Source organism: Triturus cristatus, chromosome 3_1 (genome assembly GCF_964204655.1).
Source record: "Triturus cristatus chromosome 3_1, aTriCri1.1, whole genome shotgun sequence".
Classification (NCBI taxonomy): domain Eukaryota; kingdom Metazoa; phylum Chordata; class Amphibia; order Caudata; family Salamandridae; genus Triturus; species Triturus cristatus.
The window spans coordinates 141,703,183-141,775,271 of NC_140583.1; the positions used below are offsets into that span (position 1 = coordinate 141,703,183).

Consider the following 72,089-nt stretch of genomic DNA (forward strand, 5'->3'; position numbering starts at 1 on the left):
TTTCTTGGCGCCCGCGTAGCCCACAAAGAGCTTGTCATCCACCCGGAACTGTTGTGTGCGGTTGAGATAGAACGAAAGCGCCCGTTTTGGGTCCAGACGGTGGAGCCTCTCCTCTTCTCTTCTCTTGAAGGGTGCGGAGGCGGAAAGAAAGTGGGCAGAGTGGCAGTTTGCCCGAGATGAAAGGCAGAGACTAGTTTTGGTTGAAAGGAGGGACACGGTCGAAGCACAACCTTGTCCGGATGAATCGCCAGGAAAGGAGGTTTGCAGGAAAGAGCCTGGAGCTCACTCACCCGCCGAGCGGAGGTGATGGCCACCAGAAAGACAGTTTTCAAAGTTAACAACCGCAAAGGACAGTTATGAAGAGGCTCAAAGGGAGCGCACATCAAGTATGTGAGAACCAGGTTCAAGTCCCATTGAGGCATCACAAAAGGAATAGGAGGGAAAAGGTGAGTAATGCCTTTGAGAAATCTATTAACAACCGGGGACTTGAAAAGAGAGGTCTGATCAGGCAACCTAAGAAAGGCTGACAGAGCAGAGAGGTAGCCCTTGATAGTGCCCAAAGCAGAGCCCTGCTGGGCCAAAGAAAGGAGGGGCAGCAAAAGGATCAACCGATTTTGCTGTGAACCATTCCACAAATTGTCTTCCACCGACAGGAGTACACCCTTTTAGTGGAGGGACGCCTGGCAGCCAGAATCACATTACAGACTTTCGGAGGCAAGTCAAATGGAATCAGCTGTCGCCGCTCAATCTCCACACAAGGAGGTGGAGGCTGGACAGGTTCGGGTGGAGGACCGTCCCCTGTTGCTGCAACAGGAGATCCTCCCGAAGAGGCTGTCGGATCGGGGGATCCAAGCTCATACTGAGTAGCTCGGGATACCAAACTTTTCTAGCACAGTCCGATGCCACAAGAATGACTTGGGCCCATCGCGCCTGATCTTCTTCCGCACTCTGGGCAGAAGTGGTATAGGCAGAAAGGCGTACAACAGACCACAACTCCACTCGCGACGAAAAGCGTCGCCAAGCGAGTGCCGCCTTGGAAACTCCAACGCGCAGAACTGCTGACATTGCGCGTTCTCTAGGCGGCGAATAGATCTAACCAAGGTTCTCCCCACTTCTGAAAGAGACCTTGCACCACCTCAGAGTGAAGACGCCATTCGTGATCCAACATGCACCTTTGGCTAAGTTCGTCCGCCCTGGCGTTCAGGGTACCTGCCAGGTGTTGAACCACCAAGGCAATGCATTGACGTTCCAGCCACGTCCAGAGACATAGAGCCTCCTGACATAGGGTCCACGACCCCACCCCCGCCCTGCTTGTTGCAGTACCACATGGCGTTGGTGTTGTCTGTGAACACCTGCACTACTCTCCCCTTGACAGAGGGAAGGAATGCTTTGAGTGCAAGTAGGATGGCCCTGAGCTCCAAAAGGTTGATATGGAGCTTGGACTCCGCCGGAGACCAGAGGCCTCTGATCTCCGCCTCTCCCATGTGGCCTCTCCATCCCAGTAGGGACGCGTCCGTCACCACTGTGTGCTCCGGTTGGGGATGGGAGAGGGATCTGCCGCTGACCCAACGCTGGTTCGTGAGCTACCACTGCAAGTCCTGTGCTTCTGGACGTAGTCTGACAGGTTCCCCCGATGCTGCGTCCACTGGAACGTCAGGTCCCACTGCAGAGCCCGCATATGCCATCTGGCATGATCGATCAGCAGGAGGCCATGAGGCCCAGCAGCCTCAGTGTCTTCCTGACCGAAACCCAGGACCAGGGCCGTAAGATCGGAATCATAGCCCGAATGTCCCGGACTCGCTGTTCGGGAGGATAAACCCAAAACTGCGCCGTATCCAGAACTGCTCCGATGAAGAGGAGCTTCTGAGAGGGAATCAGGTGCGACTTCGGCACATTGATGGAAAACCCCAGCAAGTGCAGGAGGTCGGCTGTAATCTGGAGGTGGGAAACGACTGTCTGGGACGAGCCCACCTTCAACAGCCAGTCGTCGAGATAGGGGAAGACTGAAACCCCTGATCTGCGCAGATGAGCTGCGACCACCGCCGTCACTTTCGTGAACACCCGAGGGACGCTGGTAAGGCCGAAAGGGAGCATGGTGAACTGAAAGTGCTCATGGCCCACCGTGAACCGTAGGTAATGCCGGTGGGCTGACAGGATGGGGATATGAAAATAAACATCCTGCAAGTCCAATGCTACCAGCCAGTCTTGCGGGTCTAGAGCAGACAAGACCTGTGCAAGCGTGAGCATCATGAACTTCTCCTTCCGGAGGAAGCGATTGGCGTTCCGGAGGTCCAAGATAGGGCGCAGACATTTGTCCTTCTTCAGAACCAAGAAGTAGTGGGAATAACAACCACGACCTACTTCTGGCGTCGGAACGCGCTCGATGGTCCCCTTGGCCAAGAGGGCTATAACGTCCTGCTGGAGAAGTGCCAAGTGGTCCCCTGACATGCAGTGTTACTGAGGTGGCATGGCTGGAGGGGTAGATTCGAAGGGGAGGGAATAGCCCCTGCGGACTATTTGCATAACCCAACTGTCCGAGGTTATGGAGCGCCAGTGGGGAAGGTGATGGCGAATCCAGCCACCCACTGGCGTCGGGTGGGCCTGAAACACTGGACTAGGAAGGTTTAGAGGCGGCAGGGGAGGTGGTAGACTGACCCTGCCACTGTCCTCGGGACCCACCACGGTGGGTTCAAGGTCCGCGGCTGCACAGCCTTGCGGGTCTGAAAAGGACGCGCCTCGGCGCCCCGACCTGGACCTCGAAAGGACCGAAAAGTAGACCCTGAGGGAGTACGCGTGGTGGCGAGACCCAAGGACTGGACTGTAGCCCGAGAGTCCTTAAAGCGTTCTAGGGTGCTATCCGCCTAATCATCAAAGGGCATGTCCAACAGGGTGTTCTGGACATCCCCAGAAAAGCCAGTAGTTCGGAGCCAAGCATAACGACGGAGCGCCACAGTTGTGGAAAGTGCCCTACCGAGAGAATCGGCCGTGTCGAGTCCACAACGAATAGTAAATTTTGCAGCATCTCTCCCTTCCGTAATGGCTTGGGAGAGAACTGCCCGTGCTTCCACAGGACACTGAGGCAGCACCTGTGCCACAGTGTCCCAAACAGAATGGGAATAGTGGCCTAGCAGGCGCGCAGTTTTCACCGCCCGCAACCCAGAGCTGGCAGATGTGAAAATCTTTTTCCCAAATTGCTCCAGTTTCCTAGATTCCTTGTCCAGAGGAGCAGAAGGGAACGCACTTGGCGAGGCAGAAGTCTGGACAACCAGACTCTCAGGCGTCGGGTGTTGTGTAAGAAAGCTGGGATCGCCCGGCACCGGGCGATGGCGGCGCGCCACACCATTGTCTACAGGGACTCCTGTGTTAGGTTTAATCCAGATGCCCAACAGGAGATCAGTAAGGTCTTTATTGAAGTGCAGTAACGGTTCCGCAGGGGAGGACTGCGGCTGCAGGACCTCAGTCAGGAGATTGGTCCTGATAGGTACAGAAGGGAGCTAGAGGTTAAGAGCCTCAGCTGCCCGATGCAAAACCACCGAAAAAGTACCAACCTCCTCCGTGGAGGTTTACCAATTCTGTCGGTCTTGCTAAAAGTGAAGGTTCTCTCACATTCAATTCTCTTAACCACCTTGTATTTATGGCTTTGTAGCGGTAATGAAGTGTTGTTCATAACAGAGGGTTGAATCCAAATTTACCATGCTTTCTTGTTAGGATGGCCCCGTTGAAATTGTAGTGATTATACATGCCCCCATAGGTTGTTTTTTATTTTTATGGGTAATGAATAGTGTTTATTCTCAATAAAGCTTCCCGGTCAAGATTACCCTGTTGAGACTGTAGTGTTTTTATATGGCATTTTTGTGTGATGAATTGGGTTTTATTCCATATTTTATACTTTATATGCATTTATGTTCTTGAATAGGTTTTTCTTTTATATATATTTGATTATTTGAATAAAGATGTTTTTGACTGACAATCAAAATTTTGGAATGGTGTTACAAAGGCAAAGAGCTCTTTCAAAATACATCAAGCCCAATGAAAAGGCAATGGGTGGATGAGGGTTGCTGCAGAAGCTGAAAAGGTGCTGCAGTTATGCATTACTTCTAAACAGATGGTGAGCGCGAATTTTGAGCAAAGGAAAAATCAAGAAAATGACATGACCCATGGGGGGAAGCAAAAAACTGACTGATAAAAATAAACCCTCGAAACTGATATGTAAAGAAATAATTACTACCCCATAAAAAATAAGTTACATTCTACAGAAAGTTTTTTAAAAAACCACTGAGCTGCACACAGATTACAAGGTTAGGTGTGGCCCATTGATGTTCCCATATCATCTGTCGCAATAAACAATTTCCAATTCTAGCTCCACATCCATGTTTCATCTGAAATGCCAAAAATCGCTAGTTAAATGAACTGCATGGGCCTTTTGACATCCAAGTTTAAACTTGTCTACCCATCCATGTCCAAGGTTTGTGTGTGATCTGTACCAAATGCCATGCATACGGTCTTGATTTCAGCAGTCCACCACATTTTTTTCCCGTTAAACTATAAAATGGCATGAATATCAGTCAGTATATTTCCCATGGGAGACATACTTCTATGCATAGATAAATTGCATCCCACTTAGATGTTGAAATTAGCACACCCTATCCAAAGAGAACCGCCACTGTATACAAACCAATAGCAACCCTGATGACGGTTTCATGAAAGATGCGAAAGTAACAAAAAAGAGCCAAGTTCACACAGCTGCAAAGCTGGAAACTGCACAGGACAGAGGAAGGGCAAATAGGACTACAGTTCTGCTGCTGGCAGCGCAGAACATACTTTTAAGGAGCTCAAATTTAGTATTGCGGTTGAATCCCTATCATCTCACATGCCAAAAACATTTACAAGTAGAACTTAATCCTGAGGGAGAGAGACCCTCTTGGAGCCAAGCAAAGTGAGTGACATTTCTCAGCAGTGTACTATGAAATCTAAACTGTCTGGAGGCAAATTCTGAATTTAGAGTGTACATTTAGTGTTGTTAAAAGGTACACAATAGAAAGCATTGTAAAACGAAGACAGCCACAGTTGAGGCAGCTTCCTTCCAATACAGCACAGTGGCTATCAAAATTGCTGAAAGAGTTAACAAGGCCGTTCAGACCTCAGCCCATTTTTAGGTCTCGCTGGCGTTGCAGCGCGAAGCGCTGCCGCCAACGAGACTATTGTTGCCGTGTTTACTCCCAAGGGAGACAGACCTGGGCACGAGCCGATTCCGGTCTGGGCACGAGCCGATTCTGGTCTGTGAACGCGCTTCACAGTGGAACAGCTTGTGCGCGTTAATTCCAGTTGAGTGCTCGTCTCTGGAAGACGTGCTGCGCATTAATTATAGTTGAGTGCTCCAGCAGCCTGGGGCGCCTTTCGACATGCTGTGCTAATGATTACTGTGGGGTCTCATGCTGTGATAATTCTCACTTTCTGTGTTGTGATCGGGAGCAGGCGTATTAATGGCGCCACCGCCACGCCTTCATTAGTCATAAAAGCTGCATGGCAAGCGATAATTAGGGCGGCATGTTTTAGGACATTTTTAGCAATTACTTTGTTTACTTAGTGCTATTAGTGATATCTTTCGTGCATCCAATGCTCTATTTAAACGTGCAGCACTGAAAATTTTCAAAGAAGGCAAATCAGCGACATTCATTGAAGACACGACCTATTTGAAGACGCTTGTTTTACTGGGGTAAGTTCTGTGAACTGTTTAGTTTGTTTACTTTATTATAGTATAACTGGCAGGGTTGGCTAAATTATGCGAGAAAAGGAAAAATATGCAGGAGATGATGGTATGAGGCAAGTGTGGCAAATGTAGAATTATGCTTACACCATATAAAAGCAAGTTGCAAAATGTCCGGTGTTGGGCGGATGGTTTCACTGTGCTGTTGCGTCGCCTGTAGGTGTGGTTATGAGTGCATGTGACTAGCTGGCGACATGTCCTTGTACTGTTACTTGCCTTTGCACTTGTTTTTTTTTGCATATATATATATATAGCACGAACTCGACCCGAAGTTTATTGGAGTGCTTTACACGAGCACCGTATTTACATTACACATTCGGGCACGGGTAGATTAAGTGATTTGCCCAGAATCACAGGATGTTGATGCGACCTCGGGGCTCAAACTCTGGTTTCCAGCACCAAAGCCGGCAGTTTAGCCGACGGACCACATCCTCGCCCTTGCCCTGCTGATTTTATGGGATGGCTGCTATGTCTTCACAAGGGTCGGGCGAACTATGACTCCGCTGCCTGACCTGGAACAGATCTGTTAGGTGTTTGTATTTATTTTTTAGTTTTTTTTTATTTAGCGCAAACTCAATCCGTAGGTATTGGAGCACTTTACATGTATACCACATCTATTATAGAAGGACACATTCATGTTTGGTAGGTACGTGGATATTAAGTTATTCATAACCGGCGGAGCCAAGGCTGGTCTCTCTACCTCTGTGACTCCGGTTGCTGCTCGCGCCTCGTGTATAGCTGGTTTTCCTAGTTATCTGGCGAATACAAAAGCGGGCTTTGCTGTGTTTCTGTTTAAAGGCTACACATAAGGGGCTCAACTGATCGAATTGTAACCAGCTGTCCAACACAATACCAGTAGAAGGGCTCAGTGAGACGTACACTTGTAAGGGGCAGAGGTTACACTCCCGGCAAGTCTGCCTCAGCCTTCATTCTTCCGAGGTGGATCAATTGAATACCATTGATAGGGTAGTAGTTATATCTGTTAACCGAGCGTAGAAATGGAGCAAATTTAATACGGAGGGCTATTTGAAAAGTATAATTTTTTTCCAATGTGTCAGATTAATTTTTCTTTATGTTCTTGGGACTTATAAGAATCTTGTAGTGTGTACATCAGGCGGGTCATGTGTCTTTGGAAAACTAGCACCTTTTTGTGATATTGTAGTTGCATGATAGTTTCACATTATAATAGTGGGGGCTCGGATGTCAAACCTCCTTTCCGGATGTTGGTCTTCGCCAGCAGTCATCACCTACTGCCAAAGACCTGCTTTTTAAAATGTATATCACCTGTCCACCTCCTTCCCCTTCCGGTACCCCCTCACTAGTGCCCTCTCTCCCTTTCGTTTTCACCCTTCCAGCCTCTCTTCCCCCGTTCTCTCTCGGTCCGCCATTTCTCTCCATGCCCCCATTTCTCTCTCCCTGTGCCCCCTTTCTCGCTCTCCCTGTACCCCCCCTTACTCTCCATCCCATTTTCCCGTGACCCATAGCTTTGGCTGCAGGTGAGTTGGCACAACTCCTGTGAGAGAAGTGTCTCTAGATTAGGTGGCACGTGTCCCTGCTGGGACCATGGTCAGGCGTTTGTCTGTTACACAGAAAACCACGTCTCCGTTAAACTGCAGTTTGAGAGTATTTTTGGTTATTGTGTTTATTTACTGTACCAAATGAATCATGGTGGAACCGGGAATCTTATGCCAGAGCATCCCAGGAATCCAAAAAGTAAAACTGAAAAAACACATTTTGGAGAAAAATCATGTGATGTTGCAGAAATCGCTTCATCTCTTAGTGGTGTTTAATGTAGGTTCATTTACAAACCCCAGCCATCATATAAGGTCTCTGGAATGCCTTAGACCTGGCAGAGTCTCTTGATGCCAATGAGCAACAGTAAAGAGCATGTTCACCGCTGAAGAGAGTGACCACTTCACCATTCATCCCTTTGTGCCTGCAAACAGAGCTGAATACTTCACCTTTCACCACTTTGCATCTGCAAACAGAGCTGACCACTTCACCAGCTGAACAACATTTGCACAAGCGTCGCTGACACCCCGTACTACCGATTTTTTTATTGCATATGATGCCCCAATCACTTCAAGTACATTTGTTGTGATCAGTAGTCCCTGTCCCCTGCTATACATTCCATCGTAAATTTTTAGATCCTGTTTTTTGTATTTTTATTCATCCATTCACACTCCTTTACGTTAAAATAGCCATAGCTTTACTGTACAGTTGCTAGAATAGCTTATATGGTATAGTGTGTAATTTTTAAATAATCACTCCACTGCAAACAAAAACATTGATACAAAACACTGCCATTTACAATGCCAGTAGCTCCAACTGCAACAAATGCGAGACCTATTGCATTGTAAATGCTTGTTTTTATAGGCTGCCACAAAAGGAGAACATCATATATTTGTGCCCCATCCAATCGTTAACTCGTCTTCAAGCTCTGGAGGAAAGATCGTGTGATTCCACCCAAAACAGGATTGTTCCAAAATCAATCACTTAATCACTCATTCGCTCAAAGAAGGTTAAATGAATAACCTAATCCCCACCTGTAGGAGAGTAGGGTCTGCTTCACATGGGTACCCCCACTTTTTGCTGGTGTTTCACTGTTTTTCTACCTTAGTTTGGCTGTGGCCCTGCTAATCAGGACCCCAGCCTAGCTGCTTCCTCTCTAAAATGCTTTCCATGTACATTAGGTAAATTTCTAATTAGATTCTGTTGTGCCTTATAAGCCACTAGTATATGGTATACTATATACCTAGGGCATAGGTACCTCAGAGGCCTACCAGGGGCTGAAGCATGTATTATGTCACCCCTGGGAAGCACTCCAAAATGACACCACAGGTCTGCTACTGCAGCCTGGATAAGGTGGTGCTTGCCCTTACTGTGGTATAGGCTACCTATATCACTACCATTGCACACACATATAAAACCTATAAGTCACTCCTATGGCAGGCCTTAACAATCTTGAAGGCAGAGTGCTTGGTTTTTGTGTGAGAGGGTGCCCCTGCATGAGCAGAGCCCCTCTGCAGCGTTCGGAGTACCTCCTCTAATGCTGTTTGTGGTGCAGCCTGACCATATACTCTTAAGTGTATTATAACCTCGCGGTAAATGCTAACTTTGGACTGGCTGCATGGAAACATGTCATGTTTGGTGTCAAACGCTTTGGAATACTACCCCCCCCCCACCAGTTCTGGTGGCGGGGGTAGCATTCCACCCTTCTAGAGGGAGAGACATGTTCACACTGGTCTACCTGGTAAAGACTTTCTAAAGCCCTGGTATCACAAAATGGATGCCACTGCCACAGACACGGGTCTGGCCTCCTGCTGCTGACCGAAATTCCGGCACGGAAGGCCTGGACAATAGGTTTCCTGTCCCAGGGAGGTGTAACCACCTCCCCAGACAGGCAGATGTGTATTGGGGCTGGGCAGGAGCACTCTCTGGTGCTTTGAAGTTCTGCACTGGGGGCACACTTGATGTCCCTGTGCATAGTCCAGTTCAAACCGGTTGCAGGGGCTACCTGCCCCTGCTGTGGCACGAAACTGGACAAAGGAAATGGGTGTAACCATCCCTCTTTCTAAACCCTCCCATAGGTGGGTCCCTAGAGTATGTCCAACCCCCAAACTTAATAGAAGTATGGGAACCCAGTCCTTGAGACTTTAGATTACCCTGGACAAAACTCTGCAACATATATCCTGGACCTTCGACTTTCTATTTTCGCGAGAAGACTGAAGAAATCTCCTTGGGGTCAAGGAATGACTCCCCTGCTTGGCAGGCACCAAAGAAGCAACTGTCCGGTCTGCAACTCTGAAGCTCCCCCCCGGACGCCGAAGTCTTTGCATCACCAGAGGTGGATTTCCAGACTTCTCCGAGGCTACCCTGAGTCCAGAGCAAAGCTGTGGCCCGTGGCTATCGTGGGTGACGTGGAACCGTGACACCTGGACACCGTGATCTTTTGCCGATCCATCATCTTCCTGGTCTTCTTCGAAGTTGTGCTTTGGGCTCCGAGTAGCCCCAGCCTTGAGCACCTCCTGCACCGAAGATTTCTGGCCTCCACTCCACAAGTGACCCGTGGGCCAGTTTCAAGTGCTACCGCTCGAGGCTACTTCGCGATCGCTAGCACCGTTGGCTAGAGGGTCCCCACGAAGGCAACTCCTCTTCTGATTGGGCTTTCCTGGTTGCTCCAGACGTGCCCCGACTTACCCTCGCTGGGTGAGTCTCCCAGACCTTGCTGGTCTGCACCGACGTCATTTTTCTATTTTCACGTGACTTGCCGTTGCCAAGGCTTGTTGGGTCCAATCTGGTCGCCGACACCGCAGCACTCGACAGACTTCGTGGGGCAGCTCAAATCCAGCTCCTGGCCGTCGTCGACGCCTCCTGGACCTCGTGGCTGAAGAATCAAGACACCCGTCAACTCACCTGAAGCACCCGACATCTGTGGGCATTGGACTATTGTGCCCCTGGTCACTGGTAAGTGACCCAGACTCTGTCCCCTCTTCTTTCAGGTTTCTTCCATCCTAGATCCAGGCTTGGATCTCTCCATACACTTCTCCTCTTCACAGCAGCAGCACTTCTTTGCCAGCTTCCATTTAAAAAAAAGCGATGCAACCGGACACCAAAAGACACCTATGCACCCGGCTTCCCTGGGTGAGGTAACTCGAGTACTCCGGTGCTCCCGTGGGTGTTGGCCCTAGACACCTCTAAGTCCAAAAGGGTTCGATCGTCGCCATCCTCTAAGTGTCCTTAAACTCTTAATTTCCAACCGCGACTTTCCCCATAGAAGTTAACGGCGATTCGCGGCTGTGTTCTCACACTGCACGCGTCCCCCATGGGTCCCCTGTGTCACTACCTTGGGTGGTTCCTTGTGGTCCAAGCACTTCTACAGGATCTAGGCCTTGTGTCTAGTTCAGTCGTGGTTCTTATGCCACTTTATTGGTATATGGTTTGGTATGCCCCTAGGGCCCAAACGTGTATTTGTGCTTTTACTGTTGAATACTGACTTGTAACTTAAGTACTTCGAACTCCAGCCTCATAAAGAGACTAGAGGGGTGTGTTTTATCTTAAATACATATATTTTAAATATATACCTGGTGTAGTTGTCCTTTCATTTGATCATTCAAGAGATTATAGACTGGTAAAACAAGCTGCTTTGCATTCCTTCAAGACTTAGCCTGAAGGCTGCTCTCCATAGCTACCACTAGGATAGCTTTCAATAAAGGTTGTCTTTAACCTATCACCATAAGGGGTTGTTTGGACTGTTACAAGGTGCCCACAATAACCAGTGGACAGCATATATCAGGCCAACTTCTCACACCACCTTCTTCCAGCCAACAATCAACAGTAACCATAAACACATTCAGATTGGATCTATGTTAGAATAATGTGTAGAAAAGTTCATTTGGCAATAACATCCAAAGCAGCCAGAAATGGCGGTTAGGCGAGTTCATGTAGAAAAAAGCATAAATAGATAAATATAATATTTGTAATATAACCTTCCCAGAGAACCCACCACGCCACTCATCTTTGGAGCGCACAAATACCTCAATCTGCCATAAATGACACCCAAGTTGGCGGAAGTTCAGGTTTTACTGGCAACTCAACATGTTTCAGGAAGGCTTTAACAGTGCTCTTCATCAACAACGTTCATGCCTGGCCTCAAATGCTGGTGATTTTGTCTCTTCCCCTCCCCGTGTGCTATAAATTGCTGACCTCTCTGAACGGATCTCAAGGCGACTGTGTGCACCAGCTTGCAAATGAAAAATCTGGTCGAATAGCCCTTTGTTTAAAAGTCTACATTTCAAGTTTATGTACAGTTTTTTTTTTTAAATATGTAAAATTCAATAAAACTATTGCAATTTGTCAATGTAAAAGGGCCTGCTGTAGAAACCTAAATACAACCTAAATGTATTTTTTTGCTAGTACATTAGCTAACCAGTTTGGGTAGAACTGTCCGCAACGGGATGCTGCCATTGGATTCGTTCATCAGGTTAGCTCGTAATTTGTTGGCGACACCAACTACAGGAGGTAGTTTTGAATTTATCCCTGGAAAAGAGCTAGTGTGGTTAGAAATCCGTTTCACAGAAGTTTTATCAGAACTCGGGGGCTTGGGAACACGCTTGCTGATCCAAGGATGTCTCAGTGCTTGACTCGGGGTCATTCGGGCTGACGGATCCCAGTGAAGACACTCCTTTAGAAAATCAATGAACAGCGAGTCATCACAACCTTTCAGGGCTGTCACCCACTCTTTGTTGCCAGGCGAACCCCGCATTTTTCCACGGCGGGTCCGGCTCCCGTTGAGTACCACTGTGCCATTAGGAAGCGTGGTAACAGTGCAGTATCTGGGATAGCCTTTCGAGTTGATGAAGTTCTTGGCCCGTTTGGACTGCTCGAGGAGCTTAGTGGGTGGAGCCCCAAGGAGTTCCATCATGCATGCCAGCTGATCTCCCTCGTCCTCACCAGGGAAAAGGGGATAGCCGGTGAGAAGCTCAACCAAGATACAGCCAAAACTCCACATGTCGATGGGCATACCATACCTGCTCCCCAGTATCACCTCTGGGGCCCTGTAAAAACGTGACTGAATGTATGTGTAGAGTCTTTGGTGTTCAAAGCAACTGGACCCAAAGTCGATGACCTTGATTCCGCTGCGGCCTTGCTGCTTTAACAGGATGTTTTCCGGCTTGAGATCACAGTGAATAATTTTGTTTTTGTAGAGGGCCTCCAAGCACTGCAGGATTGAGTGGGCAAATTTGCGCACGAGCTGCAGGCTGAAGCCCTGGAACTTGTTGCGCTTGATTAGCTCATACAGGTTCATGCTCAGCAGCTCAAAGGTCATGCAAATGTGATTACGGAAGGCGAAGCTCTCAAGCATATGAATGACGTTCATGCTACCAGTCTTGTCCTGTTTCTTCAGATGTTCTAGGATTCGGATTTCCTCGGCCGCCTGCCGGTGGAAGCGCTTCTCATTGCGCACCAGTTTCAAGGCCATGTGCTGATGTAGCTTGTGGTCAAATACCCTGGCCACTTGTCCAAAGCTGCCTTTGCCAATGATCTTCAGTACTTCGTAGCGGTAGTACAGATGATCGTGGGGCACCAGAATATAGCCATTCTGGTCATCATCGTAGCCCCCATTGTTTGGGCCACCCGCAACACCTTGTCGTTTTTTCGCATTTGGACCCACAAAGTAGATTTCGGAAAATCCCCCAATTTCCTGCAGTTCAAAGGCAGACAGTTGGTGCTTGTTTTGTTTTATAGCTTGCTCTGCAGTCAAGTAGGACATTTTGGCAGACTTGGTGGAGCCATCACTGGACTTTGTGGTGCTCGAGCTGTCCATACTTTTTTCTTTTGCAAGCAGGGGTATGGATTTCTCGGATCCAGGACCCCCCGCCGGTGGCAGGGATCCATTTCCCCTTTGCGTGCTGGTATCCTCGAATAACTGTTGGACTTTCACGTGCCCTTGGCTCCCATTCCACTGTGGGTCCTTCATGGTGTGTTTATTACCGCTGACCTGCGCAGAAATAAAGAAAGGAGCAATTAACAGACATTTGGAGAGAGCAAGTGGACATACAGCAAAACAAAAAGCACTTTCAAAACCAAGCATTTCAGGCTTTTGAAAACGCTCTTAGCTTAATTTGTAGGTTGCAGAGCAGGCAGATTAACCACAGCATGGATTCTACCATAAAGAGAAACTTCATTTCAAGTCACTTCAAATATGTTACTTCAACCCATTACCCAAATGAGGTTAAACAGGTCAGATGGTAGGCCATTCACACAAAGAGAAAATATGCTTGCAAACCCTGGTGGGGATGGGGGGGGGGGGGATACTGAAAACAACACAGATAAAAACTGAATTAGGTCGAGTGCAATGTGTTTTATGTTAACTGGTAAATTTCAGTGGACTTGAATGTCTGAGTCATAACTCAGGTTTTAACTATGGTTTCTCAGTGAATTTCCTTGTTTTTTTTATGATTTACTTAATTTCTACCCAAGGCTGTGAGCAGCAGGGTTTGGGTGCAAGGCCCTGCGCACACTCTAAGCACAGCAGGGTTGGGCAGAGGGCCTGGTCCTGCACTTCCAAGCAAAACCAGACACTAATTTTCATGTTTGGCTTTGCTTGAGCTTTATTTGAACGGTCACCGACGGACGGACGCACGCACATATCCCCCACACCCCCAAACCCCACTCCACATGGAAGGGAGCACTCACATGGGGAGTGCTAGGTTACAAAGGCATTTTAATTCATAGGCCCTCCTCTGACCCGGCAACACAGAGAGACGCGTTTCGGCTCTCGCAGCAGCCTCCCTCATTCTGGTAAGCGCCATATTTTTAAAACCATTTATACTCTGTCGAAATGCATAGACATAGAGAGCAGATTGCTTGGAAATTTAAAAAGACACACACACACATTTTAAGCACAAGCCTACAAACGAATTCCCGTGAATAGCAATGAAAAGCGTTGGTGGTCGCAGTGACGATTATACCGTGACCATGGTCACCTAAATGCACAGTGCAGTGATATGCGCCCGGAGCCCGCTTAATGAGTCAGGGGACCTCCATCTACCTGCCATATTCATATAATGTATCACTTCTCCGCAAAAGAAGAACGCTGTACACCTAACTTCCAAAGGCTATGAGGCGCTATATTTCGTCATTGTAACGCGCGGCCGCTTGCTTTACTCCTGAAGCGTTTTGGATTATCTAATTAGCCCTCTTCAGAGGTAAGCAGTCTATCTTCTTACATGATGAGAACGTGCTTTTAAAGTGCAAGTGACAGACTACCCTGTTGTTTATTGTAGTCTCCTGGTTGTATATTTCTTTAAAGTGCGCCTTGGAAAGCACATACTGCATTTCATGATTGGACTGTAGTATGATTTACGAATCACGATCCATTTCACACGAACGCTGCAGTCCTTTGTTGCCATTCAAGTAGTTTCAAAGTGCCTTGTCGTATATTTCTTTAGAATGCGCATTGAAAAGCACATATTGCATTATATACCTTGGCTGCAATAAGATTTACAAATTACAAACCATTCCACACAAACGCTGCAGTCCTATGCTGCCATTTTTGCAGTTCCAAAGTGCTTAATATTTATATTACATTACTATTTTTTTTCATAATGAAGCAATCTTTTCTTTGTCCATGCTCTACAGAAAGAGAAGGAAGTGATGCGTGGCATGTGCTGGCCAATTAGGAGGCAGCAAAGAACAGTGACAATGAAACCAACGAATAGTAAGCAATGAGCAGGCTCCAAGCCCTTTATTGTAAACAGTACCCCTCACAGTGGCATCACATGTGCGGTCAGCAGGCGAGATCTAAAAAGCAGCTCTACTTCATAGGCCCCTAGCATCCCTCTGCCATCTAACAAGTTTGTAGGTAGCCCTTCTAAAATCCAATGGCTTGTCACTAGAGAACACCTTATGGACACAGGAGGGGATGTTTCAACGTGATCGCCAACACCCAGCTGCATGGAATGCAGCTAGCCATGCCCCCCAAGAGGCAAGGGTAGAGGGTATAGGAACACAGTACAGAAATAATTATATTCCGATAGGAGTGCCTAGGACACTAGGCAGAGGATTTCCACCCAAAGGAGAACATCTGCAGCAAAAAGTGAGGTGAGAACAAACTGTACGAAAGGAGCCAGCTTGGAGGGCTCTGCTTCTTTTTACGGTCACTCAGTGGGCATGTGTCTGCATAGGTTTGGACCTCACTTATGGTAGAAATTTGTCAGACAATCCAACAGCTGTACAGGCAACTTACTTAAAGTTTATAAACTGACCACTACTAATTGGCCTCTTAGAGAACTGATTGCCCGAAAGGGAATGTAGAGTTTCGTATGTGCCATGTGTAAAGTGTTTAAAAATATAGCTGCTTTTGCCATCTCTTGTTTTCACAGTCACAGGAATAAACTCCAGGCAGGTAACCTGCCTGGAGTTTATTCCTGTGAAAACAAGAGATGTGAATGTAATGATTGACGGGGAGTAGTACGTATCTGGTTGGCCCTCACCCGCTAGATCTTTTTTGTGAATCTGAAACTCACCACAAGAGAAATGGGAAGTCTGTGCAGTCAAGTCAATTTGGGGATTCCAGAATCATAGATTCTGCCTGGCAAAGTTCTTGCATTCCGCAGCTGCCTGGGAACTTGCTGGTAGACCGTTTATGGAAACCTGGTGTCCTTATCCGAGCTCAGGTAAGTATTGGAACAGGCACTATAAAGGCCAGGTTCTATGGGAGAGAGTGATCAACCCCCGCTTTTCGCACAGAAACAGTCACAACTGCATTTAAAGAGGGCCTCCAGCAGACGGCCATTTTGAAAATAGGAAGGTGGGTATCGGACCATTACAAAGTACATGTTCCAAACTGAATCTCAACAAAATGTTGCCACTGGATCCTCCAGTGGGAATTAAGTATTGCTTAGATTGCTGGATTTTTTCAAATTATTTTCAAGAACAAGTATTGCTGGAACTGTATTTTGCTCCAAAGACAATCGCCGAACCCCCAAAGCTATTGTGTGCAATATTACAGTACAGTGAATTACAAATAACGTACAAATGTTTCCTGCTATGAAAAGTATGTCCAACCTGATTCTCTAAAGAGAGTTGCCATCACAGCCTATTCTGGTTGATAATTAACAGAATCTGACCAGAACATCCGTCCAAGCTCATACACCGCTACTGGCTACCAAGTTTAACTAGCATGTGAAAAAACTAATTTGTGAGAACGAAGTTCCCTTTCTGGATTTTGTGGTGGAAATTCCTACAATCTATCCAAATCCAAAATTAGTCTTTAGTCGATATTTTTGAATCATAAAAGACACATGATACAATACATAAAATCTCATAGGATAAGATGATTTTTTAAAAAAAAGATTTGTATTCATTGTTACAAGAATATCGTTAAGAATTTTTCGTTAAAACATACGATACAGTGTAAAATTATTATCATTTGATGGTACTAGTCAAGTAATTATTATATCCTTAAAATTTAAAATATAAAATAAAAAACAACACCTATAAAAAAAGACCAGAGTATTCAAGGAGATACAGTACACACAGGGAACACCACACAATATATGTATAACAGCTAGTTATTGTGGAGTAGTGTCTGCTGTAGCCTCCAGACTGATTCGTCTAAGAGCCCATGTCCAACTCAGAAATTTCACCACTGCTATAGCTATATCTTCACGTGTATCTGATTTCAGAATACGCAACGCTGTTTGGCATGATCTTGTACCAATATTTGAACAAATCGGCTTAAGCCATTTGTATCGAGGGCCCTTGTATGCCGGACACAAAAACAGTAAGTGGGCTATAGACTCTTCCATCGTTAAGCACGTAGGGCATTTGGTATCTAAGTCATTACGCCAGTTTGATGTAAAAGATTTTATAGGAAGGGTCCCAACTCTAAATTGATTATATAGTTTTCTATCGCAGGGTCTTGTGATAAAATCCCAATAAGCTTCAGGCCTGAATTCATACTTATGTTCTAGAAAAATGCCTGTCAGGGAAGTACTGCTCACCAGTGACATGGACTTAAGATTGACCATGTCCCTATATAGTGCTTTAAAATCATTTTTAGATGGGAACGGATTACCTACTGGGTCCTCCCACAAATGGCCTAGCCCCATGTCAAATAGTGTGCCCTTGATCTTTTGCAGCCACTTAATTTTTGATGACATGTCTGCTTCTCTAATATGCCTTACTGCGTTTGCATATGGTGATAACTCCGAAGTTGTCCATAATCGTCTCCAGGAGGCCAGGGGTCTAAAACCTCCATCCTCCTCAAATGAGGTACAACCCAAGTCTAATAATAACGGTCTAAGGGGAGTCGATTGAGGAAGACCAGTTAGGGATCTCAGGAACATATTTTGTGCAACGACTAGGGGAGTTAGGTTTTCAAAACCCCAAAGCTCTGCGCCATAGATTATTGATGCCCTGATTTTCCCTTTGTAAATCGACAAAGCAGGCCCTACCGGTTTAGTATAAGAAAGTCGATGCTCTTTCAGTAGGGCACCTGCTAATTGATTATGCCTGAGGACTAATAGGTCTATCTGGGGCTTCCAGTTCGTCTTCTTGCCCATTGTTACACCCAGATATGTAAAGGTGTCAGTTTGCTCCAGGGAAACTTTATTCATAACTACTCTGCCTTTCACTATTTTACATTTATGCAAGACCATCAACTTTGTCTTATCGACATTTACTACAAGCTCATGGTCCTTGCAGAAGACGGTAAATCTGTCGAGGGCACGTTGCAGACCTGATTGAGTTTTAGACAAAATTAAAGTATCGTCTGCAAACATTAGTAGTGGAACCCTCGATCCAGCAAGAGTGGGAGCGTCTGTTGGATAGGCAGTGTAGTATGTAATAAACTTGTTTATGAATAAGGAATAACGGGTAGGTGCCAAAACGCACCCTTGTCTTACCCCCTTATTTACTGGAAATCGATCCGTTGTTTCCCCCCTGTTGTCCCCGTCCTACCTGGGCGTAGTTTGACTCGTGCAATTTAATAATAATAGCTCAGGGGGCATCCCTGCTTCCTTTAATGTGTCCCATAGCTTGTGCCGTGGGACCAAGTCAAACGCTGATTTTAAGTCTATTAATGCCGCTTAAAGAGTCCCCCCAGCTAAAATCACAGTGCTCCAACAAATCATCATAAACCAGATGACTTGGTCGATTGTGCTAACATGAGGGCGAAAACCCGCTTGAAAAGTGGATAGAATTCATGGTCATTTATCCATGTGTTAACCCTGCTCAACACAAGCCTAACCACAATTTTTTGTATTGTGTCAATAAGGCTTATTCGCCTGTAATTACTTGGGCTGGCACGGTCCCCTTTTTAGGTCTCGCCTGACCCAGCGCATGCGCTGGTCTGGCGAGACTTATTGAGGGGGCTCCAAAAAGTGCTACCAGGCCAGCCTAGAGCTACAGTGCATGTGCGCGGGCGCCCGCGCCGCACTTTACCGCGATTACTTTCACTTTCACGGCCGCTTTGATGTTTGATCGTGTTCACGATCACTTTCACTTTCGCGGCCGCACGGCCGCTTTGCATAGCCACTAGGTCTCGCTTTTGGGACCTTATAAGTATTTAGTTATGCAACTGTTGCATAGCTAAACACTTATAAGGTCCCAAAGGCGAGACCTATTAGCTATGCCAATGCTTGTTTATATATTGGTATTATTTCTGCACGGGGCAGCGTTAGGAGTGGGATCCCCCAGATGGAATCCTCATCACTACTAAGGCCGCAGTCATCATAACCAAGGGATTCAAAAGTGCAATTGAAATCACCTGCAATTACCTGATGATTTTTCCCTTTGGTGGCTTCAATGAAGGTATCTCATTGGGATACAATTGGTGAATATTTTCCGCCCACCATCCCTCTCGCATACACATTGATCAATATTAAATCTGGGTCATATTTAAATCGAAGTTTTATGGCCAGGATGTCAGGGCCTTGCATAAATTTAAAATAGTGAAAGGCAGAGTAGTTATGAATAAAGTTTCCCTGGAGCAAACTGACACCTTTACATATCTGGGTGTAACAATGGGCAAGAAGACGAACTGGAAGCCCCAGATAGACCGATTAGTCCTCAGGCATAATCAATTAGCAGGTGCCCTACTGAAAGAGCATGATTTTTCGTCCAGGCTATCTGGCTTTTGTAAAATGGCTACTGCTAAACACAAAGAGTGGCCATGTGGGGGGCTCATTATCTGGGTCAAACAACACTCAGGCTATCCAGAGACGATCGTTTGGATGGTGGGGGTTCAAGAGATAGGCGGCGCTCTGTAATTGCAATATCATGTTCAAGGACAGAGGTCGCCCTAGATAACAAGCATTTGCAATGCAATAGGTCTCGCATTTATAAGAGTTTGAGCTATTGGCATTGTAAAATTACAATGCCTTTTATTTATGTTTTGTATTTAAAACAAATAAAAGGCATTGTCATTTACAATGTCAGTAGCATAAACTCGCATAAAAGCAGTGTGTGGAGTGCAGCAGTGTGCGGCGTGCAGCAGTGTGTGGCGTGCAGCAGTGTGTGGCGTGCAGCAGTGTGTGGCGTGCAGCTGTTGCAGCAGTGTGTGGAGTGCAGCAGTGTGCGGCGTGCAGCAGTGTGTGCCATGCACCAGTGTGTTTCGTGTAGCATTGTGCGGCGTGCAGCAGTGGGTGGCATGCAGCAGTGTGTGGCATGCAGCAGTGTGTGGCGTGCAGCAGTGTGTGGCGTGCAGCAGTGTGTGGCGTGCAGCAGTGTGTGGCGTGCAGCAGTGTGTGGCGTGCAGCAGTGTGTGGCGTGCAGCAGTGTGTGGCGTGCAGCAGTGTGTGGCGTGCAGCAGTGTGTGGCGTGCAGCAGTGTGTGGCGTGCAGCAGTGTGTGGCGTGCAGCGGTGTGTGGCGTGCAGCGGTGTGCGCCGTGTAGCATTGTGCGGCGTGCAGCAGTGTGTGGCGTGCAGCAGTGTGTGGCGTGCAGCAGTGTTTCGTGTAGCAGTGTGCGGCGTGCAGCAGTGTGCGGCGTGCAGCAGTGTGCGGCGTGCAGCAGTGTGTTTCGTGTAGCATTGTGCGGAGTGCAGCAGTGTGTGGCGTGCAGCAGTGTGTGGCGTGCAGCAGTGTGTGGCGTGCAGCAGTGGGCTGCGTGCAGCAGTGTTTTGTGTAGCAGTGTGAGGCATGCAGTACTGTGTGGCGTGCAGCGGCGTCCAGCAGTGTGCGGCATGCAGCAGTGTCGTGCAGCATGCAGCAGTGAGTAATGCAGCAGTGTGCAGCATTGTGCGGCGTGCAGCATTGTGCGGCGTGCAGCAGTGTGCGGCGTGCAGCAGTGTGCGGCATGCAGCCGTGTGTGGCGTGCAGCGGCGTGCAGCAGTGTGTGGCGTGCAGCAGTGTGCGGCATGCAGCAGTGCCGTGCAGCATGCAGCAGTGAGTAATGCAGCAGTGTGCAGCAGTGTGTGGCGTGCAGCAGTGTGCGGTGTGCAGCAGTGTGTGGCGTGCAGCAGTGTGTGGCGTGCAACAGTGTTTCGTGTAGCATTGTGCGGTGTGCAGCAGTGTGTGGCGTGCAGCAGTGTGCGGTGTGCAGCAATGTGAGGCGTGCAGCAGTGTGCGGTGTGCAGCAGTGTGTGGCGTGCAGCAGTGTGCGGCATGCAGCAGTGTCGTGCAGCATGCAGCAGTGAGTAATGCAGCAGTGTGCAGCAGTGTGTGGCGTGCAGCAGTGTGCGGTGTGCAGCAGTGTGTGGCGTGCAGCAGTGTGTGCCGTGCAACAGTGTTTCGTGTAGCATTGTGCGGTGTGCAGCAGTGTGCGGTGTGCAGCAATGTGAGGCGTGCAGCAGTGTGTGGCGTGCAGCAGTGTGCGGCGTGCAGCAGTGTTTTGTGTAGCAGTGTGAGGCATGCAGCACTGTGTGGCGTGCAGCGGCGTCCAGCAGTGTGCGGCATGCAGCAGTGAGTAATGCAGCAGTGTGTAGCCTTGTGTGGCGTGCAGCAGTGTGTGGCGTGCAGCAGTGTGTGGCGTGCAGCAGTGTTTCATGTAGCAGTGTGCGGCGTGCAGCAGTGTGTGGCGTGCAGCAGTGTGTGGCGTGCAGCAGTGTGTGGCGTGCAGCGGCATTCTGCATTGTGTGGCGTGCAGCAGTGTGAGGCGTGCAGCAGTGTGAGGCGTGCAGCAGTGTGCGGCGTGCAGCAGTGTGCGGCGTGCAGGTATAGCCAATAGGTCTCGCTTTTGGGACCTTATAAGTATTTAGTTATGCAGCACAATATCCTTGTTGCAACAAAATCAACTGTTGCATAGCTAAACACTTCTAAGGTCCCAAAGGCGAGACCTATTGGGTATGCCAATGCTTGTTGGCTTGGCCATGGGACTGCAATGCAATATGCCACTGGGGGAGGGGGGCAGCTTTACGGCACCATGGAGGTGCCTTTCGGATTCGCTCTCTGCTGCCCCCTTAGCAAGACAGACAAAGACAGTGAAAACGCTGCTGCAAACATGCAGGCAAACAGCCGGCCAATGGAGAAGGAAGGTCTGGTACGCCCGCAAACAGAAAATGGGGCTCTGGTTACCAGTGCTGGGGACTGGAATCAACCCACCCGCCGCTTCCTAGGTAGTGCTTTCTATAAGCAACGTGCTCAATAGCCAGCACATTGCCTTTCCTGCACACGCTAATTCCAATTGTACAGAGCACAAGCACGTGTCCGGGAGGGCAGGCGATGAATGGCGCCCTGTGTTCCGGTCACAAACTCTGGCAGATAGGCATTTTGAAACAAAAAGCTAGGCCTCTTGGTGAGGTCTTAAGTCCGCCTAAATTTCTTCTTGCTACAGGCAGTTTGATGCTCGGTAAGATTACTCTACTCTGAAAACAAGATGAACAAAAAACAATAAAAATTAAAGACACCTATGCGTTTCCGTGAGGCGCCCGGTCATGACGTAAAGTAACAGGTCAGTGACCTGAGGTTGCAGCAAAGGCTAGCCTGAAGTGCTTACGGCCCATCTATGTTTGGATCTGAAACTAGTTCTCTTTTCCAACTAGCTGTCCTTGCGGTGCATTGTTTCCACTGAGGCGCACATGACATCTCACGTACAGACCAAAGGCTGAGGGGTTTGTAAATGTCATTTTTGTGAATAGGTTGCATTTGTGAGTATGTGTGTTTACATGTTTTTGCCATGCCTATTGGCTTTGGTGGTCCCAGCCTTCCCCCTTTGCCACAGTTTTCCTTTCTCTTCCACCTTCTCTTGCTCTGGGTGAAAAGCTGCTGATGAAAACCACTGTTCTGGTCCCTATAAGGAGCGCCAGTGCCCACAACCTCCACCCACACCTCCTGTTGTACTGCCTTCATAAGAGGCGCTTTCAAAGGGTGCACATAACACAGAAACAGCAGAACAATCAGCTAACATGACAAAATTGTGCGATTTCTGAATACAAACATAACAAAATAACGAAAAGAGCATCTTCCAAACATCTCCAGATTCCCCGTGAAGCTCCCGTGTGCGGCGGGCTGGCTCCCCTCCCTCCAATATACCAGCCTTGCTTGCTTTCTTCCTTCATGCTTTCCTGCGCCTGCAGCCATGGGAATGTCAGAAAGGAGCAGCCAGGAAGAAGAGGCGCGTGAATGGGACATTTCGGGGATTTGCCACTGAGGATGAGCCGATGACGTAGGTAGCTGCTCAGTGATTGCAAGGGGGGGTTCCTAGCTAAGAATAGCTCTGTTATCAGTCACCAACAGATGCTAAGCCCCGCACCCTCCCCGTTGTTTAGGGGGGGGGGTCAGCTAGGCAATGGGCCTTTAGCTAGGTGACTGCAGTGATCTGATCAGCCGAAGCAGAGATTGCCAATGAAAATAAGCTTTTGTGCGTTTTTATTGACTTATTTCACCATAGCTGGGTGGGGGGGGGGGGGGGTCAAGAGTGCTGAAGACGTTCACTGACTGTGGCGGTGCTCCTGTCACACTGAACGCAGCTGCAGCGTGGCGATGGATATCTGACTGCAGTGGTAGGCACAATTGGCAGGCATTTGCCGAGCAGTCGTCGGGTGATGTCTTTTGTGTTTTTCTGCTGTTCGTGCGACAGTTCTCACATGTGATTGAAGGGCACAGGGGGGAGACTGGCATGCATCATTGCAAACAAAACACTGATCCGATGGACTCGGATGCTGCAGTTTGACCTTCTATGGCCTTGTGTACAACTTCTGGGCAATTAGTTCCATTATGTATGTATGTAGAGCGCTTGTAGAGCGCAAACCTAGTTCGAGAGTAACAGAGTACTTTGGGTGAACATTTTCGGGTACTGAAAATTTGTGAACAAATATTGCTTCACATGTAATTTACACATGGACAAATAGTTTGTTTGTAATAAGTGAGGGGCAAATACCGCTCAGCTTGTCCCAGGTGCCAACGCAAATGGAATTGGTTGTTTACACAACCTGTGTGTCTGCAGGAAGAGGCAGCGAGGCATGGTGCAGGGAGGTAAATCATTCACGCCCAGTGAAAAAGATCAGGGAACATGGGGTACAAGCAGGAAGTGGGATAAGGGAGGGGGTGACAAATGGTGATCACTTTCGCTTTGATGTCCTCAGTGGCCGCGCGGCTCACTGAGGACATCAAAGCGGCCGCGAAAGTGATCAGGCAGTGCTTTTCAGGCTGCCAAATGGTGTGCGTGCCCGGCGCACATGCACTGTATTTGGAGGCCTGAAAAGCCCTAGTTTGCACTTCCAGATCCCCCTTTTACAGAAGCTCTCGCGAGAGCAGCGCTAAAGCGCTGGCTCAGGCGAGACCTAAAAATGTATCGAGTGTCCCCACAAAGCCTCCGCTGGGCGGCATGCTTCTGCTTTTCCCCTCTTCTTAGAGCACAAATTGGTAACAGTTCGGAGGACCAAATGGCTTGTATACTTTTAGTAGAAACGAAATATGATTAAATTAGCAGGACTGACCTTTGATCTGCTGTGACGCTCAGGGGGGGCGGGGGGGGGCAGCCCAATCTTCTCTGGTCTCAGACGGGCCTGCGTTTGGCCCGTGCTTCGCCCGGGCACACCCGCGCTTCGCCCGGGCACACCCGCGCGCGTCCCGTACTGTGGGAGCCCTAGCCCCCTTTTGGCGCCTCCTGGCGCGCTGGTTGCGGAGCGCCGCAAAGGGTGGTGGGATTTGTAGTTTCCCCTTTGTCTGGTCTACCCGATCTGCCCGGTCAACAGCAGGCGTCCCCGTCTCACGCTGGGTCTCGATGGCGGGTTGATCAGCAGCTAAACAAGATAATGCAACAGGATAATGGGCTCTATTCGATGTTTCTAGATGAGACCAGCATTAAAAGATTGTTAAAAGTCAAAACCCCGTATTTTTGCGAGAATTCACTAAATCCTTTTCAAGTAGTTTCCCACTCAGGAAACATATTTACAGAATATGAATGGAAAGGAATACTCCTTAAACATTGGTGTAAAGGAAGTGTTTCCGCTTGGGGGAGAGGAGACAAAAAAGTGTAGTGAGCACCAATGTACACCAAATTTCTGCATTTGAAATTATACATATGTTAGAATGCAGTCAGAGGTAATAATTACGCCTTAAGAGCACTCACGGACACAAACAGACAGCTTGCATAGATATACAGCTGGGAATTATTTCACAGTTTCCAAAAATCAATACAAATAACCCTACCTGACGTTTTTTCTTTCAGTTTTCAGGTTAAAAGTTTGGCCATGCTTGGAACTCGAGACTCCAGGTACCACAGTTGGAAAATTAGCAAACTGGCTCTAATCATTTATTGTTGGCCGGGCGAACCACGTGATCATTTGTTAGAACGGCCATTACCAAAATTGTACAATGTCTGGGGGTTAATAGAATACCTGCGAAGAAGGGCAAAACCACTGGACAGTTTCATGTTTGCCTCCGATGTGATGCCCACTATATGCTTGAATATTTAAGACGTGCCTTGGAAGATGTAAGCCACTCCGGTTATTAATTTCCCGAAGATGTTCCTCCCATGGGTGGGAAGTCCGTAAACCGTGGCAGTTCCCTGTACCTTAACTGGGGTTTCTATGGCCATCTGCGGTGTTGGCTTCTGCGGGCCCAGAATCCAACCAATAGTTGTTTTCTGAACACAATAAATCAGTCATGTGACTTGTATATTACGGATTAGAATAGACTCATGACTGGCTCGGCACTTCGCCCTCCCGCTACAGCTTCAAAACCAGCGGCAAGGCTTGCTTACGGGCACTCGGCAAGCACTGTAAAGGTACCTGGTATCCAAGTGAATGCACTTTTATAATCGTCAATATTGTCGGCTGTGGCTCACTTTATAGCGTGCACGTGCAGCCTGCACGGTTTACCATTCCCGTCATTGATGGGCGTCTGCAGGACTGCAACCTTGGTTTATGAGCCCAATTTGAAGTCTATCGTTTTGTCTCTGCTCGCACTTTCAGAGGATCTGTTCTCGATGTATGAAATCCATAAGGTGGGTGCAAAGTGGACGACCCAATAGCCTTTCAGGAATACTACTGAACTAGACATGAATGCTTGAACGGGAGCGGGGTGGGCCGGCGGCAAAGCTCCCCGGGTCTGTCTAGCGTGGTCCAGGGCAGAGCCCTTCAGTAACGCTCGGACAGTGAAAGAGGACGCCTCACTGCTGCCGCGAACACAATGTGGTGAGACATGGGGTTTCCTAGGTAACAGGAAGGTAAGTTAGACGCAGAAATGGAGACGTACACTTGGACAGCAAAGGAAGGTCCTCTTGTCTGCCAACTCCTCAGCCGGCTGGATAGGGTTTGTTCTTACAGTGTTATTCTTCAAAAAACCATGAAAAATTTTTTTATACGCCTCTGGCACGAAATGGAGTCCACGAAATCCTGGTTAAAAAAAACAACTCAAGTATGCGGGTCTTGCTCAGAGAGGTATAAGTGTACACTTTCCCATGCGGATAGACCGGATGTGACTGGCATGTGCCACGTGTGTGAAATAAAGGGCCTGAGATGCAAGACTTAGATTTAGCACAGGAATCCTCCTGCTCCTGCCCCGTAAACTCCGCGCTTTTAACGCCGAGTTTTTACAAGGTGCAAGAGCATTCGGCATTACAAAAACCCGGAAGAAGCTTTGCCTTCCTCAAATAAGGGGGCGGAGCACTGTCACGTCAATATTGTCTTCTTAACACCTCAAGAGACTGATCCCTGCTTAAAAGGAGTTACACGTTTCACTTTACGATACATTTTCCCTGCTGTATGCATTAGCACTCTCAAGACGTGTGTTGGGTTTTATTTCATGGACATCGCATCATCCAGAGGACGCTCGCGCTCCTATGCCGGTCGTGATAGGGCAAGTACAACACTTCCCGGTTACCCCCCCTCACGCTCCACCCACGGGGCAAGGCAACTTTCCAAACTCGACTCTTGCAGGAATGGTACCTGGAAGTGAATTTTCAGAAAACCCCTACAGTCACGCACAGTAATTGGAGCACATTTACTATGTATTTGTATAACATTCACCAGGGCTCACAGGAGCCCTCGAGGACGTTTACAACATAGCTAGATTTCTGTGAGCACTGAAATGAATACACGTTCAGGCATGCACGTGTTTCTCATGTTTGAAACATCAGGCTAGCACTCCCACAAACATGGGGCCCGGCTATCCCCTCCTCATTCCCACTCTAAAATGCAATTTTTGCTTTATGGGTTCACAGTTGGTCCTTCTACATGGAGCACTCCAAAGAAAAAAATCTGAGAAAAGGTGTCATAGTAAAACATGAGGTTGATACACAGGAGGAAATTGTAAAGGTTAGAATCCCTTGTATGGAAGTTAAGACTTAGACATACCCGAAGATTATGCACCTACAATACATGTGACGCATTTTGTGACATTCCTTGTCGCGGTCCAGATAGATATATTCGTGACGCGATGGGCCTGGGTGTAGTGGTCAGTTCTTGGATGGAGATGAGATTCCGAAGCAATCTTTAACTTTGAGCCTTTCAGGTCATCAGGGGCACATTCGAGTGCAGAGGACCGAGGAGGCCGACCGACCTGATTCTTGAAGTGATGGAGAGAGGATTTCACTTGTATTATTTTTGCTGGCAGAATACAGGCTTCACAAAGAGACGTAGCGAGGGAGGACATCACAGAGTGGTAAATGCATTTAAATAACAGGGTAAGCAATTCGTATTTGGTGTGCGCCACCTACCTGCTGCCTATAGGGAGATGTGAGTGATTATCTGTAGAGGCTGAACAGAGTGTGGGGGGACATACTAGGTTTGGTCAACTAGGAGGCTGTTGCACTACTTAATTTTACTCATGACTTGAACTTTGGTTAGGGATTTGGAAGTCAGGAATTAAAGAAGTAGGTGAACCTTTCTAAGACTGGTCAAAGCTGGATTATTGTATTAATCAATTCAGCATGTGATACCAGATAGCCACCTAGTGTCAGATCTCGGTCGATCAGTCAGTCAGTGATCGAAGACCGAAGGTGGGGGAGAGAAGGGTAGGAATAAGATGAGGGTTTCGGGATCATCCGCATAGAGGTAGCACGAGAACCCAAACCTGTGGTGGTGGGAAGAGCCAGAAGAAAAGGGGTCCCTAAAGCAGCACATGATGGTAGCGGAGTAGGATGGTCGATTGTATCGAAAGCAGCGGAGAGATCGAATAGAATATGAGCGCAGGATTGGATATCATGGCCGGCTGCGGGCGTGAAGTTCACCTGGTGGGTTAGCGTGGATTTCATTGAGTGATGCACTCGGAAACCAAATTGAAGAGGGTTTTAAGCCGACTGTACCTTTGAAAGGAGTAACTGTGCATGCTTTTCCAAGGAAGGAAACTATGTGAAAGAGATATGTCATATGCTGATTTTCTCCACCTATGCTTAAAGGTAGGCCTGGAGCAAATCGTGCCCCTTAAGTTTCCAAATGTGTAAATTCCAACATTTTTGTGGAATCCCCATTTTCCTAAAGTCCTAAACAACTGGAAGAACACACGCAAGGCCTCATTTAACTGTTGGATTAACTGGATTACGCATATTAGGGTTGCAGACAATATTTCTCTCCAACATTCACCATAAAAATCTACAGTTATACGCTTCTGGGACAGGTTAGACAATGACTTCACCTCAAACAAACCACTTTAAACATATATATATATATATATATGTAAACAGTAACTCATTCAAGCGCCAACACATTTACCCCCATAGATACACCAGTAGCCGGCGGTGGCTTTTTATCCTACAATCTCTCACAACCCTAGATTGCAACCTGCAAATTGAACGGCTAATGCACGAAGCTCACAATAGATGAAAAGTAATGGCTCCTTCCCTCTCTTCTCACTCCCTCTGTCTTCTTACCTTTTCTATTTAAACTTCTCCATTATACATGTTTTCAGGCCCCTTATTGTATTCTTGTTTATATTGTTTACCTTATTTAGCCTATGAATTATTTTTGTATTAAAAATCCTTTGACATAAAGTGTAAAATGATATGTCCATCTAAGTTAAATCTTAACTTAACTCCCTTGTCCTCAACTGCAATGCATTTTTGCTGAATTGAAGTTGCGAATTTTTACAGTCTTATGCCAGGTCCTGAATTATAACAAAAGTATATTTTGGGCATTTATAAAACACTCTTGCATTTCGATATTTTTTTCATATGGGTAATGTTTTGTTTAGGTGTGTCATAGTGGGCGCTTACAGTGAAGCACTTCTGAAAAGATAAGTGGAGTCTTTCCCCTCATTTCTTTATTACTGTTCTATAGGAGCGTCCTGTATATCAACTCAACGTTTGCGCGTTATAGCAATCAAATATGCCATGACGTAATGGCTCAAGTGCTTAACTTAGGCTAAAGTTACAAAAGGGAGACAACATGATGGGAACTCCTTCTAAATACTTTCTTGAAGTATTCTTTTTGAAAGTCACCGCTACAATATTCAAAATCAGTGCTGGTGTGGGAAATCACGTTATGCTTTTTTCTTTCCCACATTCACTTTTGTGACAATGCCAACTTCTCAAATGATATGCAACAATATGCTTTTGTTATAATAATTCAGGGGCAAAATAGTTCTTTTCTAAACGGGTGGGCAGATATTGTGTTATAAATTGGTTATTATCTTTTTTGGAAAATGATTTATTGCTGCTTTGAGGCAGTCCCGCGTTCCGGATATACTTTTTTTAGTACAGTAATTATTTTTTGTAATTTTGGTATTCTTATTTCTTTCATTCATGCCTCAATACATGGGAATGGCGAAATGACGTATCTTCTGGAGATGAAAAGGCATGATCAACATGTTTCAGCCCACAACAGCTGATCAGAGACAGGTGCTTAAGGAATCTTTTTGCGTAAGTCACTTACTGCCCAATGATGGTTTCTTCCCCACGATTTAGTTATCTTGGGGTAGAATTGCTCATGGGTTGGGATGAGGAGTGTTCCAGGATGTAAGTGGAGGTGTGGAGGCGTAGGTGGATATAAGTACCTTTATGGGGACTCCGCTACAAGGCATAGGCTCTTTCTAATTCTCAACAACCTCGTGCCTACCTCTGCTGAGGGTGCGCTTCCACACACTGTGTACCCGCTCGTGACATATTTATGCGCGCGTGGTACCAGACCTTGAAGGCATTTGAGATACATTTTCTGGTCCAACGAGTAGGCGTACAAGGCTAACAAGAGTGAAACGGCATCAGTTAATTATTTCAATCTAGGTTACCTCTTCTGGACCAGGGTGGCAAGTGGATTGAAGTTTGTGTCTTGCCGCTTTGCCATACAAAGAGTTTTCAGTCTTGGTTGCTAATTCCCATTCCCTTTGTGATGTTTTTGTGTGCTTAGAAATCACAGTTTTAAAACAGGTGTCTAAGCACAATACACTCGTAATTTCCCCAGATACCCATTAGAAAATGTTGTCCAGTGATCAAAACGTAAAAGAAAATCTCAAAAAATACCTGAGGTGGCTGGAAGGTTTCACTGAGTCTACTGATGTCCTTTTAAACACCTTCTGCATCTTCTTTTAATAGATCCTTACGATTAAAACCAAAATAAATTACACCTTAGAAGTCTCAACGTCTGCATTGTTGGTTACTGTAATTCCTCTTAATAGAGCGCCTATATCACAAGCTTCAAGAGGACTTCATCTTAGGCATTCGAAGACCTGCCTTTGGTTTTTCCTCCATGTTGTCTGTTGTGTTACTAAGCTTCTTTTGGAAGGAATGCATTGATTTGGCAAAGAAACAGAACCCAAACTTCAAACAGAAAAATTCATCACCTGTCATCATGCATGTGGTATATAGGTCCATTCTGCATACGCGGAAAAAAGATCTTGACAGTAGTTGTGTAGAGATCATGTCGAGTGTTACAAGAACAAGCAGGCAAACAAGACATGTAAAGTACATTCCAGGTGGTTTACACATTTGGAGTATACAAGGAATACACAAGGATGGTGGAGTCGGAGGGAAGGGGGTGCCTGGCTCGCACGTCTCCAGTCAGTTCGGCCCCAAGATGTGTCTCTTTAGAGCAGTCTTAAATGCTGGTAGAAAGGCTATTGTCACCCAGATGGAGTGACTTCCAGTAATTAGAGCACCGTAGTGGCTGGTGAAGGGGTTCAGAAGACAGGCTCTCCGACAAGATGTATCTGGATAGCTTCACAGCCAAATAGTCATAAGCTGTGAATACCATTGATCATAATGACACAACAATCGGTCAGCATTTGCGTAGCGCAGCACTGTCATCCCTAGGGGTATCTGGGCACTGATGGTGCGGTGTCTCTGTCGAAAAACCAGGTCTTCAGCTTGTTTCGAAGTCCGTCTGGGTGGGTGCTGTACGGTGGTGGAGGGGCAGGGCATTCCAGGTCATGGCAGCAATGTAGGAGAAGGATTCAGGTGATGTGTGCGAGGGCGAGAGAGGCGGATCGCAGGTAGGTGGAAGTTCCGTCGATGGTTGATGTAAGATGGTACATGGTTGTGTAGGGCCTGGTATTCGTGTGAGAGGATCTTGAACTGGCATCTCTTCGGGATGGGTAGCCAGTGGAAGTTTCTTAGATGGTGGTGATGTGGGTCCGTCTGGGGCGTTCTGTATAGTCTGAAGTCTTTTGAGAAGCTGGGTGGAGATTCCGGCGTTGAGAGCATTGCCATAAATAAGGCGGCTGGTGACTAGGGCCTGCATGACTGTCTTTCTGGTGTTGAATGGGTTCCATCTGAATATTCTGCAAAGCATGTGGAGGGTGTGGAATCAAGAGGAGGCAACCACGTTGACTTGTCGTTTCATGCTTAGTAGGCTGTCAGGGATGATGCCGAGGTTGCATGCCTGGTGTGTCTGCGTGGGTATTGGCCCAATGTCGTCTGGCCACCAGCGTTGGTCCCATGCAGAGGTGTTCTTCCCGAAGATCAGTACTTCTGTTTTGTCGAAGTTGAGTTTGAGGCAGCTGTCCCTCATCCATTTGGCTGCATCGGTCATGGTTTTGGTGTTTGAGGAGTCTTGGTGAGCGAGAGGATGACTTGGGTGTCATCGGCGTATGAGATTATGTTGAGTCTGTCGTATCCGATAACGCCAGCGAGGGGGGGTCATGTCAATGTTGAACAGGGTGGGGCTGAGGGATGAGCCTTGCTATATGCTGCATATGATGTCCTTAGGTGTGGAGGTGAAGGGAGGCAGTCGGCGGCTCTGTGTGCACCCTGAGAGGAAGGAGGCGATCCACTTGAAGGCGTTTTGCTGTATGCTGATGTTGTGAATTCTGTCGATGAGGGTATTGTGGGATACAGTGTTGAACGCAGCAGAGAGGTAAAGGAAGATCAGGGTCCACAGTTTTTCCATGGATGAGGAGGGGTCGGACGTCGTCTGTGGCAGCAATCAGCACGGTCTCAGTGCTATGGTTGGCGTGGAATCCTGATTGTGAGCAGTCATGTAGGTCGTTATGTTCCAGGTACTCGGAGAGCTGTTGGTTAATGGCTTTCTTGAGTACTTTGGCTGGGTAGAGGAGCAGGGAGATGGGTCGGTAACACAGGCTGGACTGGCTGCTTGCAGATAACCAGCTAGCCTGTACATGCTGAAGAGTGATATTGTGTTGTGTTGTGAGCATTGGTGTAGCATATCCCTGACAATTGTAATGTCCCTGAGTACTTTCAGAATCTGGTTCTTTTTTCTAGGACTAGGATTGGTACTGAATGAAGTTCACCCGTGGACAAGAGGGTAAACCTGCACCAGTGTGCCCACTTTTAGACACATTTCCACAAGGTGGGCGAGAGAAAAAGTATACTTGGGCAAAAGCTTATAACTTCATGAGTTTTGTGTCTTGAACATTTTTTCAAAGACAATATAAAAGGGCAGGGTGAACACACTATGATCCCATTGCCTAAGTAGGGGTCCTTTAAATGATTGCCCCATGTATCACAATTTTTGTTTTAAAAAAAATCTGTGTTAAGAGGTCTGCAGACCCAGACAGGAACAGGCCCGTTCAGTTTGGGCCTTCTAGTCCATGCCCTGGGTACAGTGACTACAATCTATGAAATAATCCCCAACATGGGTCCATGAGTTTCATAGCTTACAGTCTTCCACTGAGGCTGAGAACTATGGACGCTATTTTAAGTGCGTTCAGTCTGTTATAGTTGTTGATGACTTACATGTGCACTGGCTGCACATTCAAATTTTCAGGGATCATGATATTGAACTCGAATTCTGATTTGTGTGTTGAGACTGCGAAGGAAGCTCAGCTATGAAAAAGGGCGGGACTTCCTGTATAGGGCATGAATTTCTGTGGACTACTTTGCAATTTTATGGTCAATCTGAGCTTCTCATTGGCTGAGATCTGAGGTATCCTTCACCTCATCAAAAAGTGCATTTTGCTTGGCAACAGGAGGAACATTCGCCATTTTGTGAGGAGCAAGAGGCCAGATCGAGTGCTGATGCCACTCGCAGCTTTGTTTGGCTGAAGAGGTGTTCATTCTGGAGAGAGAGCGAGAGTTGTCTGGACCATCCTCAGATGCTGCACAGAAGTAGGCAGGTGATGTACGGTGTTGCGGAAGGACTACAGAGGTGGAGCAGCAGTCCGACTTACAAGATATTTAACAGACCAGTACTCCTTTGGTTCACTAACCATGTGGTGAAATTTAAAGCTCATGGTGAAGAGAGGTGCTCAGGGCTGCAGGGGAAGAAAGGATGTGCTGATGCACTGGAGTGTGAAACATTGCCAAGTATTCCTGGAGAGGTGCCGGGGGAGAAACAAAGAGTAATCCCCACCCAAAATAATTCTACTCTCATATATGGAGTGTAAGGTGCACATATGGTGTAGTGAGCAAAAATGCAGAATAGGTGGTGAAAATATGGAATAGAAGTTGTCTAAAAAACATACAAGTTAAAGCACCAATAAAAACCCCCAAAAACCTGTTCCCCCCCCAAAAGTCCAAACAAGCATTGGCATAGCCAATAGGTCTCGCCTTTGGGACCTTATAAGTGTTTAGTTATCCAGCACAATATCCTTGGTGCAACAACATCAAATATTGCATGGCTATACACTTATAAGGTCCCAAAGGCGAGACCTATTGGCTATGCCAATGCTTGTTTTGAGTGATTGGCTTGTGCAGGTATGCCACTGTGAGGTAGAGATGCTGCGAGTGCTTTTACAGGAGCCCCTGTGACATTGCGCCTCTTCCAAATGTATCTTGGGCCTGGTGTAATACTTCTAGGCCCTATTCCCGTCTTCTCGCACCCAATGCATCCTTAAATGTCCCATGTACAGCCGGGGTTGACACTCCTATTACTCCTGCCCTCCAGTGACACTTTACCTGTCGCAGGTGGTGGTGGATGTGGTGGTGGTGGTGGACGTGGTGGTGGTGGTGGACGTGGTGGTAGTGGTGGTGGACATGGTGGTGGTGGACGTGGTGGTGGAGGATGTGGTGGTGGATGTGGAAGGGTGGTGGACGTGGTGGTGGATGTGGTGGTGGACCTGGTGGTTGTGGACGTGGTGGTGGTGGACATGGACGTGGTGGTGGTGGACGTGGTGGTGGTGGACGTGGTAGTGGACGTGTTGGTGGTGAACATGTTGGTGGTGGACATGGTGGTGGTGGACGTGGTTGTGGTGGTGGACATGGTGTGGTGGACGTGGTGGTGGTGGTGGACGTGGTGGTGGTGGACATGGTAGTGGTGGACGTGGTGGTGGTGGACATGGTGGTAGTGGGCGTGGTGGTGGACATGGTGATGGTGGTGGATGTGGTGGTGGTGGATGTGGTGGTGGGGGACGTGGTGCTGTTGGATGTGGTGGTGGTGGTGGATGTGGTGGACGTGGTGGTGGTGGATGTGGTGAACATGGTGGTGGTGGGCGTGGTGGTGGGCGTGGTGGTGGTGGAGGACGTGGTGGTAGTGGACATGGTGGGGGTGGTGGTGGACATGGTGGTGGACGTGGTGGTGGATGTGGAGGTGGACGTGGTGGTGGTGGACATTGTGGTGGACGTGGTGGTTGTGGACGTGGTGGTGGACATGGTGGTGGTGGATGTGATGGTGATGGACGTTGTGGTGGGGGTGGATGTGGTGGTGGTGGTGGTGTTGGCAGTGGACGTGGTGGTGGACGTGGTTGTGGTGGACGTGGTGGTGGTGGACGTGGTAGTTGTGGACGTGGTGGACCAGGTGGTGGCAATGGACCCGGTGGTGGACGTGGTGGTGGACGTTGGTGGACGTGGATGTGGTGGTGGTGGTGGTGGATGTGGTGGTTGTGGACGTGGTGGTGGATGTGGTGGTGGTGGTGGTGGTGGTGGACATGGTAGTGGTGGTGGACGTGGTGGTGGTGGTGGTGGATATGGTGTTGGTGGATGTGGTGGTGGTGCTGCTGGTGGTGGTGGACGTGGGGGTGGTGGTGGTGGGCATGGTGGTGGTGGTGCGAGTGCGAGCGAAAGAGAGAGTGAGTGAGGGGGGAATGAAAGAAAAAAAATGCGGCCCGTGCCAGATAAAGTACTGACATTGCTTGAGTTATTCAATGCACTTTATGCCCCGCAGCTGGTAGTAGGAAAGTAACATGCAAACATAATGCAATGAATGTGATGGGACACTGTGGAGAGAGAGCCGTGCACGGGGGAAAACTTATAATGTGATATTTTAGGGCTCAGTAGTGTCTGCCTTATATTGAGGCTATTGTTAATTGTCATTACAAACAAAATTGTAAGATGAATTACTGTCTCTGTGCGACCTGCGACAAGAAAGAGAGAGAGAGCGAGAGACAGAGTGGAAGCGAAAGAATGAGTAGGTGAGGGGGGAATGAAAAAAAAAAACGAGGCCCGCGCTGTGTTTAATGACTGTGAATGACTAATGCTGAAACTCAAACAAGCACCAGCTGTTTTCAAGCACACTCGTGCTTGTGGTGGCATCCGCCTTGCGGGAGCGAGCAGCGGCCAATTAGCACGCGCGCCGCTGCTCGCTCCCACAAGGTGGATGCCACCACAAGCACAAGTGTGCTTGAAAAGGAGCAGACCGATGGCTAAAGGCCCTCCTAGGGCAGCACATGCGCGCTGCCTTGGCGAGATCTAAAAAAGGGTATTTTGAATCAACCAAAAAAACAAAACAACCATAAGCTTGTCTTTATTAGCTATTAAGTCCTGCACAGCTGCCCATGAATTGTTGGTGCAGGATGTGTCTGAAGGTTCTTCAAAGCAGCGATTGCCCCTCCACAATGGGTTGGACACAGAACCTTGCTAAAGGTGCAGGCCTACGGCAAACCCGGCAGTGGAGGTTGGGGACAGGGAACTCGTGCAGACTAAATGAAATACCTATGACCACACAATACATATATGAAGCAGTCATAACACCTAAAAACACAGTGTGATTAAATAAAAAGGCATTTTCAACCAGCAAATACTACTACATTCTAAGTCGACCCTTTCATAGTGATAATGGTAATGTGATATATAATCATGTCTGTAAGATTATTAATGACATTTGTAATTGTATCTGCCACATCAAGGGTGAGGTCATGATCATTGCATTTGGTGTGAGAGTTATGGTTTGCATGCCTCTGGTGCGAGTTGTTTATTCTGGTCCTAACCATAGCCGGTGAATTTCAGTGGTTTTCCGTGTTGATTGACAACCACAAATACACTTTAGCTGTGATGATTTAATCAAATTGCTACATTTTTATTTCAACATATTTTAAGGCGTTCTAACCAGAGCTAATCATAACTCCACTTTAGCCTTTGTTCCCTTGAGAAAAAACTGAAGAATGTTTCATAAACTCCATTCTAGAACTTCATACCTTATGTTCTGATTCTGATTTAGCTAATACACATAATAAACTGAATGGCATAGACTTGCAGACATTTCGTCAGGGGCCAAAAAGTATGGTCAGTGGCATTCTCGAGTGTGGGGGTTGGTGTGGCTTAAGGTGGGTGTAAGGGGAAGCTAAGCATGTAGATGGGCCAGTGCTTAATTTGAGCCAGTGGTTTCCGGTGCTCAGCACCCACTCTTAACACTTAACCATTAACAACGGCGCTTTTCATGAGCACCAGTTAAGGACACAATTTATGGTAGGCACAGAGAGAATAAGCGATTTGCCCAGAATCACAGGATGTTGATCCACCAATGCTGAGACTCAAACCTGGTTCCCCAGCTTTGAAGTCGGCAGCTATGGCCATTACACCACATCCTCTCCCACTTTCATGGTTAGTAGTGGATTCGGGTTTAAGTGGTGCTAACAGGAGAAATGGACTGGTGCAAGCTGCCTGCTGACAAGAGCCCTGGCACTTATGTTTTTTACAAACTAAACACTGAGATGGTGTAGATCACACACCACGCCTCTACCTAGCTTTTGTCTACCACCCAAACTCTTACTTTGTGTCAAGAATTAAAGACAAAGAATCAACTTTTGATATAAAACGTGAGAGGGAAAGAGATGCTCATCTAGTGCAGGGATGCTCAAAGTGGGGAACAACCTTGTCAACGCAGTCATTACATCGCACTACATTTACAACGCAGTCATTACATCGTTACATCCTTTACAACGCATGTCACTACAATGCATCCATTACATTGCATGTCACTACAACGCATGACACTACAACGCGTGTCACTACAAAGCAGGCATTACTTGGCATGTCATGCAACGCGTACCATTACAACGCAGACTACCCCTACACTATCCAACACTTACCCTACTGTTGCACCCCCCTGGAGTTAGAATAGTAACTTTTACCCCTACACTATCCCACACTTACCCTACTGTTGCAGCCCCTGGAGTTAGAATAATAATGGTTACCCCTATACTATCCAACACTTAAATGCAATGTAATGGTATGCGTTGTAATGGTATGCGTTGTAAAGGTATGATGCGATGTAATAGAATGCGTTGTAAATGTAGTTTTAAAAAAATTGTTGTAGTGGTATGTGATGTAAATGTATGCGTTGTAAAGGATGTTGCGATGTTAAAACTGCATTGTAAAGGGATGCTTTGTAAATGTATGCATTGTAACGTCATACATTTGCTCAAAGTATGCTGTCTCCTGGTGAACAGCAGCACAGGGCTTCTGTTTACTTGACAGAGCATGAACATTCAAAAAGCCGTTAAACAGGCAAGCAAAAGAAGCAAAAAAGATGTCCTGAAAAACTTACCTTTAGAGCCACTTTAATTTTCAAAGACATCTTGCACTAATAAAGTACAAATCTGAGAAACAGTCTTCAAAATTTAAAAAAAGGGTATTTCACTCACATGGACACGTGTTCCACTTTAGTACTTCAGATTAAATCACTACATTGAGAGACATTTATTAGTAGTGATCATTTTCAAATATGAATGCAGAAACATTCATGGCCCCCGTCCTGACAACTGTGCCATACGTTAACCGAGAGGCGAGTCATTTGCCAGGTGCTCCATCTGTGTGGCCGAGGTTATTAGAGTTGGGCAATATTATAGTTTATTAAATTAAACCCCAGACAAGTTTTGCACAGTTCACATCCAAAACTCATACATTCCAAGGTGCTTTTTAATGCGGTAATAAAGAACAAGCATTGAAAATGCAATAGGTCTCGCCCTCGTTTAAGTTAAAGTAAATCGGTTTGTAAATAGGTGGCTTTTTAGCTTTGCTTTTATTAGTGGTTTTCAAATTTTCATGTACATAACATGCATATGTGTGCATATATGTATATGTATGCATGCATTTATATTTGTATTTATATAGATATGCAGATGTATATATATGTTTATATATGTATATATATACACATACATATATATAAATGCATATGCATATATGAGTAGTAGAGTGTGTAGAGAATAGAGTAGTAGAGAGTGAGAAGTAGAGAGTGAGTAGAGAGTAGTAGAGAGTGAGTAGCAGAGAGTGAGTAGTAGGAAGTAGTAGAGAGTGAGTAGTAGAGAATGAGTAGTAAAGAGTGAGTAGTAGAGAGTGAGTAGTAGAGTGGAGTAGTAGAGTGGAATAGTAGAGAGTGAGTAGTAGAGTAGTAGAGTAGTAGAGAGTGAGTTGAGAGTAGTAGAGAGTGAGTAGTAGAAAGTAGTAGAGAGTGAGTAGTAGAGAGTAGTAGAGAGTGAGTAGTAGAGGGTAGAGTAGTAGAGTAGAGAGTAGTAGAGAGTGGGTAGTAGAGAGTGAGAAGTAGTGAGCAGTAGAGAGTGAGTAGTAGAGGGTGAGTAGTAGAGAGTAGTAGAGTGAGTAGTAGAGAGTAGTAGAGCATGAATAGTAGAGAGCGAGTAGTAGAGTAGTAGAGAGTAGTAGAGTGAGTAGTAGAGAGTGAGTAGTAGAGAGTAGTAAAGAGTGAGTAGTAGAGAGTATTAGTAGAGAGTGAGTAGTAGAGAGTGAGTAGTAGAGAGTAGTAGAGAGTGAGTAGCAGAGATTGAGTAGTAGAGAATAGGAGAGTGAGTTGTAGAGAGTAGTAGAGAGTGAGTGGTAGAGAGTAGTAGAGAGTGAGTGGTAGAGAGTAGTAGAGAGTGAGTAGTAGAGAGTTAGTAGAGAGTGAGTGAATAATAAGGCTGCCACATGTTGCCATGCAATGGCGAGCATACCGCAAGGGTTATCTGGTCACCTTCCATTTGATGATTGGTGTATTTAGTTCTTACACTGATACTAGTGAGGTGAAAACTACCCAGAAAGAGGTAACGCATGTACAAATGTCAAAACAGTCCATTAATACTGCCCCAAAAAAGTGTCACAGTATGCACCGCTTCAGATCCTGCCTGGTTACCCCCTACTGATGCGCTTTGGGCACCCTTTTATTCCTAACCCTTACTACCTACCTTTGTCTTCATAGCACTTAGATGCTGAGGACAAGCGCCCATTCGCATCCAGTGGTTCTGATGCCTCCTGTGCACCTGCCCACCTGCCCTATACATGTACAAAATGTCACGGAGCTGCATCACTCATCTATCACCAGCTTCCAGGCCCTGATCGCCAAGCACTTGTAAACCCCGTATTTAAGCGCTACACAAATACCACGAACACAGAGCCTCTTGTTTACAAGCAGAGCTGGACAGGGGGTGGGGGGGGGTACGTTTTCTTAAGCCAATGCCCTTAAACTGTAATTAAAAAAAAGTACACGCGCTGTTTAAAAAGGAATAAATGAACTCGGCACTGTTCTAGTAACACGGCAGATTGGTCAAGATGAGGCACCTGGATTCAGCCCAACCGGTGCCCACACGGATCAGTGCACGTTCTTTGTGTATTTTATGGTTACGTTGGAAACTAATAGACACACAACGACAATCTAAGGGCGTCTTTCCGTGGAGTCAGGTCTGGCTCGGTCACTACGAACCCCAGGGCTCCTTGGGTACTCCGTTCACACTGTAGGCCCGCCACCACCCTCTGTGGACGTCTTAGAAAAAGAGGACCCACCTGTGTACTCTAGGGTCCTGGCTGCCCGCGTCCTCAGCGCCCAGCCGCAGCCGGCTCCAGCCGTGGAATGACGGCGCTGGGATGACACACTCTGCGCCGCTTGGCTCCTAGCAGCGCTCGGCCACGCCCCGAGCAGGTATACAGCAGTCAGTGCGAGCCAGGCGCAGGGGGAAGGTGCAGCCGCCAGGGAGGCGTCACAACCAGGCCCCGTACTAGCGGGTGGGCCAGGCCCACCCAAACATGAGCCTGGCCCACCCAAACAGGAGCCTTGGCCCTCGCAGTGAGGGCTTGAAGGCAGGCGCACAACACAGTTTGGCTCAGAGTGCTTAACCCCCTCCCCTCCCCCTCTCCTGTGTGTCAGCCCGGCTGAGACAGCATCCAGGGCGCGCACACACAGACAGACAGTTTTCGAGCTTATCGCAGCCGCACCAGACTTCATTTGCATGTAAACAAGCCTTTGTTTATTTTGTCACCTCCACTAGCGACATGGCAAAAGGTGACACATTCTTTCTTTGACAAAGGTAGCCTTTGCCTACTGTCCTGCTCCGTGGATATTTCTTTTTCTATGCAGAGCAGGAGAAAATAAGTTTGTTTATTCTGCCTCACCTTTCCTGGCCCCTGCAGCAGCTAGTCACATCAGGCTGTGACACAAAGTTTGACTAATGGAGTAGGTAAGAACATGTGTTACTAGTTGTTTTTCTTTTTAAAATCTGCGCAGGCCCAGCAGGACACATACTTCATGAGTGCTTCATTTGAACAGTTTTCATCATTATCATGGCTGATGCAGGACAACAATAAGGCAATACAAAATGCCCAGATAACGCTGGTGATTAATGATGCTGCTGGAGAGCAATCATTTGTCTGTTAGTAGTTTTTAAATGCAGATGAACTGTATTTTATGTAGAAGCTCAGTGGGTTACTGCCTTTGTCACAGCGATCCTTGTGTTACTTGCAGTTCAGAAGTTACAATCCTAACATAGGACAGTGACCTATGAACTGTCATCAAAGAGCTGCATACAAACATGAATGGTATAGTTAGTAATTCGTTTTTTTTGTTTTGTGATATAGTTTGAACTTCCCCAGTCTTTCATCATTCTAATGCTGCTAAAATGAGTATATTTGGGCAGATGTACATTTTTATCAGTAAAGCTGAACCCCATGGAATATTCTTTAAATCCTATGGTTGTGTTTCCCCAGACCAAACCCTCTTAAAATATACTTGCCACCAGTATGGATGACATGTGATTCATACTCCTTATAATCCTCATTGGCTTATGTAAAATTACCTGTAGATTGATTTACATACTTGTATGATTCATTATCTCTGTATAATGTGTGCGTGGTGTAAAGTACTGATACACACTACACTGATATGATTAGCGCTATACAACAAATGAAATGCATATGAGAGAGGGGCTACGTAAAGATGAGGGGCACTGTTGGAGGGTGGCGGTGGGGGACTCCGAGGAGGAGGTCATGAGGTGGACGGGGGAGCTAGGGAGAGATGAGGGGCACTGGTGGAGGGTGGTAGTGAGGGAGTCTGAGGAGGAGGTAATGAGGGGGAGGGGCTACAGAGAGATGAGGGACACTGATGGAGGGTGGCAGTGAGGGAATCCGAGGAGGAGGTCATGAGGGGGAGGGGCTATGGGGAGATGAGGGGCACTTGTGGCTTGTGGCAGTGAGGGAATCCAAAGAGGAGGTCAATAGGGGGGTCATGGAGGGATGAGGGGCCCTGTTGGAAGGTGGTAGTAAAGGTTATTTACAGAGAAAGAGGTTATTGGTGTGGCGCCCAAAAAGACTTTCGCATCAGCCCTGTCATGGCTTTTCTGTTTTTGTTTATTTAATTAGCAGTCGGGTCATAAGGGCTACTGGGGAACATACTTTAAAGTGCATGCTAATTATATTCACCGCTATATTCAATATGTGAGAAGTTGGCCTGGTATATGCTGGTCACTAGTTATAGTGGCCACCTTGCACCAGTCCAATTCGACTCTTATGGTAGTAGGTTTAAGACAACCTTTTAAAGAAAGCTATCCTAGTGGTAGCTTTGGAGAGCAGCCTTCAGGCTAAGTCTTTAGAGGAATGTAAAGCAGCTTGTTTTACCTTATAATCTCTTGAATTAATAAATGAAAGGACACCACACAGGTATGTATATCAAATATATATGTATTTATTACTAACAACTCTCTGCTAATCTCTTTATGAGATTAGAAGTCAGGAACATCTGCACAAATCAACATCTCACAATAAGTTAAGCACAAATATGGCTGGGGCCCTAGGGGCGTACCAGACCATATACTAAAAAAGAGACTTAGAGATAACGACTTGCAAGAGGACAAGGCCTAGGGCTTTCAGAAGCGCTGGGGCCTCACGAAACCACCCAAGGCAGGTAAGTAAAGGAAGCATGCAGTGTGAGAACACAGCCGCGCATCCCTATTGACTTCAATGGAGCAAGTCGCGATTGAAAATTAAGAGTTTAAGGATACTTCGGGAGAGTCTACAAGCAAGTCACTTACAGGGTAAGTAGTTCTAGAGCCGACACCCACAGGAGCACCGTAGTGCTAGAGTTACCTCACCCAGGGAAGCCAGGTGCATAGGTGTCTTTTGGTGTCGGGTCGCGGCGTCGTTTCAATGGGAGCCAATGAAGACTTGCTGCTTGTGAAGACAGGAGAAGTGTCCGGTGGAATCCAAGGCTGGATTCAGAAGAAAGAAGACCTGAAAGCAGAGGGGACAGTGTTCAAATTCACTTGGCATTGACCCGGGGCAAGTAAGATGGATGCCCACAGTCGTCGGGTGATTTCAGGTGATCCATGGGTGTCTTGACTCTTCAGCCACGAGGTCCAGGAGGCATCGACGACAACCAGGAGCTGGATTCGGCGTGACCCACGAAGTCAGCAGCTTACTGCGGTGTTGGTGACCAGATTGGAGCCAACAAGCCTTGGTAACAGCAAGTCTTGTGGAAAGGGTAAAAAGTCAGCGGTGCAGACCAGCAAGGTCTGAGGGACTCACCCAGCAAGGGTAAGTCAGGGCAGGCCTGGAACAACCAGGGGAGCCCTTTGGAACTGTAGAAAAGTCTTCTGGGGACCCACAAGCCAACCGGCAAGGGATGGCGAAGACGCCTCGGGAGGATTCACTCAACAGGGGCCCACGGTCACTCGGGACAGGGTAGACCTCTGATCTTCGGAGGCATTCCTGCTGGAGGCTTGAACCACACGTGGTCCAATGTACAGGTTCGTAGAACGTCATGAAGGGGTTGCACTCGAAAATAGTGCAAGGTACCCAGGGATTGCGGTTCCTCGTCACTCGTGGGGTCCACTTGCCTCAGCGACGCTGGGGAGTCATGATGGCCTTGGAGAAGTCAGGAAATCCTTTCCTGGGCTGCAGGGACTTCGGTCTCCGGCGGGAGCAGTGGAGTTTGCGACCGTTGATTGCAAGATTTGGTGCCTGCCGATCAGGGGAGTCACTCCTTGACTCCAAGGGAGATTCTTCTGTCTTCTAGAGGTAGTGGAACGTCGAAGGTCGAGGATTCTTCTTCAGAGCGTCGTCCAGGGGTATCTAGTTTGCAATTGCAAGGGTTCCCTAACTTATACTGAAAGGAAGGGAGGGACTAGCTCTATGACCCCACCTATGGGAGGGTCAGGGGAGTGGGTGGCTACACCCACTTCCCGTTGTTCAGTTTCGCGCCAGAGCAGGGGCAGGTAGCCCCTGAGCCGGTTTGAACTGGTGTATGCACAGAGCCTACTGCTCCCCCAGTGCAGGACTTCAAAGCACTCTAGGAGTGCACCCACCCAGCCCCAATACACTAAATCCTGTCTGGGAGGTGGTCACACCTCCCTGTGACAGGATACCTATTGTTGGGCCTCCTCCACTGCGAGTTTCGGCCATCAGCAGGAGGGCAGCCCAGTGTCTGTGACTGGTGGCATCCATTTTGTGATGCCAGGGCTCTTCAGGATTCTACCGCGTTTCCACAGTAGGTACATGTCTATCCCTCCAGAAGGGTGGGATCATACTCCCACACCAGTTACTGGTGTGGGGGTATGATTCCAAAGCGTTTGACACCAAACACAACATGTTTTGATGCAGCCATTCCAAAGTTAGCATTAACCGCGAGGTTATAATGCACTTAAGAGTATATGGTTTGACCGCATTCACAAACAGCCCCAGAGAATGGACTCTGAGAGCTGCAGAGGTGCCCTGCTCAGGCAGAGGCACCCCCTCACATGGAAACCAAGCACCCTGCCCTCAGGATTGATGGGGCCTGCCTTAGGGGTGACTGATAGGTTTAAATGTGTGTGCAGGGATAGATATAGTGAACCTATATCTCAGTGAGGAGTGCTAGCACCACCTCACCCAGGCTGTAGTAGCAGGCCTTTGGTGTAAAATTTGGTCTGCTTCCCAGGGGTGGCATAATACATACTTCAGCCCCTGGTAGGCCTGTGAAGTACATATGACCTTGGTACCTAAGGTACCATATACTAGGGACTCATAAGGCACCACAGTATCCAATCACTAGTGCACCTAATATGCACTCCAGGTTGTTTAGAGAGAACAGAGAGACTGGGGCCCTGATTAGCAGGGTACCAGCCAGACTATAGCCAGAAACCAGTGTAAACATCAGAAAACAGTGGGGGCAACATAAAAGGCAGATCCTACTCTCCTACACAATGTTTTAAGTTTGAAGGTGATTTTGCTAATGTTTTTACTGGGAAAAATGAAAGAGGAGCCCGATGGTGTCTGATATGGGGCTGGGGCCCAAGGTCAGCTGTGAGATAAGGTGCACTGGAGAGGAGTAGTGGGTAATCAAGCCTGGAAGGGAGTGCGTTGCAGAGTCCGGGGTCAGGTGGAGGTAGTAATGAAGAGGGATTCTCACTGAAGGCTCGCACAGAGGGAGCCCGAGTAGTGTCACTTGCCTGATACTCCCACCTCAGAAACCTCCTCTTCCCATCAAAGGGACATTACATGGAAAAAACACTTTTTGAGAGTGATAACATTGAGAAAGAGACTTGGAAAAGAGTGCGTTTTACTGGGCCTTGTAAGACTAAGAAGAGATAAAGGAGGGCCCAGAAGCAGGCCTGCCCAGACATATATGCGACAAATCGAGCCCGCAGTGGCCCACCCAAATGCACCCTTGGCCCACCCAAATAAAAATTCCTGGAGCCGGGTCTGGTCACAACGGGAAGTGGAAAGCCAGCCAGTCGAGCAGCTTGGTGCGTTAATGCACCGACCGCGGGGATGTGCATCAGACTTGAAGGCCACCTGTCCCAGCCAGCAGGATGGGGTTACCTCTGGAACCGGGCAAATGCAACAGTATAAGAGCCCACAGCCTTAAGTGGGGGTGGGGCAGGTGGCGGTCTGCTCTTTGGGCGAACCACAACCAGTTGTGTTGTGTGCTGGAACAGAGGCTAGGCACATCAGCCGCTGCCCGGAGAATTCACAGGGACATAGTTATCCGTGTAGCAGGTGCAGTGACGCCGGGGCAGACTGTAGAAAGGGCCACAGTCATCGTAAAAAGGAACCTGTTGCAGGAAGTGGAGTGATGCGGTGCTTCTAACTTACGGCTACACATTTCTCCGGCCCTTGTATGCCCGTTCCCCACCCAGGAGCACCCAAAGGCCGTGCAGGAAGGGCACGTAGGGGTGTTATGGTGCCTCTTGAAAGGTTGTTTTTCTGTTTTATATCCTACAAATATGCCTCTATTCTTTTTTACATAACAGCGTTATTGCAAATATAATCACACTAATCAGAGGAGCTCTGGCATCAAAGCTCCCCAGATCCACCCCCAAAAAGAACCATTTCTGGAAAAAATAGATTCCCGTGATGCCTTCACATGTGGTATTCTCCTTTGAATCGCTAAACTCGACCCTTTAACATATAAGAAATAAGTATAAGAAATAAGGAAGCACAAACCTCTAGCACAACAATGGGGGAGTGCAGATTGACATGGTGTTCATCTACCAACATGTCCACTATATGTCCAAGAATATAGCCAAGAAAAAATGGAAAACAAACAGATTTAAAGAAAAACAAGCGACCTCTCTGGCTGTCTCCCGCGAGTGGTGCGCGCGCGCCACAGCGAGCGATCTGTTTTCAATTATCGCACCCGTGTCTGAGCACGATAATTGAAAACAGATGTCGGCGTGCGGGTAACAGACACCAAAAGGCCATGTCCGGAGCAACGTGACCGCCTTTGGCCTATTGCGTGCTGTCTGTCTAAAAAAGACGACCGCAAACGCCAATCTCGTGGACCAAAAGGAATCGCACACGCACAAGTGTGTGCGATTCCAGGGTCCATTTTGGAACCCTCCACAAAAGGGCTCTCGCCTGCGTGAGCAGTGCTGAGCACTGCATCGCTAGGGGCAAGCCCTAAAAAAGGAGCCAAAGTGAAAAAGAAAAATTGCCTGGGATCCCACCGTTTGCTCACGTAGGGAAGATGGGAGTGATCCCAGGTTTTCTGGTTTTACATTGTGCAATCCAGCCACTAAAAGCCATACCTGCAGATGCAAACATGATAATCTGCTATTGAATACCTGTGTTGAGGGAAAGGAGTGGCACCGTGACCCAGGCAATGATTCACTTCTTGTGCATTCAAGCCCCTCACCATACTCCAAACCGGTAATAAAAATCATACTACTCTCTGTGTTTACATCAAATTCTCTCTCTCTCACTCTCTGTCTCCCTCTGCGTCTGTAGGGCTCGTTTCTCCTTTCAGCTTTGTGGGAGCACTTCTTTTTTAGGTCTCGCCTAGCGAATGCAGCGCATGCGCTGCTTCGCCTTGGCGAGACTCTATTGTTGTGGCTTTTGTTAGTGAAGGGAGACAAACCATGTGCTCGCACGGACAGGCGATGTGCTCGTGCATGGCGTCTCCTCTGCTTCACACGCTCCCAACGGCGCGCCCGCATGGCGTCTCCTCTCTGGCTCCCACCGCACGCGCGCTCACACGCGCATCGCGCTTTTTCACTTTCCGTCCCCCGTCGGCTCCACGGAGACAGCTTGCTGTGACAGTAATTAGAGTTTACCTTCCGGCCCTTTCAGAGCCTCGCGGTGGCGAATATGTTTTCCCTTAGTGTTTGCGCTCCTATTTGTATTGCAAGACGGGTGGAAATTGCACTTGGAACCAGGATTTTTTCTCGAACCAGTATTCTTCAGTCAGTACCTGGTGGGATTTGAGAGGGGATGAAACAGGTTGGAAGAGGCAATCGCACGTCAAATACTAAACACGCGTTTTTCCCTATTCTGGCCTGTCAATTCTCTTGTGGGACTCTAAATGAGCCCATATGTATTTTATTTTCGGTGTTCGCTGTTGGTGTCACGTATTCAAAGTACTCAAGAATGAAGCGAGGCAGGAACAGACATCATTCACTGCCTCTATAGTGCTTTTATCACTTGTTGCCGGCAGTCCTCTCCCAGACAAAGGCTGGAGAATGAGCACCAGGAGCTGAAACTGTGATAATTTACGTGAGAGCCTGGGGTGCTGCCAGCGCACGAGTCGCCATCATTTGAGGTCGACATTTCTAGGAAACAATGCTTTCGCTATGTCTTAAATGTATTTTTGCTTGTTTTTCTTCGAACCCTTCCATTCAACAGAACCCAGAGACCAAAACTTTTGAGTTTTATTTTTTTTAATTTTGGGGTATAAGTAGCATTCTCTGAGGAAATTCATGGGCAGAGGGGAAGATGTATTGTAAACGGATCATAATTAGCTATGCAGCGCAGAGGAGATTGGTTTGTTTTTGATTGAGGCAGTAGATATGATACAGCACACAGTGTAAGCAGTTGGTTTTGGTTTCAGAATCGAGAGAATAGAAACCTAGAATTTTGTGGTCGAAACTAGGTACTTCCCCTGCTGTGCCGCTTGTCTGTGTTTCACCTTGGAAAATTTTACTAATGGGAAATAGCTGGCTGCATGTTGTCTCACATGGTGAAGCAGATGAGGTCATCTTAGTTTGTTTCGGGATCCTTTTGTAGAGTCCATAATACTGTATGGTTTGTTGTTTTCGATTGCAGAACGAAGCTTGCCGACACTTCTAATAAACTTACTGTGTTTTTGGGGTTCTAACAGACATACTTGAAAACTGTCCGTGCTTCGCATGCCTGTTAGGTGCTAATTAACGGACGAGATTTCATTCTACTGGATGTCGGCTCTTGATCTGGACTCCCCTTGCAAAAATAACAAGTGACTCAATAACCTCTTTAGATTGCACGTTTCGTAATTTTCAGTTACCAGCTGACGGCAACCAGACCATTTTACTGCTTTTTGTGCTGTTGGCAAGTGACATTGCATCCCTGCAGCATTACCTCCCCAGATAAGCGATTATACTGGAAACGTGGGCACTAATCTGTTTACCCTTCATTTTCACCTAGTTTAAGTGAATGCTTTGCTCAGTGCATTCTTCTGCACTCTTACTCTCCATTTGCCCTGACTTTACACCCATTTTACACCGCTTTCCACGTCGCACTGTTTTGAAATTGAAGTACTTTGTTGCCTGCATACCGTGATGTAAGGTGTCTTATACATTCGTCACAGGACCTTCCATGAATTACGAGTGCTTTATGCTTCTTGGTAGAAATCTCTTCACTTCATCTTTGGGATCGTGGTGATGGGTAGGCTTAATATAGCGACTACGGACGGGCAAATGAGCACCTGGAACCTGGACCCCACTTGTCCTAAGGGACTTGATTACCTTTGGAATTGGGGCACACATGCTTCTGAACTATACATCTCAATCTAGGATGTAAGTTGTAAGAGAGCGATTTTCTCGTATGACAGTTATTGCAGATCGCTCTGATTTGGGAGTACAATCACTTACCGATCAGAATACTCACTTGAGTAGATTAGGTATACGTGTAGGTCCTGATGAATTGCCACTGATTCTGGTTGGGACATAAAAAGGCAAGAACATATTGACCAGCTCATTGGGAATGTAGTTAGCATTATTTCCTGAATAATCCACTTCCTGGTATATTTTATTCTTTGATTAATTAAAAATCATTGCAATGTGTAGGAAATCGGGCATTTTGCGCTGTGCTGAGGGCTTGGGCCCAGGTAGGAGATTTAAACGTTACCAGTGTACCTTCTGAGGGTTGTGTGCCTCTAGATGGAAGGAATCCAATTTACTCGATGTCTCTAGAAGCAAATGCGTCGAACCCCGTGGTTGCTGTTAATAATTTGATTGTGGTACTCCTATTGAGAACATCATGCTGGCCTTTCCAGTGATACCCGGGTATAAGTAGTATCCTGGTGTTTTTGGAATTGCAGGTGGCTTCCTATTGCTGGTTCTTTGGCCAGGCTGGGTCGGGTTTTTCTGCTAAGGATATTGATATGGTTCCTGAACTTTACATGTGGTTTTCTTGGGGATAAAACTGTTTAATCGGGTGTTCTCCTGGTGACCGTTGGGCGTTTTTGATAGTTACTTTCAAATGGTTGTCTCCAACGGTGGGCGTCGTGCTCGGAGGTCGATAATGCATGAAATGTGATACTGGGGGAGCTATTTCAATTATCGATTTGGTGTAGCTTGCTGTTGTCTGTTTGATTTTTCCATTCCTTTGGGGGCTCCTTTCGTTTCTTAAATGATAACCTTGTTGTGGAAATGTAATGACTGTGGCCTCGGACTAAGAGAGCAGGAATATTGGGCCTGATGTGCGTTGGTGAGCTGTAGGCCACTTGATGTTGAATTTGCAGAAGTAACTTGCTGGGGGATGTTCTCCTCGTGCGGCCGGTTGTTTACACTTGGGGTGGTCGTAGTCTGCATGTGCCGGTTCCCAACCTTCACCTCATTAATGTTTGAAACCTGTTGGGCAGTTTTTGATGTTTCTTGGGTACTTATTTTGTGTGTTTGCAGTTGCCCCACCGTCCCTGGGCCGGTGCTTGGAATGTGTTCGATATTTAATGTTGTGAACAAGGGGTACAATTTAAGGGTGTTAGCTTTAGTTTTTATTAGTTTGTTTCTTTGCTTACGTTGTCTTTTCTTTTCTCTGTTACTGAGCGGGTGGGTTGACTTTAGAGTGTTGTGAATCCGGCATGGACTGCATGGGCACCTGCTTTGAGTCAGCCAACTGGGTTAAGTCACTCCTGACTTGGGGCTCTGTGACAAGGTTGTGGGACTCTTGTCTGTGAATGTTGAAGCTTGGTTTTTAGGGGTAGAGTTTGATGCTGCACAGTCAGTTGCCGCTTGACTCCCTGTCAGCGGGTGAGCCACAGGCACCTGTACTTTTTTGTTTACTGATTCAGTACACTTAGGTTGCTCCTGTTCCTGACTCTCACTAGTCCTACCTGGGACAGGTGCGTAACTTCGTCCAGGACACAGTTTAGAAACGTCGGAAGGGTTGATATACTGTTAATGATGGGTGAGCAGCAGCAGACCGACTGGACCAGAATTGAAGCTGATTGTGCCCTTATTATTAATTTGTTCAAGTTTTCAGGTTTGCTGTCGATGCCCGCCGTAAGTAAGGCTAGGGTGTTTAGGAGATCCACTTGTATGTCTAGTTTATCTGAGTGGTAATTTAATGCTGTGACTGTTTTTTGAAGTGTTTGCAGCAGTTGAGGTCATAGACATTAAAGAGGAAATGGGGTCCTTTGTACTAGATTCAAGTTTCTGCTAACTCGGTCGAGCTGTGTCTTTACAGAACAAGCATTAAAAATGCAATAGGTCTCACCTTTTATTAAGTTAAAGTCATTTGATTTGCTATACAATACCATTAGCAAAGCAAATGACTTTTTGTGTTATGGAATAGTTGCTAGGAGCGAACATTTTTGACAGCATCTGTGCGGAGATAAATACGAAATGAAGGCGTCCTAGAATCAAACAGATCATTTGTTTTTTGACTAGGGAAAAGAGTAAAGACAGCAGGAAAGAAAAACAGAATTTGCAATGCAATAGGTCTCGCATTTACGCGAGTTTGAGCTATTTGCATTGTAAATTACAATGTCTTTTATTTATGTTTTGGTTTTTAAAACAAATAAAAGGCATTGTCATTTGCAATGCTAGTAGCTTAAACTCTCGCAAACGCGAGACCTATTGCATTGCAAACGCTTGTTATGGGAGACTGAAATATAGTAGGACCTCGTCTATTCCTGCAAAATACTGTTCTGTCAATAAGGAGCAGCAAGCACTGGCATTATAATTAAGGATCCCAGTTTTCCGTTTTTACTGATTTTTACAGATAAACACAGACAGAAAACAAGGTGTTTCTTGTCCCTATTTATTTTTTAAAGCAACAAAAAATACGGAAAAAATGGTGCGGCTCTCCGTGCTGTCCGTCATGAATTCTAGGCCAACAGTTGATCAGATCGACATCATGGAGAATTAAAAAAACAACATTAAAACTCCTTAAATACAGCCATGTGTTAACCCCTTGTGTGCTCATGACGGAACCACGCCGTCATGAGCCACGGGCGGCGTGTGCTCATGACGGCGTGGTTCCGTCATGCTGCGGCCGTTGGCGGCCGCTCCTCCCACGCGGCACTAATTCCCCGCCTGTGCGGGCGAAATAGAGAGTGGGCGGAGTCGTGACGGAACCACGCCGTCATGAGGACAGCTTGCCCGTGACTCATGACGGCGTGGTTCCGTCATGAGCATGGCGGCGACACGCTCACCCCTCACCCCCCCCCCCCCCCAGCGCTGCGGCGGAATTCGCGCCGCAGCGAAGGGGTTAATAAACGTTTGTATGTAACACTAATGTTTACCTGTGCTTGTAGTGTTTTGTTATAATTGGCTGCTTAATCAGCCAACATGTGGAAGATATCAAAGTGTGAGTGCACGTTTATTAATTAAATAGATGCGTTAATATACCATTTTACTTCCCCATTTATTCTCAAAATACAAAATAAATATGGAAAAATACCAATAAGGTGGTCCAAAAATAAATATGGATAAATACAGACGTAAATGTTAATATTAACAAACGGTGAAATATATCAACGAAGTGGGATGGCATGGCCATAGAGCCACCTATCTTCTAAAGGCAGCTGAGCAATGCCCACTTCCACGGGTGCAAGTGATCATTCACTCCTTTTGTTTGTAGCAGTTTGTTTAACTCGCTCTGCCCACTGACAGACTTCTTCATGATGTTCAGTTATTTTCAATTTCAATGTATTAATCTAGATTTGTAATCGCCCTGGACCAGCATTTTTTGGGTTCCGGCCTGTTTCTCCATTGTGTACCCAGAGGTCGATGAGGGTCACACTTAGTCAGAGTTTTGAGGGAAAGAAAAAAAAACACATCCCACCCATCACACACAATTACTTTTGTATGGGTATCAGTGCCCACTCACTTTTATTGTGCCAGAGTATGGCCGGGCGGAGGGAATGGATGTGTGCATGCGTGAGTGAAGGACTTTGTTAGATGGGTCGGACGACCGCCAGTTTCCTATTAGACATTACAGATGCCAAGGAAAGACCAAGAGGTCCGTCCATTGTTCCGTACCAATCAGAGAGAGAGAGAGAGAGAGAGACACACAGATAGATGGGTTGTTTCAGTGTGACTGTTCCTCGCACAATCCTCTGTTGTTTGTATGGAATATACAGTATGGGCATCAGTGTTGCCATGGTGACAGAGAATTATAGCTATACTGTTTTCTCCAAAAAGCAGCATTTAGATATAACTGCCAATCAACAGAAAGATTTTGGTAGGAATTGCTCTAAGGGGACTCATTTGATTTTTAAAAGGACTCAACGTAGAATGTGTGTTGTGGTTTGATTTCTTTTAATGAATGTTAATGTGAAGGTAAATGAGAAATTGTCATAACTAAATGTATGCCAACGTATCACATGAGCAATAAAATGGTTTTATAGTAACTGGTGCTGCAGTTGACATTTTAAGTACAATTCTTGTTTTTGATAATCATACATTGAGTATAAATTTGGCCCTTTAATTTTTCAATTTTGTACCAGGTGGCTAGGGTGCACCGTCGATATGAGTAGGACGCATATTGGCAGGGTTAACATTTCCATAAAGTAAGGTAAGGCCACAGTATTAGGGCACCACCACCAAGTGGCACCAAATTACCCGAAAACGTCTGAAAATGGCATTTTCATTAGGCGATAGGGAGTGTCCCCAACAGCACCATGCAGTCTGCACCGCTGAAACTCCTGCTCCATTCCTGGCTTTTAAATGCCATTGGCAGAGAAGTATGAGTGCAAATGTGGAATATTAATGAGCCACAAGTTCTCCATTTTAAAGTGGGTGTGGCATACTCGGGCGCGAGGCCGTCTTCTCTCTCTTTGGTTCAGAGTGCTTTCCGAGTTCTGCCAGATGAGGGCAAAGACTTAGGTCTGTGAGCTTGGTGGACTTCTGGTTTGGTTTATGTGTTCAGAAAAGCAGTCGCGCAACATTACCATGTTTGTCCCGTCACACATTAGAGTATGTTCAATCATCAACCGATCCACATTTGTAAAGCGCAACTCTGTCACCGCTAGGGGTATCTGGGCACTGTGTCTCCGTCAAAGAGCTGCGGGTGTGGTGGTTGCGGGGAGTGTGTGCGAGGGCAAGCAAAGACGAGCGTAGGCATCTAGCGGGTTGATGGAAGTTCAGTCAATGGTTGAGGTAGGCAGGTCCTAGGTCATAGAGGGCTTTGTAGGCGTCTGCGAGAAGCTTGACCTGGCATCCTTTCTCGATGGGGAGCCAGTGGATGTCTCTCAGGTGGGGAGGTGATGTGGGTACGTTTGGTGAGGCCCAGGATAAGTCTGGCTACGGCATTCTGTATAGCCTGGCGTCTTCTGAGGAGCTGGATGGAGATACTGGCATAGAGGGCTTAGCTATAGTCGAGGCGGCTGTTGACGAGGGCCTGAGTCCAGGGTCGGACTGACCTATAGGGCAACCAGGCACTGCTCGATGGGCTGGTCTGACAAGCCGGTGTGTGGCCCATTTTTTGGCTGTTTGTGCGGCTCTTTTATGGTCTGCTGGGATGGCTTTTACTGTTAATTTCCTTAATATTGCCTCAAATAGTGCCTGCAAGAAGCTCAAATCCATGCAGTTTCCATACCTAGCAAAACACTTAGCTGGCTGTCCATGTTCAAAACTGCCCCACTTTGTAAACATGGGCCGCTTTTCTAGCTATCTACTTCACTGTCTGGGCCACTTCGTTTTTGTTGCCAGGGCCTATTTCCTGTCCCAGTCTGACCCTGGAGAGCATGAACCATAGAAATGCTTGCAAGGCCACAAACCCTTGCATGCCTTTAATGTATGTGGTTGTGACCAACACCATTGGTACGGCCACAATCAGTGAAGAGATAGAGTAGAAACCTGCGTCTGTCACAACAGGACATATTTAAGTATCTTACGTTTACTATGGACATAAGCATCAATTCTTGTGCAACCACCTCCAAACCGTCTCCAAAAACTGTCAGTTCTTGCAGCAATGGCTTCCTCTTGGCTGCCTCCTGTTTGGGCGTATTCTGATTGCTAGGGTGGGCTTTCCAATATGATGTCGATCCCTGCTCTTATGCCCCATTTTTTGTCAAAGAAAGGGGGATTAATGTCAGAAAGCCACATAGTGTCACTTGTTCTAGAGGCATCCTAAATTCTACCTTGGTGGGTCGCATGGTTAGGAAGAATATTCGTTTTGTAACATAAATCTTTTGAATTTTTGTAGTCCTAAAAATAGATGAGCGGCAACCACGTTATTTCTAAAATATTGCTAAAGCATAATTTCACTGCAAGGTGACATATTTCAGAACTTCAGGAAATTATTATTGCGTTCTTGTATAACGCGTAGCTACCCGTAGGGTTTCCTGGCGCTTGGGTGGCAGGCTGAGCAGCTTAAGGAGTGATGATAGAATTACCAGGTTTAAGGCTCATCGGCATGAGGGATAGATTAGATTAATCAGGTTTTCAGCTCCCTGCAGAAGACGAGTAGAGAGGTACAGCAACATAGAGACTCTGGGAGGGCCTTCCACAATTGGGTGCTGAGTGTAAAGAAAAAGCCGCCTACCATCGGGCGCGCTTAACTCTGGGAACTGTGAAAAGAGAACGATTGCTTGAACGCTGGGTGCGCGAAGGGTGAAAAGGAGTGACAAGAGTAAAATCAATGCACTTGCCCAGTGTAAGCCAATGGAGGTCATGAAGAAGACCGGGCACGGAGGAGTATTTGAGGAGCCAGAACAAGAGCCTGCCGGCTGAATTCTGAGCCACCTGAAGGCGTCTTATCATGGTCTTATCTGCTCCCAGATATAGAATGCTACCATTATGTAGTCTAGACATGATCATGTCCTGGATGACGGTTTTATGGGCAGGGAAGGGAAGTGCCCATAGGGTCTTTTTAAGCCACTTCATAGTGGCAAAGCATGTGGAGGCAACCTTGGTTACTTGGGGCTCCATGGAGAGACTTTAGTCTAACCAACAAACAAGGTTCTTCACCTTGTGAGTGGGTATTGGAAGAGTCCCAAGCAAGGAAGGCCAGTGTTGGGGATTCCTGCCCAATACCATTACCTCGTTCTTGTCACCATTCAGCTTTAGAGAGTTAGAGTGCATCCAAGTGGAGACGAGACAGAGGCAAGAGATAATGTCTTCTGAAGAGGCATCCTGCACTGACGGCAATGAAAAAATCTGTGTGTTGTCTGCGTATAAAAAGAGGGTGAGGCCGCAGCTTTCCACTAGATCTGCCAGGGGGCTCCCGTAGATGTTGAAAAGCATGGGGCTGAGAGCAGACACCTGTGGCACTCTGGAAGAGAGTGGGTGTGTGCTTGACACAACGTTTGTTGGGAAACAAAACATGCAGTCCATCAGGAAGGAAGATAATCATACCAGGGCAGTGACCTGGAAACCCAGATATAACAATCTTTTGATAAGAATGCCATAAGACACGGTGTCAAAAGCTGCACTAAAGTCTAGTAGGATAAGTATGGCTGTACTGCCCATGTCCAGCAGCCGCCTGAGATGCTCTGTAACTCCTAATAAAGCGGATTTATTGCTATGCTCAGCTCAGACTCCAGACTGGGAAGGGTGTAGGGCATTCTGAGCTTCCACATATAGGGTGAGCTGGGTGTTGACATGCTTCTCAAGTATTTTGCAGAGAATGGAGATCAGAGAAATGGGCCTGAAATTGGACCAGTTGGATGGGTCCAATGGGCTTTTTTTCAGCAGGGGTATCACCACGGCATGCTTCCTGACTTTGGGGAGAAGCCCCTCCTGCAGGGAAGAGTTCAACAGTTCAACCAGGGAAGACGTAAGGTGGGTACTCCGGATACTCAGTATGGACAGGGGAAGAGGGTCAAATGGAGAACATGATTTAATGGACTGCATCAGGTCCATAAATTGTGTTAAATCTAAGGGGGGGGGGGGGGGGGACTGGCAGGGACAGAGTAAAACTGAGCCAGCAACTGGCTCGTGACCGGGTGGTGAGAGTTTTCTTTAAAAGGAGATGGAGGTATGAGTAGGAGGTGAGCTGTTGATCCCAGACTGGTACTGAGCAATGCTTGCTGACGCCAGAGCAAGTTGAATGTTTGTGACTCTCTTGACAAAATAGACTGCCAACTCTTCGCATTGGGCTTGTGACAGCGGGAAGGATGACACTATGGTACATGGGTCGGACAGGTCTTGAACCACTTTAAAAAAGTGTTTACGAGTAGTTTTGAGCTTTTGAGATTTTTGGGGAGAAGGAGGCACGAGCATTTCTGCAATTTCTGTGTTAATGGCTCAAGGCTGATTTACATTTTAGGTTGGAGTTGTGATCATATAGCTATCTCCAGTCCCTTTCAAGTCGCTTGCAGAGGTGTTTTTTTTCCAGCAGAGACAAATTAAACCAAGGGGCAATCAGGTGCTGCCTGGACACAGATTTCAATTTGGCTGATAGAATAATGTCAAGGGTATTTCTAATCCAGCTATTGACCGTAAACTGATCACTAATGACCTGGTGGACCAGTTGCGGAGACGTACTAGACAAATGAGTGCGGTAGGCAGAAACGTCAAGTTTGGCCCAATTTCTGACCATCCCTTTAGGACCTGTGGCTGTGGGTCACACGAAATGTAGTGAGGAATGAAAAAAGGAACTGAAAAATGGTCTGTCCACCATAGCAGTATAGGGAGGTCGCTGGTGAGACCAGAAAGATTGGAGAAAGTGGGGTCCAGCATGTGGCCCTCCTTGTGTGTAGGAGTGGAATTAAATAATTCAAAATTAAGAGCGTCCAGGTCTTCTCTAAAAGTTTGATTTAATTTGCAGGCGGCATCTTCAAGATGCATATTTAGGCCTCCTAAAAGTGTACAATTAGCACTTATTAATATGTGTGAAGAAATTAAATCAGGAATGGTTGAGCGCTAATTCCCGGCGCAGGTGGGAGGCCGATCGATTAAGGCACCGGAGACCGTAAATTGAGGTGTAAGGTAAAGTGAGAAGAAGAGGGCTTCAAAGGCTGCGGAAGGAAGTTCCTCTATTTTACATTGGAAGGTGTCCCGGTAAGTAATGGCAGTGCCACCTCCTAACTTATCTTTACGACCTTTTACAGTAAAGCAGTAATTGTGTGGCAATGCAGCGATGACGTCTGGTAGGGATGTCTCATGCAGCCAAGTTTCCGTGAGGAAAATAGCACCAGGGGCATTATTACAAAGAGGGCGTAGACAAATTGTTGATGCCTGGGCAAGGAGCGGCAGTTTCTTGCTGGGACAGTCCCTGTCCTGGGCGCTCTTGCGCTCCTCAGCCCGAGTATTGATGCCGGGTTCATCGCCTAAGTTTGTAGGGGGATTCTTAAGGTGGCCAGCAAAATGACAGTGCTTGCAATGATCTCCGCCAGCTGAAGGGTCAATCGATGATCGGCATGAGTCTAAGCAGGCTGCGCGGAGAGCTTGTAGCTGGTTACAGAGAAAGGCTTTCCTATGGGCGGGGCACGAGTCGGGGGTACACGCGGGTGGACGGCGTCCACCCACTTTTTTCACAGGGTGGACGCCGTCCACCCTGCCAAGAAGTTGGGCCCCACTGAAAAAGATGCTGAATTCGTCTCGGTGTAATTTCCAAACATCGGGACACTTTCAGCAGCGCCTGCACGTTGTTATCTGCTTTCGATCCGCAACAACATGCAGGTGGGGACAGGATGGGGCCCTCTTATTTCTGACTCCTGCTGGGCCCATAATGAAGGCCGAATCTGAGGGGTCATCCGGCCTCCTTTTGTTCGAATCTCCTGGATGGCAGCAGTCGGGAGCCTCACACCTAGAAGCAATTGCAGAAGAGGGGAAACAATGGCTCTCACCTTGTTAGCACTTCACACATACTTAAGACAGACAGCTTTTCACTTTGTTTGGGCTCTGTTTATGAGATATGCATGCACTGTAAGCACATCAGATGTGTTGATCTTTAACAGCATTTGCACAAAATAAATCGCATTTATATAGCACATACTACCCCTGAGGAGGCGTTGAAATAATTTAAATATCACTATTTTTCCTTTTAAAGGATATGGGTAGAGGAAGCTTTACGCTGACGAAAGGCAACATTGGTTTATGTGAAGCTTACAAAAGTGGGAATCTTCTGCCTTAATCAGAAGGGTTTGCAAGTATACTCGAAATGTGCTCAAATGTACTCATGATACACTTGCTAAACATATATGTGATCACTTAAGATCTGATGCCACTTCCTGTGATGCCACTTCCTGTGATGTCACGCAATGTGATGTCACGCACCGTGATGTCACGCACCGTGATATCACCCGCCGTGATGCCACTTTCATACTGATTAATTAGGATAGTCACCCACTTCTTTTTTTAGGACTTGTGCCCTGCCTATGGGCAGTTGCATAACACAGGCCCCTGCAGCCCCTGCGGTGCGGGGGGCCCCAAGCTCCGAGGGGCTCCCTCAGCAAAGTACTCTGGTCGGAGCTCTCCGGGTCGTCCGGAGGGGGGCCCCTCCACATGTCTTGCAGGGGGGCCCCCTCAAGTTTTGTTACGTCAGTGCCTATGGGCCTTGGAATGGGCCAAGGTTCTGGTCCCGGTCGGGCACGGATGGGTGCAGAGGGGTCTGCCTTTATTGCACCTTCGACGTGGTTCGCCCACGACAGGTTGCACAGTTAATTTCCTTCATGAAACTTAACTTCTAAATAAGTAGGCTATGCAAGATTTTTTTTTCAAAAACCAAACAAAATATTTCCGGGGTTTTTGTACCTACTACTACAGTATACCATTAGCACTGTATGCCACTAGCACGGTATACCACTAGCACTGTATGCCGCAAACACTGTATACTGCTAGCACAGTATGCCACTAGCACAGTATGCTGCTAGCTTTGTATACTGCTAGCACTGTATGCCACTAGCAATGTATGCCGCTAGCACTGTATGCTGCTAGCACTATGCCGCTAGCACTGTATACTGCTAGTACTGTATACTGGTAGCATTCTATGCCGCTAGCATTGTATACTGCTAGCACTTTTTACTGCCATCACTGTGTAGTGCGAGCATTCTATGCTGCTATCATTGTATGCCGCTAGCACTGTATATTGCTAGCACTGTATATCACTAGCAGTGTATACTGCTAGCATTCTATGCTGCTATCATTGTATGCCGCTAGCACTGTATATCACTAGCACTGCATGCCTCTACTGTAAGTATTGTGTTGAATACAACATATTAATGAGGTTTTTCAAAGATGTTATTTTTGATACCTCCTGCCTAGGTCCTCGCAGACATAGGTGCTTCCTATACTGTACCATTGATAGAGTTTGAGGTGCTATTTAAATCCTCACCATGCGTGGTCAAGTGAAGAAGGTGAGGAATGTACAGACCATAGAAAATTATGTTTTATTCTAAAACAAATATTGCGGGCTCTTTGTGATTTTTGATGTTTTAAAAATCCATACCGTGGCACAAGAATACAGAGTGATCCATGATCCAAACATGAGTGTGTCTGTGTGGTCTTCACTAAGGTCCTAATCCTGGCTTGATGATTGATCAGTCAGTGTTGTAGAAGGTACATTGATCCACCATTGAAATATTTTTCTTGTATGTACAATGCTTCTCCGTGAAAGAAGATTCCTGGGTGTGTTGCCATAGCCATTGACTGTGAACTGACTCACTTCAGATCAGTGGAGTGGTTTATGTGCTCCGTATCAAGGCATCTGTGCCCGGCTGCTCTTAGCGGATCACAGATGCAAGGTGACCAACTCGTGGTTTTATGATGTTAGATTAATGCTCATCCCTCAGTTTGACTTATGTTTGTAGTAGAGTGGCTGCATCTCGAAGTAAGATGCTGTATGGATTATTAGAGTGTGATGGTGCATGAGAAGCATCGCCCTTTATTTGAACAGATTACGGTAGGATGATCTTGTCCCTGTTAAGTGGGTGTAAATTTAAAGTCGAAACTTTACTGTACAATTTTGTTTTTTAAAGAAATATATCACCGCCGTGAATTGTGGGGATCTGGGGGCACATGTATCAAGCCTTTTTCCCGTTTGCGAATGGGAAAAGGCCTTTTGAGATGTATTATCCCAAAAGGGCATCGCAAATTAGACAATCGTAAATTTGCGATTCTATATTTTGCGATTGCATTTAAGGAATTGCAAATTGCGATTCCTTAAATGCCATGTAACAAGCACCCAAGTTGTGCGATTTCTCCTTAAGGAATCAAAAATTACCACCAACTTGAAGTTGGTGGTAATTTTTGATTTCTTTGGAAGATGCACTTTTTGGTATTTTTCAAAGTGCCATGTGGCGCACATACATGCCCTTAGGGGTGCATCAGGGTGTCCTTATGACACCCTTGCACCCTTGAAATTATTCTCAATTTGCGATTCTCTAATTGCGAATCGCTAATTGAGAATGTCTTCTCCTGGCCCATAGGAATGAATGGGAAGGTATTCCTTAATTGCGATTCGCAATTTGCGAATCGCAATTAAGGAATGCCAAGGAATCGCTAACAATTTGCATCTTACATCTCGTTTGCGATTCCCAAATAGCAATTCTGAAAAAATCGCTATTTGAGAATCGCAAATAGAGAATTTGATGCATATGCCCCCTGGTCTGCAAATCTTTCTACAGGTTTCGTTCCCGGAGCAATGCGGTTAAACTCGGCCCAAGTGTGGATGTAGTAGCTCTTGATAGTAACGGGTTGTGGTTGTAACGTGTCAGCATTGTAGAGGAAAGCTGCTTTTAGATTTCCACTGAGTATTCAGCTAGACCAATTTTTATTTGCCCAATTTTGAGAAAGTCTCTGTTAGCTCAACGCTGAGCACAAAGGGTGCGATCCATAGGAGGGCTTAGTGATTCTGTCTCCTTTCACAAACCATTGTGTGCACCTCAGTAGCTTGTGTGGAAAGATGTCAGTAGGGAATTCACAGAAAGTCCTCTCTTTTCCTTCTGATGTATTCAGGAGAGGAAGCTGGACAAAGAATGTGCATCAAGCAAGTGCCACCCCTTGGGTTTCTTGACTCTTGGATGCTGCTGAAAGCTGTGTGAAAGAAGACCCCATGGCTATCAAGGGGTAACTCAACCACGACCACTGTTGATGCTGTACAAGGACAAAGTCTGTCCTTTCTAAGACTGAAAGTGCTCCTTGGACGAGCAATGGGGTATTTCCCAATTCCTTGCTCTTGATTTGATGCGAGCCATACATACGTTCATTACTGGAACTCTTCAGTCATGGTGTCCTACATCCCGCATAGTTTGTAAACCGTCTCAACGCCCAATGGTCTATCTTGTACAGTTGCGGTCAGTCGAAACAAAGTAAGGACGTAGGCTGTACGTGCTAAAGATGGACAGCTTCTTAATTGTTACAGACTTGTTATGGCCATGATGTCTGTCTGAAAGGATGATTTGTGCACCTATAGTTGTTTCACTGCCACCTGCTAGGAAGAAACCCAGGAAAATGTATGCAGTCCGTGCTGTAGTTAGAAGTAAGCTTTTCCTCCTGTAGGGAAAGTGCGGACTAATAATTCTAAGATACAAACATCCTCTCTAATGCTGATCGGAAAAATAAGCGATGAAGGTAATATTTCAGTTCATAGTGGATTTATACTAATAGTCACTCATATTTCATATTAACCTCCAAATCGTTTGGAAAATTATGGTTTTAGAAAAGATCCAACATTGATATTTTGTTCATTCGCAACTAAAAAATACAAAATCTAAAAATATAATATATGTAATTATAATATATAATATATTAGAACATTGGAATGTTAAGGGCTGTTAAGCCCACAGAGTAACAATCCAATGTTGTTTTTGTTCACAGCTGGTGTGAGCAAAGGCCGCTGAAATCCCCTCGGGCTCCGAGAGGCCTTTGTTTTTAGTAATTTGAACATTCTGCCCTCTAAGGGCGGAATGTTATAATAGCCTTAGAGCCCTCCTAGCGGGCTCTACTGGCCATTAAAGGCCCACTCCCTTATTAAAGGCACTCGCCTTTAGCTCGGGCCTTTAACGTTGGAGCGGGCCTTTAATTGCTGGTAGAGCCCTCTAGGTCGGGCTCTAAGGCTATAATAATATAATCTCTAAGCCTATAATAATATATCATAATATATATACTGTATTATGATATATAATATATTATATTGTTTATTATACTATATCATTTAAAATATGTAATAGAAAGTAAAGAAAGGACATTGGGAAAACTAAATAGAATAAACCAAAAATCTATCCATATTATATATTTTCCATTTTAATGACTTGTGGACAATGAGCGGATTGTTGAAATAGGGTTCAATAGGGTTCCGCCATTCAATTGAAACATGTTTAGATGAGTAATTAAACCTAATGAATATATAATCCAAGTATAAAAAAAACGCAAAAGCTAGCAACGCTGATGCAATATATCGCATTATTAAAACAGCTATGCAGCATAACGATAAAGGATCATTAAAATAAAAAAGGGGGGGTGTCTCAAGATTTTCTTTCTCTTCCACAGTAGAGGGCAATATTTGCTGTGATACTACAGGATATCATAAGATAATGAAACAAAAGGGAAAGAACCAAGAACTAACATGTGCGTGAACAGATCTGTATGACCTCTAACATGCAAAGCTATCTTATCTAGGATATTTACAAGCTCAAATTTTTAGTTCCCCGGAATCCTTTCAGTCACATATATTTTCTCTGATGTTGATACTAATGGGAAAACTTTGCAATTGAACAACATATTTCATGAATGATCGAACGCACAAGCAAGCACATAGAAAATTGATATTACGTATTTTGAATTTCCAATGCTGAGATGGGGCAATGGCTCAAGTCTGTGGGTACGAGTGTGTGTCATTGAATGCCTTTAGCAGGAACATCGGATTCTAAATCAGGTAAACATTGCTACTACCTTCCCTGTTTACCCACCACATCCAGGTCTCCAGAGACCCAAGTGATCGTCTGAATGGCGCTTTACTACCTGGTCTTTCACCTGCCTTTTCTCACCTCTTTCGGGTCTCCGCAGACCCTAGGGAGGTGGGGGAACGCAGATGGCTCTTTGCTTGCCTTAGCCGCCACGTCCCCTCTCAACCATGCGTCCACAATCACATACCGGTGGTGGGATTCCCAGGATGTAGGGATACGACTCTCTGAGGGCTGCTATCTCAACTGCAGACGGTGGCGGGCAGGAGGAAAAGTAGAGAGGGTGGTGGTGGAGAGTGGATGGCCACTAGTATTTTTGTAATTATAATTTGGCATTGATGGGTCATCATGTGGGTAGAGTGGGTTGGTGGCAGGACACCATGTCATTTATTTTTGGATGATCGTTTTGAAAAGACGGCAGAACTTTGTGGTGGATGCGGATCACAGGACACCGGATAAAAGTAGTTGTTCTTGTTCATAGCAAGGGACAGGTGGCCTGCACTCATGGGGGCCATATTGTGGAGCAATGGATAATATAAAATTGCAACCAGAAAACTGTGCATAAAGGTGTTCTTCTGACTCCAGGATTTTCAGTGAGTATTCAGACTTGGCTCTGGTTGTTTATGTCACCCAGGAACCCGCACACACTTATAATTGTCTATGAATCATTATCCCCCTAAGACGGTAGAGGATTCCTCAGTGTGTGAGTGATGCCGCATTGCAGATTTCAGCACAGCTCCCAAATGCTTTTATCTAGTCCGGGACTTGCCCCTGCGACACTTAGTGTTAGACCTGTGCCAGGAGACAAGGATTGGAGATGCTTTCCTACAGTGTATTCTGTTGCTTGTATACAGTAGACTTGAGTATTGGAAAGTTATGGGCTGCAAGAACTTTTTTAGACTCTTTTATCATTCGGGTGCAGATGAATGAACTGCTGACCAAAAGTAGCACCACGTACTGTCATTGAGTTTTAAAGGCATAGCTGCAAGACGCCTTTTTCACGAGCTCTAACTGATCATGAAATGTAGTGCTAGTGGAGTTTGTTAATATGTTGCCCCGAACCTCACAGTAGGTTCATGTATGAAGGCACTGTCTCCTCAGAAAGCTTTACAAGTACGTGCACGGGTACGGTGGTGGTGGTGGTGGATGTGGAGTCTGGTGAGCTGTTTACAGGACAGCGTCCGATCTCCTTTTTTCGCCTCTAAATTATTTTCCAAAATGTGAAACCAAGAATACTAGCCTCGTTTTCTGATGGATATTTCTAACCGCAGATTCCTCACCTTGTGAATACCCCGGGCACCAGACTTGGTCTGGAACATTTTCATAGCAACGCCCTCGCACTTTGGTAGGTGTTTTTCTGAAGATGGTGACCTCTGTCGCTTGGCAGCCATGAGGCGTAGTCTGCACAATCAGGGACTGCACCATGTTTCGTTAGAGTCCATAGAAACCTCGTGTGTACTTTGCTTCCACTGAAATTGGCGGAGTTGAGAGAAATAATTCAATTTTCTGCCAAAAGCTTTAGACCATCAGTCAGTGGGAATCATTTGAAGAAAAGGTACATATAGGTGTTAGACCGAGCGATCAGTGAGGCTCCCGGCAAGCACATACAACAGTCTACCAAGAGACTAGACTCGGCAATAGCACGCCATCCCATGGGGGTGCAACACATTGCATCTGTGTTGTCAGAACAGGGGACCCGTCACACTGGTATCTAGGTCACTGAGACACTCTCATCCGTCAGGACATTCTAGCAGTTTCCCCCTCCATGGAAAATTCACTGCTGCTCACCTTGGAACATGCGGCAAATTGATTTTTTCCGTCCAATTTTCTTATTTTTCAAGCAATTATGTTTGTGTTCCATCTGGTTACTTTGTTACAGCCGAAGCTTTCAAGAAGTTGCAGGTTCACATTTACTGAAAGTGTTTTACAGCCTCAGACCTGCACCTAGAACAGCACTCGAGTGGGCGCAATGTACATGAGTATAGACGTTTGTCTGGGGCCGATGTATAACAAGCACTGGCAATGCCAATAGGTGTGTCTTTAAAAGAATGTTGTATTGTAATGTGAAGTACTACAACTAGATAGTGTGGGAATGCATATGTATTTGTGTGGAAGCAAACAGCTGTAGAATAATATTGGTGTAGGTTAAAAGGTCAGGTGACAGTTGCACTGTCAAGCCAGCCCTAAAATTCTATCTAAGTTATTGACTGCCCTCCTCCCATATGTGCTGGTCCCAGAGAAAAACACCATAAATTATATAAGAAAATGTAATAGCATGTGTGTGCCCTTAAAAGTATAACCTCAGGTAGTGGAAAAAATAAACATAATGATCAAAGCTGTGTGGAAAGCAGGCACTCTTTTGTGGAAGCACACAACTTCTGCCCAATCAAAGCATGTACTCCAGGCTCCTGACATTTGGGTGGAGCCGAAGCCCATCTCCTTGTAGTTCTCACATAATTGTCTGCAATAGCTGCTCTGTCAAGTCAGACTATAAAAAGCTGTCTGGCGAGCAAGCTCTTTTTTTGTGGAAGCATACAACTTCTGCCCAATCAAAACATGTACTTCTGGCTCCGGACACGTGGGTGGAGCTAAAGCTCCTCTCAGGTGTTCTCACATAACTGTCTGGCGACAGCTGCGCTATAAAGCCAGACCATAAAAAGGAATTTTCTATAATGGACTCCCGGTCATCCAAAGTATATATTAAAAAGTGCGTCCAGCAGTTAGGAGTGCTAAAGCTATTTTTAATGTCCAACACAGCACCATCTCTCACTATGTTTCAAGAACTGGCTAGTTAGTTTGATTCTAGGCCTCCTTTGCCGTGGCCAAGTTAGCCGTGGCCAAGTTAGGGATATGTCGTTGCTTGGATGGTCTTTTGGCTGAAATTGTAGATGCCGAGCTTCGTTGCCCACAAATATAAAAAGTTGCCCACATATACTATATGTAGCGAACATTGAAATAAAGACAGACCTGTGATGAATCATACATCTGTGTGTTTGTCTGCTACGGAGATAACCAGTGTTCAAATTCTTACACAAGGGACAGCTGCACCTACTTGCAGTTTGCTGATTAAATACTTCTTTAGTATACCATTTTATAAATCATAAACCAATAGTTTCACTGAGTTGAGATATCTAGGGGTTTTCTGCAAAGAACAACCTGCTATACATTTATGGCCTGTTATGTGCATGACTAATGGGGCGCGCACACACATGCACATTCTCCACCCATCCACTCCCAAAAGCACATGTATACTCACACCCATTCACATACACCTTCACTCACACCCATCTATTGCCAAGTGCACACACACACACACCATTTATAAGCACATGCACGCAGACACCCAATCACAGCACACACACGCAGATACATACACACATTCATCCAAAATTCAACAAGCACTTACAGGGCCATGATGGTAACATCAGGTGACAGTATGGAGATATAAAGGCCTGATTGGTTCCTGGTGGCCTCAGGGAAGGAAGGGACGGATGAAAGATCCCATGGCCTCCTCTTATTGGTGGACACTGTCATGGGATAGCCAATGAGAGGAGGACCCTCCCTAACTCCTCACAGCTTGGGGTGGGGTCATTGAGATGTGCTGACCCCACGCTGTGAGGAGGCATCACTGAGAGACAGTCAGCCATGGGCACTTCAGGGCTCAAACCATTAAGTGCACACATCTGATTCTATCAGTGATGCCACCCCTGATCACAAGGGGGCAGACCAATCAGGGCTTTGCTGGGGTGATGAGGTCACACCCTCAAGTCTGTGAAATCTTCAACCTGGCACAGCTTGGCTCAGGCTGCCAGGCACCTTCACATTAGAACATGCAACGAGCCTGGCTGCCTACCCTAATATGGAGTGTGTCCATCAGGCTGAACTTTGCTCAGCCTTAGAGAGACTGATCATGCTTTAGAAAAGGGAGGAGGCATAGCCTCAGAGACCTTATTGATGGGCACCTCATCTGCAGTATCTCTAGATGTTAAAATGAGCCCTCTTTAGGTCTCGCCTACGCAGCACGCATGCGCTGCATAGGAGACTTTTAGCCGTCGATCAGCACTTTTTCAAAGCACATACTTGTGCTTGTGGCGGCATACGCCTTGCAGGTGTGCGCAGCGGCGCGCCACAAGCACGAGTATGTGCTTTGAAAAAGAGCAGACTGCTCTCCTAAGAGCGCGCACACCACTCGTGGGTGCACCCCTCCGCCTCTCTCCCACTGCAGCCTGCACACTTTTTTTTAAAAATCTTTCAGCGCGATGCGCGCGCTTGTTCTTTATTTAATAATCACACGCTTCACCCTTTCTCTTCTGCTTCTTCCCATCGAATCTGCTTTTTATATTTTCTCCTTCTTTCATTGCCCACTCTTTCCATTTTACTTCAGCTTTTTCCACCTTTTTTCGTCCCTCTGACTGACACCCGATCTCCCACCTTCTTTTCTGCCTTATTATATCCTTTACGTGCTCTCACCTCAAACAATTCTACCCTTCACTTCGACACTCCCGCCATTTCACCCCTCCTTCACTCATTCACACTTAATTTCCCATCTTTTCCCCCTTCCTCTCATTTCTTTTTTTCCTCACTCTCCGTCCTATCTATATTTACCCATCTCCAGCCCTACTCTTCTCCATCTTCTCGCTCAGGTTGCCCCTACAAACTTTTCTTCACACGCACTCGGTTTTCCTGCCCATGTCTTACACGCTGCCCCCAGAGTCTCTTCTCATCACTGGCAGCCTCGCCTTCTTTCTTCACCCTTCCTTCTGGCTCACGTTGCCCCTACAAACTTTTCTTCACAAGCACTCTGTTTTCCTGCCCATGTCTTACACGCTGCCCCCAGAGTCTCTTCTCGTCGCTGGCAGCCTCGCCTTCTTTCTTCACCCTTCCTTTTCTTCTTCTCTCTCTATCACACGCTTCTGCTTCTCTTTTCATCTTTCGCCTCCCATCTCCAGCATAGGCTCCCTCCAAACTGTGTCAGCCCGTATTTATTTTCTCTAGCCCCATTCTCTCTGTTCCTCGCGGTTTCCCCATACTCCTCCTCTCTGTTTCATATTTCTCTTCCAGCACCCCCCTCCATCTCAGGCCCTTACCTTCCATTCTTCTTGCCTTTCATTCTCACCTCTCAATCTTTCCCTTCCACCCTTTGTCCCTCTTCCACTTTCTCACTGTCAGACGCTCTCTACTCATTCAATCCAGATGCAACGCCTCTAACACCTCCCTAGACAGAGGTCGCAGCTCCATAGCCAGGAGCAGGTGGTTAAGGGTCGTGCGTCTAGTGCGGCCACGCACTACATGCATGACCCCCCCCCTTTTTTTTTTTTAATAAACAAAACTTTTTGGTGTTTTTTGGGTCACACTTATTACCCTACTGTGGAATCCCTTTTCTGTCCTCTGCCCAGAGCGGATTTGGGTTACTGGGCCCAGAAGGGACCAATCCGAGCCTTTTACTATGGATGCCCTTGGGTTTTAACCTACAAAGGATCCCAAAACTGAGCACCAGGTACACCCTGTTAGCATTTTACTCTAAGGTTACGCAGTTAAAGAATTCAAGGCTTATTCTGGAACATGGTGTGGGGTAGGAATTCAGAACTCAGTACATAGGGTGACCAGATCTTGAGGGCAGAAATAAAAGGACTCAAGCCTTTTTCTTCTGATGTCGGAGGGAGGGTCGGAAATGAAAGCAAGGAGGCCGTATAGGGTGAGAAATTTTGATACAGGATTTATTATGAAATACAGCACAGGTCGGTGGATGATGGAAAACGTTGAATGTTTTGTGGGAGTCTTGAGTTCAGGGTACAGTCCGTTAGAATGGGGAATGGTTGAGTCGTCGCACTAGAGAGCCTCCGTCTTCGGGTCTTGGACTCCTCGCCGGTGGTGGTTCCCCAGGATACCCAAAGGAAAGACAAGAGATAAATGGCGGTCAGTTTTCTGATCTGTGACACACTTTTTGAGATACCCTTCACCTTTCTGTGTGTTGTTGGTGCTATACAATCTGCGCGAAGGTGTGACACGTGAGGGAGGGCGTGAAGGGATAAGAAAAGAACGGCGAGATGTCGGAAGAGAGAGAAGAAAGAACGAAGGGAAAATACTGACTATTGAGCTTTGGAGTGGGTTTGGCAGGGTGGAGGGTATGTGAGGGATTCAACGAGAGGGGAACGCCTGAGGTACGCTAACAAAGAATCCTCAAAGTAAAAAGAAAGTAATGGAATAAGCAGCCCGCACGGTTCCCAGTAGCAACAAAAAAACAACTTCTGCAACAAACATACACACGGGGCTGTTCATTTCCAGCTCCCAACATAAACCTCCCGGGGCTGTTCGGTTGCTACCCGACATCCGCCCGACTTACATTTTCGTCCCCTTCCTCCCACTCAGGGTCCCCGGTTTCTGCCCACTCACCGCCAATGACGTAATGGCGGCAAGCTTATGTCTCCCAAGGGAATCCACCAGTCCTCGCTCCACATCTCCGGCTCTTCCGTGGCGGCGACGGTGGTTTGGTCGGTCCTTGGAGCTCCCTCTTCCCGCTTGGCAGGGTCCCTCCACGTCCCGGTGTCTTCTAGCTTTCTCTCCTTGACGTCCTCCGTTCCTCCGCCTCCGTTCTCCCCGACTTCCATGTTTCTTCTGTCCTCTCGCGAGAGGCCATTTTTCCACACCTCCGTTAGCCGTGATTGGTCGTTCCCATCACAGCTTTCCGTATCATCCTGTAGAGGAGAGGGGGTGAGGAGTTTATTAACCCCACAGTTGCCGGGCCCTTTTTACTTCACAGGCAAGTGCCCGGCCCCCGGCAATGCGTGACTCGGCCCCCATCCGGGCTCCTCCTGACATCTCACTTCTATATCTTGTCTTTCCCATATTTTGGCGTAGCCTTGTAAATGTGCGCCTATACGTATGTGTGTGTTTGTGTGTATATATATATATATATATATATATATATACACACACACACACAAACACATACATTTACAAGGCTACATATACATACATTAGCTATGGCTTGACCTCCACCCTGCGCCTACCCCCTCTCTCTTCCCAGTCTGTTTCTCTGCTGGGAGCAGACAGCTGACTGTGTTGCTTGGTAGGCAGAAACAGATAAATTACTTCAATTATTTCAGACTTTGTAGGTGCATGTGAATGGAGAGCATGCCTTTGACTTATTATTGGCTCAAAGACCTGACCTTTGTCCCAAAACCAGGACATTTATTTAAAATTACGAAAAGTGTCGGGTCACAGCGACCGGAACTGTTCGGGGAAATCTGGGACGTCTGGTCACCCTATCAATACAGCATTTCATAACAATCAATAATTCAATGCCCAGCCAGTGCTTTTAGGTAAGGAAAAAAAGTACTTTACTTTCAATGCAGTACTATACATACAAAATCAGAGGGCAGAAATAAGGTACATAGTTATCAAGGCAGCAATCACTGTTTGAGAGAGTTAACTAATATTAGGGTGTTCCCAATGGTACTGTGCAACAAGCATTGGCATAGCCAATAGGTCTCACCTTTGGGACCTTATACGTGTTTCGTTTTCCAGCACAATAACCTTGTTGCAACAACATCAACTGTTGCAAAGCTTAACACTTATAAGGTCCCAAAGGCGAGACCTATTGGCTATGCCAATGCTTGTTACCCCTGGGGTGTATCAACTCATACCTTAATTCATGCCAATGAAAAGAAAACTTCTCAGATTACAATATTTATTTTGCACAATTGTTGAATTGCCTCCTAGATTTGTGGTTCCAGTAAATTTCTGCAAGATCAGTTATAACAGGATGCTTACATATATAATAGTTATATTAACCTGAGTGAGTTGGTATTATTTTTTACAGGGTTAGTAAATTCTCCTTTGGAAAATAAAATAGATCTGAGTAAACTCTGTGAAGGTCTTTTAGGTTCCCGATTGGACAGGGCATCTTGGAAACCTTGCTTCTCAGCAGCACTAACAAACATAATAAAAAGCATCTTGAGGTGCACAAGAAAGAGCGGCAGCCACTAACGAATTACTTTATCGATTGCATGTGGTTAGGAAGAAACCCTATTGATCGTCTCGGGAGCTGTGAATCATTATGTACTCATTACAACACAGCCGGAGTCAGCTAGAAAGATGGAGCACCCTGCTGCCCGCGTCAGACCGCCACCTCATCGCCCATCCGCTAATTGTGGTAAATAGCATTTTTATAGATCCCGCAGAGAATATTATTTTAGGTGCCTGCATGTCTAGTGAGAGAAAAATGGAAGCTGGATTGGTCATTCTGTTTTATATCAAAAGTGTGTTGCTCTCTGTTGGTCAGTCCTTCTACAATTATTAGGTTATGTTGAGAGCAGCGTTGCCCTACAGGAAAATAAAATAAAATGATTCTCTGGTGCTGTAAATGTGCAGACTGAGCTATTTTGGCCACAGAGCAGGGGGAGGAGTGGAGAGCACACTCTAAAGTGTGCATGCCTGCTTGGCCTGCCGTCTCGCTCCGGCCAAACAGTCATAAGCACTTTGCATGTTCTCCACCAGGCTGCATTACACAACCTCGTGGAACAAGTCCAGGCTCTCAGGCCCTGTCTAAGCACAGAACCACAGCACTCCGATCAATCACAACCCTGCTGTAAGGCAGCGTTGTAATTGGCTAGTAAAAAGGAGAGATGGAGGAAGGATTATGAAAATACTGAGGCCCAGGGATCCCAAGTTCTGGAGGAAATTGCTCCATTTGTTGAGGTAGTTATTAATTTCTTGGAGGAAAGACTCAAGGCACTGGACCTCTATGGCCTTAAAAGTTTGTAGATACTTGTAGTAGTGAGTCGGTTTCACTCCCTCTGTGATAAGAAACATCCAATGAATTGGTAAATCCAAAATATTATTTATTTGTGCAAATGCGAAGACTTGTATTTCAATTGGTCCA

General features: G+C 46.6%; 1 protein-coding gene across 3 annotated transcripts; it reads right to left on the bottom strand.

Annotated features, from left to right (window-relative positions):
• Positions 1-11,331: 11,331 nt before the first annotated feature.
• Positions 11,332-40,274, bottom strand: LOC146859851 (dual specificity tyrosine-phosphorylation-regulated kinase 3-like). 3 transcript variants are annotated; one of them, XM_085643590.1, is made up of 3 exons: positions 39,976-40,267; positions 24,152-24,457; positions 11,332-13,268 (listed from the first exon to the last, which is right to left on the bottom strand). In XM_085643590.1, exon 3 carries the CDS (start codon positions 13,245-13,247, stop codon positions 11,688-11,690), a length of 1,560 nt encoding a protein of 519 aa, XP_085499716.1. In that variant the 5' UTR covers positions 13,248-13,268; positions 24,152-24,457; positions 39,976-40,267; the 3' UTR covers positions 11,332-11,687. The 3 variants fall into 3 exon arrangements, with proteins under 3 accessions (XP_085499716.1, XP_085499717.1, XP_085499718.1); XM_085643591.1 differs by lacking the exon at positions 24,152-24,457 and having other exon boundaries at positions 39,976-40,274; XM_085643592.1 differs by lacking the exons at positions 24,152-24,457; positions 39,976-40,267 and adding an exon at positions 24,867-24,962.
• Between the last annotated feature and the right edge of the window lie 31,815 nt (positions 40,275-72,089).

Coding starts and splice junctions, on each gene's coding strand:
- LOC146859851 (XM_085643591.1), bottom strand. CDS start 13,247: ATGAAGGACCCACAGTGGAATGGGAGCCAAGGGCACGTGAAAGTCCAA.